The 72089-nt window shown below is 40.4% G+C and overlaps 1 protein-coding gene across 1 annotated transcript; it reads left to right on the top strand.

The window, feature by feature from the left end:
• The first annotated feature begins 12968 nt into the window (after positions 1 to 12968).
• LOC124775696 lies at positions 12969 to 65615 on the top strand. Its single transcript, XM_047250524.1, has 5 exons — positions 12969 to 13026; positions 23107 to 23268; positions 41361 to 41508; positions 47421 to 47565; positions 62862 to 65615. The coding sequence occupies exons 1-5, from the start codon at positions 12969 to 12971 to the stop codon at positions 63234 to 63236; spliced, it is 888 nt and encodes a 295-aa protein (XP_047106480.1). The 3' UTR covers positions 63237 to 65615.
• The last annotated feature ends 6474 nt before the right edge of the window (positions 65616 to 72089 follow it).

Here is a 72089-nt window from a genome sequence, read left to right as displayed (position 1 = left end):
TCATTGACATTGTACAATGCTTCTAAATAGTTACCATGTTTATCCAAGCATTTTTGTTAACGTGACACCAGTTTTTCCAAACAGTGTTGTACCAGGTCGGGTCATGTGCTCGTCTATAGGAAACTGCGAGCTACCATCAAAAGAAGGAGGCCCTAACCTCTGTCTCGCAAAGTTCTCTTCCTTCGTGATAATGCTGGTTCCATACAGCTCGAATGGCGTAAGTAGAACTCGGAAGATTCAACTGGGAAATGCTCCCGCATCCTCTATATTCATTAGATCTTGCCCAAAGTGATTTTCATATGTTTCCCCAACTCAAAGATCAAAGTTAAGGACTTCAACACCAATGATGAAGTCACACCAACAGCGAACAGCTTGTTGCGAACACAGGATCCGACCTTATACAATACTGGTTCGGAAAAACTTGTCACGTTACCAAAAAAGCTTGGGGAAACATTGCGACTATGTAGAAAAGTAACAGAGGCATTGTACAGTGTCAATAAAATTATTTCATTGTGATAAATTGTGTGTAATGTTTTTCATAAAATAGGGAAACTTACTGGACGCCCCTCGTGTATAAAACAGTAGATATCGAATGAATTCAGAGGCATGCTCCTAGGATAGTAACATACCAGCACAGCTCTAATGAAATTGTAGCGGAAACCAGAAATGATCGGGGAACGTAAATGACAATAGACTCCCTCCGTTACACAGCGTAAGGTATAAGGGAAAGATGGAAAAATAAGGAAACTGTTGATTTTTTCAAAAGTAATCGCCATACTGTTAATACATTTATCACAATGTGAGGCAAAACAGTCAATGCCTTCATGGAAAAAATGTTTGCAGTTGCCTGTGAAACCATAATTGTACCCAGGCGTGCACCACTTCGTCCCGCATGGGTAGACATACGGAATGTAATGAGGATGTGTAACGGCTTACCAGCGGAACTTCTGCAACGTCAGCGTAGTCGAAACAGAGGCACGCCAGCTCCGGGAAGACCTTTTTCTTTGACTGCAAGGGACCGCTTCTGATTGACTTTCTGGAACATGTCACCACAATTAACGCGCAGCGATAAGTAGACTCTTTGCAAAAATTGAAGCTTGCCTTGAAGTCCAGACGCCCAGGAATATTGATGGACGGCATGGTTCGGTTGCAGGTAACGCCCGCCCACGTGTTTCCAAGGTTGTATCATCTATGCTGCAGAAGTTTCGCTGGGAATCCCTTGAACATCCTCTGTACAATCCCGATCTCTCCCCATCCGATTTTCATATTTTTGGAGCCCTGAAGACAGACATTCGTGGCCGTCGATTTGCATCGGGCGAATAGGTGCACTCCTGGGTGCAACCATGGTTCCGTAGACAACCGCAAGCATTTTTCCGTGAAGGTTCAAAAATGGTTCAAATGGCTCTGAGGACTATAGGCCTTAACCGCTGAGGTCATCAGTCCCCTAGAACTTAGAACCACTTAAACCTAACTAACCTAAGGACATCACACACATCCATGACCGAGGCAGGATTCGAACCTGCGACCGTAGCAGTCGCGCGGTTCCGGACTGAAGCGCCTAGAACCGCTCGGCCACCGCGGCCGGCTTTTTCCGTGAAGGCATTGACCGTCTTCTCCTGTAGTGGGATAGTTATAACGATTACTTTTGAAAATATAAACACTCTACATACTTTTTCCCGTCTATCTTGTTTTCATTTGACTGCCCTTGTAGCTTGCAGAGTTTAGATGCAGAAACGAGAATCCTTGGAAGAAAGACGTCGTAGTTCTCGCGAAACCCTGTCGGATGGATTCAGAACTCCTGTGTGCGAGAATTTCTGAGCGATTATTCTGCTGACACAGTTTTATGTCTTTCATGTCGGGCCTGGTAGTCTACTGGTAAAGCACGTGCTTGGAAAGCTAAAGGTCGCGGGGTCGAATCTCAGTAGCGCCGCGGAATATTTCTGTATGCCGTTAGCTTAGCCTTCTCCTGTCACTTATGCGAAGATTCTTCAGGAACGACACATGGTTCGGATTCCGCCTTAAACTGTAGGTCGCTTTTTCCCAGTGGAATTATTGGTGTAGGTTAGGAACACTCAAGTCGAGGTGCCGTCCAATTGAAAGATTTTCGCCAAATCTTACTGGTAAGTTGTGCCGTCCGCCACGCACTGTACAGTGGCTGGTGAAGCAGTTTTGTAGATTTAGATCAGTGCACAGATCGCCCCCTCGCGTCTCACCCTTTACTCGTGATACCCATCCGCAAACGTTTCTTCAAATGGGGACAGGGGCTAGTGACTCGCTAAAAAATGAACACCAGCAAACGCCCTTACTTACTACTTCTAGTTGTAACTGTTCTCATTCAAACCGATCACTAATGAACAACCTCCTAAATCAGTCAGTCGTAGGCCCATCGATTCCCACAGACGTGCAACTTGTAACGAAATCTCTACGCCATCCTTCAGCGACTAAACTGAAGCGTTGATATGTGGTATATACAATCAGTTCAGCACACTCAAAAGCCGCCTTGCTTTGTGCATTACGAAACATTCTCAGATTCTTAAATTATTTGCGACGCCGTCAGTTCTTTCCATAGATGCGTAGCTATGTCAGTTAATCGGAATAATAATAAAGTTATAACGACTTATCGGTATAAGAAATCTGAAACATGGGGAGACTTAAAAACTGCTTTGGCGTAGAGAAAAATGATGATTAATCACCTGGGGTAAGAAAATCGCAAGAAAGTTCTCACATAAAGCAGAAGGTACTGATGTTGCCTGATTTCTGTAATGTAACATCAAAATTCAGACTCAATTAAGTCAAAACAATACTGTAGGCAGAAATTCCTGTATCGTCAGTAGCCAAGCCGTCAGGGGAAATTGCGACAGAATTTAGATGCATATGTGGCTTAAAAGAGGAACGATTACAGCTGGGCCAGAAGCCCTAAAAGTTGCTGTCAAGGCGATAGATTTCGACTTCGTGCTGTACACTTTGAGACCACGGACCACATAATATAAGGCTACGATGTCTTGGCGAAGAATGAAATCCTCAAGGGACTGAATAATCTGTGCCAATATTCATTGGCAAATATGCAGTTCTAGGAGCACCGATTGTGATTCGTGAACAATTGTAAAACGTCAAAATTTATGAACTACAGTTAATTTAACGAAACATCGCATATAAAAAAAACAAGTCCTCAACTTGAGTCCTTAAGATCAAGTGGACACTGTGAGTACCAATCTAACATCAGTTGATCCGAAGAACAAAGTAAAAGAATAACAAGTTTTACTTCCATGGTAGAAAATGGTAGGCACAACTAAAATGTTATTAAAAGACACCACAATGTTCACCAAAATCGATATATGTAGACTCGAAAATTGCCGAAGCACGCGCCTGCTAGTGGTGGCAATGTAGAATACTGTTTACATTTTTTTTATTTACATACATTTTGAACATCAACAATAATTCCCGTTAACACACCTTATCACTATATATGTAATATAAAGCATTGAATGTTATGAGTATTGAATGTGTACGACGTGTTTTAGCTTTACCAGATAATAGGTCCAAAACTGTATGGCAATAAACTGAATAGACGTGAAGTGAATATTACCATATCTCTCCAACAAATGCTACAACCACAAATGTAAAGCTGTCACAATGGCTGGACGTAACACTAATGTGTACGATAAACAAATATATACCGACCGAACGGTAGCAGCTAACCAATGTGACATAGTTGTACGGAAGTCAGGAAAATCATCATGCCTCGAAATCATTGTCTCAGTCCCATTTGTTGGAAGAGCATTTGGGAGACATTTCGGTATCAGGCAAAAACTGATGTCGTCCTCGTCATTGTGGGTGTCCTGTGATCAAAGCCACATAGCTTGAAGAGCGGTCTGTCTGTATGCCCTGAATACAGCAAAGAGAATGAAATTCAACATACGGGGCGTGTGAAAACATGTGTCAGTAACTTGAAGTATGTGTTTTGAATTTTGATGACTACTGGGTCCACAGCCCTCGTGGAATTTTAAATGAAGTCATTCCTCTGTTGGGCTGTTAAAATATTTACTGCGATAAATAATGTTATAACAGCCTGAAGCGGAATGACTTCATTTAAAAAATTATTTTTGAGATCAAAACAAAAAAAAATTCATATGAACCCGGGCCCGAAAATCCTTCGTTAGAGAGTTACGAAAGGATTTACTGTTCAAGACACAAAAATGACGCTGTTACCAAACATCTATAGAAACTGCTCGAAGTTAATACACGTCCTGCTTCAATGCATCCCCTGAGCCCCCATTCCATATTTTAGACGTATGTTGCGGAAAACTCCCGATGTGTGAAATCCAGTTTGTACACCCTCCCTCAGAACATCGACAATGCGTACGGGAATTTATTGAATATACCAAGGATATTAATTGTCCCAAAGGGAAAAAAATCATCGGATTCAAATCGGGCAGTCGGGCAGGTCATGCAGTTGGTCCACTCGACCAATCCACCTTTTCCAGAACTGGTTGCCGACATACTGGCCAACTATCCGCGCAAATGAACACCATCGTGCATAAACCACATTCGTCGGATGACGTCGAAAGGTACATCATCTAGGAAATAAAGCAACTTTCGTCTGAGAAACAGCCGGCCGAAGTGGCCGTGCGGTTAAAGGCGCTGCAGTCTGGAACCGCAAGACCGCTACGGTCGCAGGTTCGAATTCTGCCTCGGGCATGGATGTTTGTGATGTCCTTAGGTTAGTTAGGTTTAACTAGTTCTAAGTTCTAGGGGACTAATGACCTCAGCAGTTGAGTCCCATAGTGCTCAGAGCCATTTGAACCATTTTTGTCTGAGAAACTGTAGATACGTTCGTACAGTAAGACATTTTAATAGAAATTACTCTAAAGCAGAAAAAAAACAAGAAACGTCATGACCAATTGTAAACAAGAAAGTGAATAAAAACGCAGATTTGAGGTAAATTAGGAGTAGGAACAGAGAATTTCTTTCATAATTAACGAAGGATTTTTGAACTCATGTTCATATGAAGGATTAGTAATGCTTTGATCTCAAGATTAAACCCCAAAGGTTTCTGACACATATTTTTGTACTGTCTTATTCGTACTCTTCAGAATCGCACGAATCTTGTCTGTAGTATTGTAAAATCGCGTCAGTCACTTGTCGAACTCTTGAATAAGCTCGAATTAACCTGGAGTAGACGTGACTGTCCACCACAGTAAAGTTACACTGTTCAAAGGAAATAGCGGAACGCGTGAATCAACGTTCGGCATGTTAAATCTATTTTGATACAGGCGGTACCTATGGTCTTATTGCATGGCCTGAGATCTTCACTTTCAATTTATGCAACAATTAAAATCTTTCGCCCTCTATTGGCTTTATTATGCATTACAGTCTCAGGTGACCCCTTAGGAGGAAGTGAGTACCAGTTTCCCAGTGTTCGCTAGTGAGGTACACAGAAGGCAGTTGTCATTTGTGGACGTTGTATTCAACCAAGCACGTGCAATGTGACATCTCAATGCAATGCAGGTTTGATCCAAGGACGATGGACTTTCCGTCCTGTTGCCGCAGATGCCAGTCTCTCTCCAGGTGTCATCCATAGGTTGTAGACATGCTACAGGGAGGCAGCTCTGTATACAAGCGAGCTGGAGGATGTTGCCGACGCATTACAACTCCAGGTGAAGGTCGATATGTGGCCATATCCGCGTTGCAGCGTCGTACAGCTACCGGCAAAGCACTGCAAGACGATCTCAGAAAGACCACTGGAGACGCTGTGTCAGATGAGACTATAAGGAGCAGGTGTCGAGAGAGAACCTGACGACCCAAACGTCGTGTTAGAGTACTCTGCTTGACTCGACATCGTCTCGCAGCTCCCTTCAGTTCTGCCGTTCCCATACCAGCTGGCAGCTTCGTCGCTGGCGAAACGTTTTATTCACAAACGAGTCCAGATTTCTTCTGACCCAAAGTGGTGGCCTTCTTCGTGCACGGGGGCGCCGTCGAGAGCGATACCTACCAAATGTTTTCCAGGAAATCGATAAATTCGGTCAAGATTCTGTGTTGGTGGGGGGAGTCATCAGTGTTGACAGCCGTACGTGTCTTGTCGTTGTCCATGGTCGCCTTACCGCTGGGCAGTACATCGAACGGATCCTGTTGGAGTATGTGGTGACAGCTGCGTACGGTGATGGCCCCTAATTTCAAAAATGGTTCAAATGGCTCTGAGCACTATGGGACTTAACAGCTGTGGTCATCAGTCCCCTAGAACTTAGAAATACTTAAACCTAACTAACCTAAGGACATCACACACATCCATGCCCGAGGCAGGATTCGAACCTGCGACCGTAGCAGTCGCACGGTTCCGGACTGCGCGCCTAGAACCGCGAGACCACCGCGGCCGGCCCCCTAATTTCTTCTAATGCTAGGGTCCAAGTGGCGGGAGTCACCGAGATGTCTTGTGAAACCAGGACACTGAAGTAATGGAATAGTCAGCTGTGAGTCCCGACCTAAACCGCATCGAGCATGCGTGGGACATGACAGACTCTCCAAGTACTCCCAAGGGCTCTCATTGAAGAATGGGAACGGATATCACAGGGTGACCTCCATAGACTTATATGGAGCATGCAACGCAGGTGCCAATTGGTGATAAACGCTCATAAAGGGCACATTCGTTATTGATGCTCTCAAAAGTCCAATGAAAAGCACCCAGTATACTCGATGAATGATTGTTTTCAATTTGATTGCGACACCTGTCGGACACTTCAGATCTTGTTATGTAATTGAACGAGGATGTAACGTTGTTTTGTTGTGTACTTACTTTGTAAAAGACAAAAGTATAATTTGGTGACATTCCCAGTCCTCAGTTGTTGATCAATGGAGTATGGCGCACACCCAAAGTCACGTTCCCCTAATTTTTTTGAGCAGTATATTTCATAAATGAAATTTTTTGTTGTAGAAAAATAAAGAAAATAACGGCAATAATTTGAAACTAGTATTGCGAAACCAGGATAGGCGTAGCATCTCAGCAACTCTGCAGTCCATGTCGCCAGTTTACCGCCGTGAAGCGCGAAGCATGTAAATTGCTCGGCAGCCGTCACGTTGCCACTGGGCACAGCTAACTGTACGTCTCGCTTACTGGTCGGCCGCCGCACGCCGCGCAAAAACTGTAAAATCCACTGGACCCTGACGGCGGCAGCCTGTCTTGAAATTTCCCACGTCTTGGTGTGTGAGCGCAGGAAACCGTCAGTGGGTGACATGTCTACGGCCCGAGCCAAGGGAAACGGAAGAGTCTTTTCTCCAGTTTGCCACAGAACGTTACAATATATCGAAATGGTGGGGGGGGGGGGGGGGGGGGGAGGGAGGGAGGGAGTAACGCTGGAATTCCTTTCCTGTGGGCCTAAGAGCAAGAAAGGAAGATCACTTTTAACGCCCCGTCTACGATGATACCATTACAACGGAGCACAAGCTCGGACTGGGGAAGAGGGAAGAACGGATAAGGAAATCGGCCGTATCCATGTCAAGGGAAGTATACCTTCATTTTCCGTAGGCGGTTTAGAGAAGCCACCTAGAACCTAAATCTGTGTAGTCATATAGTGTCCACGCCATCTCTCACGATATGGGCGAAGCGACTGGTCAGGAGGGTGGGCAATGGGGAGCGGTAGTGTTGCCAGATTCTTCTTCTAACAGGTAAGTGCTTCTACTATAGCCTTTTGATTTAGTTAACCAAATGCTATCTCCGAGGAAATACAATTTAGATTGCAATGCTTGTTTTCATAAATATTTTTAAAGTACAGTTTAATTCTTACAAGAACGCAAAGTAAAACAGCGACCAGTCACTGTTAATAATGCTACTTATTGGAACAAATAACGCCGTTACCGGTTACAAACCGGCAGGTTCATCCTCACACGGCCGTTCGCAGCCAGTGCTGTGCGTTAGATGTTGGCTGTTTTTCGTTATGATGAAAGTTCCTGCTGGTGCTGATGTCATCAAGAATTCTGTAATACTGTTTACTGCTTTTCAAGAACTTCGTATTACTCGAAATAATATCTAACATTGAACACATTTTTTTTCAGCTTTGAAGATACAAATTCGGAAGATCATTACACACACACACACACACACACACACACACACACACACACACACTTTCGGGAAAATATTATCCACACAATCCGAAGACAACAAGGGCAGGTAATCGGGAGAACTATCTTGCAGTCAGCCTAACAGCTCATGGATCCAAGTTGCTGACAAGCATAACGCACAGAAGACACGAAAAGGAAACTGAGGGTGTGTTAGACGACGACCAATTTGGTTTTAGGAAAAGTAAAGGAACCAGATAGGGCGGTTATGACGTTGCACTCGGTAGTGGAAGTAAGACTTCTGCCATATCGAATCACGTTTATAGGAAAGAGGACTCGACAATGTAAAATAGTGCAAGATGTTAAAAATTCTCACGAAAATAAGAGAAAGTGATAGGAAAACAGGGATAATAATATGTTCAAAAACAAAAAAGAAAAGAAATGGCTGGAATGCTCCTACTACAAAGGGATGTAGTCTTCCGCCTCTACCGTTGACTCTATACGTCGAAGAAAGAGTGATGGAAATTAAAAGAAGGGTTCAGCAGTGGGATTAAAATTCAAGGTGAAAGAAAACCGATAAGAAGATTCGCTAATGACATTCCTGTGGTCACTGAAAGTGTGGAAGAATTTCCGGGCATGTTAAATCAATAAAGTCGAAAGAGCGCACGCTATGGATTGAGAGTAATCCGAAGGAAGGAGAAAGTAATGAGAAGTGATTGAATTGGGATTAGCGATAAACTTAATGTCAAAATTAGTGACCACGAAGCAGACGAAATGAAGGAATTCAACTATCTTGGAAGCAAAAAAGAAAAAAAAAACGTGACGGACAAAGCAAGGAAGACATAAAAAGCAGACTAGCCCAAGCGTTGAGGGCATTCCTGTGGTGCTATAGAAGGATACTGCAAATTAGGCGGACTAACAAGATACGAAATGAGGGTGTTCTCCGAAGAATCGGCGAGAGAGGAACATGTGGAACGCATTAACAAGGTGACAGGACGTGTGTCAAGATATCAAATAATAATAACATGGATGAAAACATGCTGTAATGTCACCTTATACTCGCGCCCAGGTACATTTTGTAAATTTTTAGAAGTGAAAGTAAGATGCTTACGAAATACGGGCGCATCACATTGAAGGCAGCAAGAGAATAATATAATAATGTGAAATATCATAGTCTTTTTCAAAGTAATTGTTCGTACTGAACTTCTCCTGTTTCGTCTAATAATCTGCAAATTAATTCACACCTATATTATTATATGCGGCCACCAACAGGCGCAGAAGTCGTGGTTGGCGAGTGGAAAAGCATGGTGAGACAGGACAGTGATAATGTTAAGTTTTAGTGCAACAAATGATTTATATGATAATAACAGCGGTAATCAGACTTCGTAAAGAACATTAGATTGCAAGCTCGGCTTTTTAAAATGAAGATGCATAAATGATATCGTTGCGTCACCAAGGCAACCACTTCCAACTTATTTAGCTGGCTGAAACATAGAAACACAATTTAAATATTAATAGTAGAGGGAGATAGCCATGTTATTATTAAACGGAAAGATAGTTAAACTTAATTATTTATTATTGAAACCAAATTAAAGATAATAGGACACAGGACCTTGCAGCTTTCGGGTCTGGATACAAAGGTACCAAGAAGACGAATTACCGTATTTAGTTTTTTACAAAAACATAAGATGAACGAAAATCGAAAAGAGATATTAGTTGATTTTAAACATATAAGTTCTGCTTTAAACGTAATGTTTAGATAGCTGACATTACGAAAGATAGGGATTTGTTACAATACATTAAGCAAGGTGACAATTATTGAACTATAAGGGAAAAAAACGTGTATTAGTAACACACTTTATTTAACATGTGAACGCCACTACAGATATTCAGATTTATGTTATAACTTGTTCAATACGCCTTCATTGGCGATGATGTGGCGCAGACGAATAGCGAAATTCTGCATAACCACTGAAGTGTCGGAACAATGATGCTGTCGATGACCTCCTGAATGGCTTTTTTCAGCTCAGCGATGGTTTTGGTATTATTGCTATACACCATCTCTTTAATATAGTCCCACAAAAAGGACTCGCGTGGTTTCTGGGATAATGGGGTGGCCAATCAAGGCCTATGTCAGTGGCCCCTGGGTATCCCAGAGCCAGAATGGGGTCCCCAAAGTGCTCCTCCACTACATCAAACACTCTCCTGCTTCGATGGGGTCGATGTACGTCTTGCATGAACCACATCTTGTCGAAATCAGAATCGCTTTCGATACTGTGGATGAAACCATCTTCGAAGACTTCACGTACAGTTCGGTAGTCACCGTGCCATTAGGAAGAATCGCACCGATTATTCCGTTACCGGATATTGCACACCACACAGTCACCCATTTAGGGTGAAGAGACTTCTCGATCGCGAAATGCGGTTTCTCAATCCCAGTGCGCCAATTTTGCTTATTGACGAACCCATCCAAATGAAAGTGGGCTTCGTCACTAAACCAAACCATGCCTGCGAGTACTAATTACCATGGTGCCCCGTGCCCGACATGCAGTTTGAACGTCTTAACGCAAACCGTTCAGATGTTATGACGATTTTGCTTCATATAGTTCAATAATTGTCAACGTGGCTTTTGTTAAGAATTTAACGTACACCGCGAAGATGACGTGCTACAGACGCGAAATTTAACCGACAGGAAGAAGATGCTGTGATATGCAAATGATTAGCTTTTCAGAGCATTCACACAAGGTTGGCGCCGGTGGCGACATCTACAACATGCTGACATGAGGAAAGTTTCCAACCGATTTCTCGTACACAAACAGTAGTTGACCGGCGTTGCCTGGTGAAACGTTGTTGTGATGCCTCGTGTAAGGAGGAGAGATGCTTACCATCACGTTTCCGACTTTGATAAAGGTCAGATTGTAGCCTATCGCGATTGCGGTTTATCGTATCGCGACATTGCTGCTCGCGTCGGTCGAGATCCAATGACTGTTAGCAGAACATGGAATCGGTGGGTTCAGGAGGGTAATACGGAACGCGGTGCTGGATTCCAACGGCCTGGTATCACTAGCAGTCGAGATGACAGGCATCTTATCCACATGGCTGTAACGGATCATGCAGCCATGTCTCGATCCGTGAGTCAACAGATGGGGACGTTTGCAAGACAACAACCATCTGCACGAACAGTTCGACGACATTTGCAGCAGTATGGACTATCAGCTCGGAGACCATGGCTGCGTTTACCCTTGACGCTGCATCACAGACAGGAGCGCTTGTGATGGTGTACTCAACGACGAACCTGTGTGCACGAATGGCAAAACGTCATTTTTTCGGATGAATCCAGGTTCTGTTTACAGCATCACGATGGTCGCATCCGTGTTTGACAACATCGCGGTGAACGCACATTGGAAGCGTGTATTCGTCATTGCCATACTGTCGTATCACCCGGCGTGATGTTATGGGGTGCCATTGGTTACATGTCTCGATCACCTCTTGTTCGCATTGACGGCACATTGAACAGTGGACGTTACATTTCAGATGTTTTACGACCCGTGGCTCTACCCTTCATTCGATCCCTGCGAAACCCTACATTTTAGCAGGATAATGCACGACTGCATGTTGCAGGTCCTGTACGGGCCTTTCTGGATACAGATGATGTTCGACTGCTGCCCTGGCCAGCACATTCTCCAGATCTCTCACCAACTGAAAACGTGTGGTCAATGGTGGCCGAGCAACTGGTTCGTCACAATACGCCAGTGACTACTCTTGATGAACTGTGGTATCGTGTTGAAGCTGCACGGGCAGCTGTACTTGTACACGCCATCCAAGCTCTGTTTGACTCAACGCCCAGGCGTATCAAGGCCGTTATTACGGCCAGAGGTGGTTGTTCTGGGAACTGATTTCTCAGAATCTGTGCCCCCAAATAGCGTGAAAATGTAATCACATGTCAGTTCTGGTATAATATATTTGTCCAATGAATACCCGTTTATCATCTGCATTTCTTCTTGGTGTAGCAATTTTAATGGCCAGTGGTGTAAAATTAAGCATGTACCTCGTAATGAATAGATTATGACAGCACTTTAACCTTTTTAAATTCGGTAAATAATATCGTGAAATACTGAAAATCGAATATTGGTTGCCCCAGGAAGCGTTTCGATAGGCAACCAAGAATGGTTTGACCTTAGCTGGTTAGTTGTATACAAGGTGATTATGTTTTAGTAACGGTTGGCGTGTAATTTCGTATGTACTGATGACTGTGGCTTTCGCAGGATGAGTAGCAGTGCGGTCGAGTTGAGTGAGAGTGTACGAGTAGTGAGGCGGTTGTGTGTTGTTGCCAGGGTGCGGGCAGCAGGGCGCGTGCCTGTGGTGCGACGCGGACCGCCGCTGTTCGCGCTGCCGCCGCCTCATGGTGGAGTCGACGCGCCGCTGCGTGGACACGTGCTCCTGGGGACAGCGCGAGGTGTGGGCCGCGGGCGCCGCCGTCTGGGGCCGCGTCTGCCGCGGTGAGTGCAGCACGCCCTGCTTGCTACTCCGTCCTGCGCAAGCCTCATCATCTAGTGACTGCTGCTACCTACACCCGTTTGAGCCTTCTTACTTTAGGTCTCATTCTAAAATTTCCACCCCTTATACTTCTATCCATTCCTAAATAGATTCAGTGATGCCTCCGAATGTTTTCCTATCAACATTCCCCCTTTCCCTGGCATTTATCCCGTGGCTTCAAGGGATCAGCATGTTATTGGTTGGTTGATTCGGGGGAGGGGACCAAACAGTGAGGTCATCGGTCGTATCGGATTAGGGAAGGAAATCGACCGTGCCCTTTCAGAGGAATCATCCCGGCTTTTGCCTGAAGCGATTTAGGGAAATCACGGAAAACCTAAATCAGGATGGCCGGACGCGGGTTTGAACCGTCGTCCTCCCGAATGCGAGTCCAGTGTGCTAACCACTCGCTCGGTGATCATCATGTTCACAGGGTTAGTGGTACAGGGTGAGGATGCTCTCCTGACGTCACTCCACCCCGCGCATCCACTCTCCCTCCGTTGCGGGACGGAATTCGTGTACCACATCTGTGCATATTCTCTTTATGTATAGACAATAGGTACATACCATATACCACTATTCGAATCCGTAATATGCTTTGCATCGAGCGCCTGAACATATCGACTGAGGGTTGCAACAAACAAAATCATTGAGAGACATTGCCAAAGAAGTGTGTCGCTCAGGATGTCGGGCACCTTCGACGCAGCATCGTCGGAGGCGCTGTGCGTGGTGTTGGGAGTCTGCCCCATTGACATCACTATCCGTCAAAGAACAGCAGCGTACTGGTTGAAGAAATAGTGACGTGGTGACAAGGTGGTTGAAATTATAGAAGAAGGCACCAGTTAAACCGCTGGCGAAAAATACAGCTGGCAAAGACAGTGGGATCCAACAGAAAAGGGGCATCGCAGCCTTTTTCCCAAACATCAAGGAACGAATGATGCTAGAACAAATAGATCACACACATGGCATGGTCCATTCCCTCACGGGCCGTGGTCCATACCGTGAACACCTCCATCGGTTTTGTCTCTTCCAGACACCCATGTGTACTTGCGAAGAACTAGGAACTCCTGAACACGTCACTACACTGTGACAGACACACATACAACCCCGAACTCAGTATGACAACAAAGGACAAATTCTACAACAACTGGACATTGGTGCATACTGAATGATATAACCTTACATGAATTATATAAACAAGGACAATCACATATACAAATAAGAGCGCGCGCGCGCGCGCGCGCGCACACACACGCACACACACACACACACACACACACACACACACACACGGGACAAGGTACTTGTAACGACACAACCAGGAGCAAACACAGGAACCGACTCAGATCATGAAACAAACATTGAGATTAATGCACAGATAAGACTAAATTAAGGAACACAGAAACGGATCAACTGCCATAAAATATTGTAACATATGTAGAAACATCTTGAGTAATAAGTGTAATTTAAATGACCTAATTGTTTATTATGCTTAGCTAAACTAAAAATATCATGCACTTAACAATTAGAAATAAGGAATTCAAATATACACAAATAATGTACCGATTGTACACTGTATAAATCAGATATCACCTGTGACAAATGTAATGTAAGACTAATACAAATACACGTGTGTACACACAAATTTATCAAATGATTATTAAAGATATATTTTATACGCTAATTCGAATGTGACAGACTGGGCGATTTGCGGAACCCTCACACTCGAAATAGCTAGTTGATGGGATCTCTAACACAAATCTATGTACTTTCTTATTACCTTTTAATTCTCCTTCTTAAATCCAAGAATCTTGTTATTTCAGAAAATTTTTTCCGATTTTATAACATGTAATAAACTGATAAATGCCATAACTCTTTTCTGTCTCCCTAAATTCCTGTCTTCTTTTCATAAATCGTTAATTTTAAGATTTCATTTCTTAATTACTTCTGAGTCCACAAGTGTTTAAAGGTGCAACAGTGTTAATCCATACTACAAATAAGAAATATGAAATAAGTTTCACAGTCTGTACATGTACAATTTCATTTTGCGAAAATACGACCTGTCTTAGTAACAAGGCGGCAGGTCATTTGTAAATGGCAGCAAATAAAAAATAAAAAAAAGAAAACCACATCTGCATGCGTCTAGTTTTGTTCCACGTGAAAGTTTGCGAATGTTTTGTAAACGTTTGCGAATCATGTAACTGAGGCGACACGTGAGTACTTGCCCGGTACTCGCCTAGTGGGGTGTGGAAAACCTCCTAAAAGGCACAACCAGGCTGTCCGGCGCACCACATCCTGTCATTAATCCGCTGGGCGGATTCGATCGGGGCCGGTGCATCTCCCCAAATCCCGGAAGGGGCGTGCTAACACGCGCGGTTATTCGGGTGAGTTGTTTACTAGCCACCGATCTCTTCTTTTAGTCAGTTGGTGCCATAAAATTATTTTCCTCCCATTTCGGTTCAGTACCTCCTTATCAGTTACTCGATCTACCCATCTCATCTTCGTCGTTTTTCTATGTCCGCAGCTCGTGGTTTAGTGGCTAGCGTTGCTGCCTCTGGATCACTGGATCCCTGGTTCGATTTCCGGCCGGCTCCTCATCCATTTCATCATCATGATCATCATTCGTGACAGTGACTGAATGGACAGTGTAAAAATTAGACTGTGAAAAAACTGGGACTTTGTACGGGCGCTGATGACCGCGCAGTTGAGCGCCCCAAAAGCCAGACATCATCGTTTTTCTATATCACAACATTCTAAAAGCTTCTATTCTCCCGTTTCTCAATTGTGTGCCGTCCACGTTACACTACCATACAACGCTACGCTCCAGACAAATGGTTTCAGAAAAGCCTTCCTAAGACGCAAATTTATATCAGATGTAAACAAACGCGTCTCCTTCATAAATTCTTTGAATTTTCAGTCTACATTTTACATCCTCTCTGCCTCTGCCATAATAAGCTATTTTACTGAGGAGTAGCAAAATTCACCAACTACTTTTAGTGTCTCGCTTCCTAATCCAATTGCCTCAGGACAGCCAGATTAATTAACTACGTTCCATTGCCTTTGTTTTGCTTTTCTTTATGTTCGTCTTACATCCTTTCAAGACACTGTCCATTCCGTTGAACATCTCTTCCAGGTCCTTTGCTGTCTCTGGCAGAATTACAATGTCATCGGCAGATTTCAAAATTTTTGTTTCTTGTCAATGAAATTTAATTCCCTTTTCAGATTTCTTCTTCGTATTCTCTACTATTTGGTCCATATACAAATTTAGTAACCTTAGCCGTAGCCGACAACCTGTCTCACTCCTTTCTCAACCACCACTTGTCTTGCATGCCCTTCCACTCTTATAACTGCGGTCTGCTTTCTGTACAAGTTGTAAATAACTTCTCGTTTCCTGCATGTTATACGTGACACCTTGAGGATTTAGAAGGCTGTATTTGAGTGAACACCGTCAAAACCTTTGTCTGCATCCCCTATAATTGTAGCATTGCCTTTCTCCAGTGTATCTGACGTAATGATTTCTAGTTTCTCTGATGTACTCTTGAAGAAGCACCAAACAGTCTCATCAGTGACGCACCATGCACTTCATTTGACTCCGTATTGTCCCGCCACAGATCAGTCCGCACATAGTGTCGCAATGACTCATGGTCTTTTTGTTCCCCTCGAAAACTATTTAACTGAATCTTTTCAAATGGAGTCGTCAGAGAGGAGAATAAAATTAATCTCCTATATCGTTGACATCAATCTGTTGTAGAGTTGTAGAATATGTTTTATGTTGTAACTCTTCAGGCTTTCCCGGCGATCTAATGACATCTTGGGTTGTCGGGTGTTCTGCCGGATATCAGCGCCTGCAGCCGTTGGTGGAGGGGGAAGGCCATAGGCATAAATACTGGACCAGGTCCACTCGAGGAGCAGTCTGAGGTCGCACCTGATGAAGGTTACGAGCTACGTGACCGAAATATCGTGCAAGTACGACGCTGATATCCGGCAGAACACCCGACAACCCAAGATGTCATGTTTTATGTTCATGGTTAAGGTTTTTTTTGGAGAAATGAGTCTTGTGCATGGGAATCAACATGGCTTTCATAAAAAGAGATCTCATGAAACTAAACTCATTCTTAGGGTCCAGGTCTAGAGCGTCTTGGACAATTGTCCCCAGGTTGATACTGTGTTTCTTTACTTTCGAAAAGATTTCGACACAAGATATGAGCTTAACGAGATTCTTACCTGATTTGTAACTGGATTCAGTACTTCTGCACAGACAGAAATCAGCACGGTGCTCTTGCCGGAATGAAATCGACAGATGTGAAAGTAACGTCAGAAGCAACCCAGAGGACTGATATAGCTACCGTTATTGGCAACAAATCACTGAAAACACTAAAAAGGTAAAATAACTATTTGTAATCGTCTGAAGCTACCTCAAGTGCAATGAGTATGAAAAATCATCATCATCATTTTCTTTGGGCCTTTGTCGTGCTTCACCGCGGAGTCGGCCTTGTTTCGCGGTGTTAGTTGCAGAGGGTTGCCGGATGCCCTTCCTGTCGCCACCCCATATCCCCCGGGATGGAGTTAGTGTACCCCAGCTGTCTGCGTCTAGTGTAAGCCATGAAATAGTGCGCAAACGTTTTCAGAGGTCAGCGAGTCGTGTAACTGAGGCGGAACTTGGGGACCAGCCCGGGATTCACCTAGTAGGATGTGGAAAACCGCCTAAAAACCACATCCAGGCTGGCCGGCACACCGGCCCTCGTTGTTAATCCGCCGGGCGGATTCGATCTGGGGCCGGCGCGCCTACCCGAGTCTCGGAAGCAGCGCATTAGCGCTCTCGGCTACCCTGGCGGGTCAATGAGTATAAAAAACTATTTCTATGTACATCTGATGCCTGATTCAGAGTCACAGGCGGAATCCTATTAACACAAAATTCATTCACGAAACAAGTGTCTTCGGTTCTTGAGTATTGAACATCAGTGTAGGACCCTTGTCTGATTGAATTAGCAGAAGAAATGTGAAAGATCGAAAGAGGAGCTGCAGGTGATGGCTCTGCTCTCCCCCTTTCAGCCACCGCTGTAGCCGCCAGCCGTGGCTTAGCTTTTCTGCACCAGCCATTGCGTGGCTCACTGCCAGGCTCTTCTGCCTGTCCTGCCCCAAACCCCTTCCTCTCTCTCTCACCAGGCGTCACTGCTCGAGAACTCGGCAGGATTCCAGGAAAGGTTCCCATGATCAAATGCTCTTATCCTCAACGAACTGGAACAGCCGACTGCCGCGTAAGTTGAGTAACCACGTGCTTGATACCATCAGTCGTGTATTATGGACGTGGATGCAGTGCGCACGCAAGTAGCCATCAAACAGTCACGTCGTACAACCGTTGAGCATCAGCAGTATCCCCCACTGCCAGCGTTCAAAGTAATCGCTACCGTCGTGGGACTTGGCATTCGCTCTACTTTTAGTGCCGAACCACGCTGCTGACCATAAGTTACACATAACTGGGAAATGATGAAACGTGGAAAACAGTAGTCATTCTAAACGACAGCCAAGACTTCACTGGAAGTCGAAAGGGGTGCTTGAACCAAAGCATTGCTCTGGACCAATAAATTCTCAGTATCAACGTCCGTAGCCGAGCTCGCTAACGGACGTCTGCCGGTGGCGTGCGACTCGGAAACAACAAGAAAGAAATAGGGTTTAACGTCCCGTCGACGATGAGATCATTTAGAAATGGCACAGTCTCGCATTAGGGAATGATGGGGAATGAAATGGTACCGATTTAAGGAAATCATGGGAAAACTAAATCTACATGGTCGCACGGGGATTTGAATCGCTTTCCTCCTGAATACGAGTCCAGAGTCTTACAGCTGCCCCAAATCGCTCGGTGCGACTCTGATACAGCCATTTCGAATCCTAACGGGGAAATACACTTTCAAGCCAGTATTTAACCGACGAGGGGAGGAGTGCTGATGGCGTTAAGTTCGTCGTCACCAGATCTTGCGCTAATGTCCTAGAGTAAATCTCGAACTTTACCTCGATTTTTGATGAAGTGATCTGGCACTGTTAAATCTGAATTGTCCAGTCGATGGGAGAGTAAATCCAGGTGGTGCACATGCTATTGTTCTACACGCTGTGTACCAATACTAGGTTATTAATCGTCAGTGTTGGGCTCTTACCCAGTTGAGTAATAGAAGAGATAGAGAAGATCCAACGAAGAGCAGAGTATTTCATCACGTGACCTTTTAATTGTTTCGAGAGCGTTATAGAGATGCTAAACAGACTCCAGAGGCAGACGCTGCAAGAGAGTCGTTTCGTATACCTGTGAGGACTGCAGTAAAAATTCAGAGGGCGCATGTTCAAGAAGAGTCGGGCGGCACGTCTTGTTGCAGCGTTGTACAGAAAACGAATTACCGTACGAGGCCCTGCTTTATCAGTGTGCTGTCTCATTTTGTAACGGCGTGCTGCGGTGCGGAGATTTCGATGTGAATCTGCACTGCAGAAATGGACATTCAAACAAACGAAAAACTAATTACGTAAGTAGATTTTAATTAAAACCTTACGACCCCTCTCGTAGTAAAACTATGCTCGTAAGTATAGCTGTACTTGCGCCAAGAATGTTTTTGGACACTTAAACTGACTGTAGAAGAGAGAAACAATGCTTTTCATCTGTAACATTCCGTCTGTATGTAGCACACACGCCCTGTGCCTTCCACGCGGAGTGTCTGTGTTCTCTAGGAATTTTGTTTTGTTGGAGGAACGGACCTTAGTGCACCTTGCCTCGTGAAGCCAGTCTGGAAGCTACATGAAATAGCAGTAGCGGCTCCAGTTTGAGAAAGCCGTTGTTACCACCTGACGTCCAATGATGCATTACTAGAAAATTCTGGAGGCCAGGGTGTCAAATATGCGTCGCGTGCGTCCACTCATACTTAAGCAAGTATCTCTGGTTTCCCTGAATTATCCCAGATGAATGCTGGGTTAGTTTCTTTGACAAGGACATGGTCAATTACTCCCTCATCTTTGTGCAGCCAGTCCTTGTTAGTGCTCCGTCTATAATGACATTGTGGCTGATGACATACAAAACTCTGTTTTACGGATTTAACTCTCATTTTTAATTACTAATAAACGCCTTACATAAAACTGACGATATTTGCGACGTTGTACATAAGCTCTTGATCTTTTCCGCTTTAATTTTTGCAAAACTGTAAAGCCATATTGTACTTGTGAGGCAACTGACAAATGCAGCGGAAGAGAGCATGGTCGCATTCAGAGAGAGCACATGTTGCCATTTTGATGTAAGGGCGTCAAGTTGTTAGCACCTGAAAACAGGAATTAACTTCCGAAACAGGTCATGCTTAGCAGAGTAAGCCTAAATGAAAACGCGACTGGTGGAGATAAACGTTACTTACGGTGAAGGGCGTGTATTATGAAAAAGTGATGTTCTCTCAAACAACGGATAAAAAGAAAATATATTTTATGACGAGAACTTAATGTTCAGTGACAAACGCCAATTAATCTCTGGCATGAGGGCCAGTCATTCGTGGCCGACGCTTTTTATGTGATGGAAATTATTCTTTTAGCAGATTTCAAATGTTCAGTTTACGAACATATCAAATACATTTGATGAACTCTGAACAGTTTTTGTTAACGGCGTCATGAGCGAAGCGGCGTCTTAAAGGTTCGTACCATGGACGGAAAACAAAACGCAGTCGTGCTGTCGATAACTATTGTGAATTTTCTGCGATGTGGAAGGGGCCATATGTGTGTGTTCGTTTATAGTTTATACTATAAATTTACTGAGGAAACGAAGTATTATGCATGAGAATCAGGGCCGTATTTTCGCGCAGGCTATCTAGGAGCCCTTACCACAAAAATTAAAAATGTCTGTTTTTTCATATTGTCGCGTAGGTCCTCATATAATAATAAAAGTCGTATACCTAATTATTTCGTGTATTTTTCAGTGGAAAACTGATATGAATGAAGTCTCTATTCATCTCTCACAGCCCGTACTACTTTGCACCACATTCCCAGAGGCGCCCTGTCAAATATGTGCCATATTGGTCGGCAAACTCGCAAAGATTTTTGAAATAATGGTTAACGGAATTTTAGCTGTTTGATGGGAGAAATGCAGAGGAAATTTATTCCGTATCACTTTTTATGCAAAGTAGAACCTATCAAAGTTTTTACTCCAGATGCCGATTCTTGAATTCTCGAAGCTGGGAAAACCATTTTAAGATGATTTTATTCAATGACGAAATATTGCGAAAAACGCACACGTTATCTTGAGATCCATAGCGTCTAACAGATAGCTTAGTGACTCAATGACGTCATAGAAATTTTCACGTCACGAAGGTCACGCGACCACCATGATCGTTTTTACCGGAAATTAAAAAGTTTAAACAAATGTTATCTTATAAAAATACGAATAAATTTTCGCAAAATTTTTTTTTACTCGTAATAATTAGAGTGTTAACAGATTGCTTATTGGTTACAGCATATCATTTTTTTTAAAACTGAAATATTGGTTTTAGCATGGCTATTATTCCAACTAGTTTGTTTCTTTAAAAAAAAATAGCAGTTCACAGCGATGTTACACAAATGTTAAATACCGTAATGATTTAAATTCCTTTGATTTTTAAGTTTCATGAATGGATTAAATCATATAATCGTATACAAAAATATTATAGAATATTTAATTTTAAATGTTGCTTAGCATTTTAATTTGAAACTTTACCGAAAATACTTATTTTTAGGTTAGATATCACAAAATATCCTGGTAGGACCAGAATCACAGATTAGCGTAGAGGTCTGCACATTCTAAATACGGCCGTGGTGAGAATACTGAATAGACGTCAAGTCACATCTGATGCGTGACGGATCGGGCTCTACCTATTTGGTCAAAGCCAATGGACTCTGTGTGGACAGAATAGGAGGGAAAGAAAACTAACTCGGAGTTTCAAATGGTGTACAAAGACTTGAATTTTCCGGCGTCGACACAAAGCGTAATGCACGACCTGCAATATGCAACAAGAGAGCAGGTCATGTGATTGGAAGTATCAATAAATGTAAAGACGGTCACAGTTCGACGCCATGTACAACTCTCCAAAGAGACGAGCGTGCTCTTTTAAGGGTGTGACTAATACTTTGACTGGTGAGCGTATGATTAGCGTGTATCTATTTGCTATTACGCACTGATGACTGATTTGGTTTGTTGAGTGTGCCTCCTTCCATTTCTGTATAACGAACAAGATAATGTGCGACTGAAACGATGAGTGTAGCATGTACGAGCAAGTGCAGACCCAGGGCTCAGTTCCTGGATGTGGTCACTATTCTCACCGTCATTTCCCCCCTCCTCCCCCCTCACCATTCCTTTCCTCCAAATATACGGTTCCAACGCGTCCATATTTAGCCTGTCACAGAGGCCTAGGATTGTTATTATTAATAGGAAAATATGTGAAATCGTATAATATAATGGTAATAATTTGTTTACGTGGGTACTGTGCTTTTTTTTTGATGGGTGGGGGTGTTGTGAACCGCCTTGAATCCACGCCTGTGTGAAGACTCCTGTAAGCGATCAAACAGTTTGTGGAACATTATTTGTTCTGTCAAGTATTTAACTTTTTTTTATCAAACATAGACCCTGGTTGAGAGAAATTTTGATTCACGTCAAGTTTGACAAGATGGCGGACATCGTTTGTATTGATGTTCTGTCGCAAATTTTTAACGACAAAGAATTTTCTCATTGCTTCGTGAATTTCCAAAGTTTTGGAAACTATGATCGAAACATTGTACTGATTAAAGTAAAAGCGTACTGACAATTACCAAAATGGTAAAGATGTTGCGTCTTTCCCAACCATATATTACGCAGGAAGACGTAAGAAGATAATTGATATTCTGCGCACAACATACAAGCGGGAGTCCAATGAAATAAAAACAAAAAAGTTTAAAAATCGAAGTTTTCCGGCTCTGACCCGGATCATGTATTTCTTCATACGGTGTGGTGTTGTAATGAACTTTCATTACACGTTGATACGTACATTTATCTCTCAGTTTCACTCATCTCTGGACTAGCGTCTTGTTTTCTTTTTCTTCTTTACACACAGGGCTAAAGTCAACGCAAAAAATGCTTTGTCTGCAGTGATAGCCATTCCCACTAGTGGTCAGATACTTAGCGACAGCGTTTAGGCTGCTTGAAAAGTGAGGTCACATTTGACAAATTTCGTTGGTATGTCAGCGAGCTTGTTTGACCAGCTCGCAGATAGAGCAAAGCGAATTTGACGAACGAGTTTAATCTTTATCAGAGGCTTTAAGAGTTTGGCCGGCCGGGGTGGCGCTACAGTCTGGAAGCGCGCGACCGCTACGATCGCAGGTTCGAATCCTGCCTCGGGCATGGATGTGTGTGATATCCTTAGGGACTGATGACCTCAGAAGTTAAATCCCATAGTTCTCAGAGCCATTTGAACCATTTTGAACCATTAAGATACTGTCCGCAGGCGTGCACGATGCGACATTGGTGTTTAAGCAGTGTGTGTTGTGCGTGTGTGACAGACGCTGGCCTGGGCGGGCGGTCTCTGGCCGTGATCGTGGGGTCGTGCGGCGGCGCCGCCGTCTGCGCCGGCATGCTGCTGGCCGGCCTGCTGTACCTGCACTGCCGCCGCCGCAGGCTCGTCAAGAGGCTGGGGGCGGCGGAGGACGCCGCTCGCCGAGCAGGTGGGTGCTGTGCCGGGTGTGTGGCGCACGGAACCTCCTGCCAAACATACCTGTGCCTAGTACACACGGTTAAGACTAGCGTTGCCAGCTAAAATTTTTAAATTGCAGGACAAACCTTTGGAACAGTATTTAGCATCATCATCACCACTACGACCACCACCACCACCATCATGATCATGATCATGATCATCATCATCATCCTCATCTATGGCATTTAGGATTTGTGATTGCACACAGCACTTCCTCACATATAGAACTTAACACGTCACTATAGCACAACAAAATTGAAAAGTCTAAAGCTAATTTCAGGAATACGATAAGACAATGTTGTACACTGAAGAGCCAAAGAAACTGGTTCACCTCCCTAATATCGTTTAGGGCCCCCGCGAACAGCAGAAGTGCGGCAACACGACGTACCATGGACTCGACTGTCTGAAGTAGTGCTGGAGGGAACTGACACCATGAATCCTGCAGGGCTGCCAGCGTATTCGTAAGAGCACGAGGAGATGAATACCTCTTCCGAACAGCATGTTGCAATGCATCCCAGATATGCTCAATAATGTTCACATCTGGGGAGTTTGGGGGCCAGCGGAAGTGTTTAATCTCAGAAGAGTATTCCTGGAGCCACTCTGTAGCAAATCTGGACGTGGGGGTGTCCGATTGTCCTGTTGGAATTGCCGGAGTCTGTCGGAAAGCTCTATGGACTCGAATGGACGCAGGTGATCAGACAGGGTGCTTACGTACGTGTCACCCGTCAGAATCGTATCTAGACGTGTCAGGGGTCCCATATCACTCCAACTGCACACGCCCAACTCCATTACAGAGCCTTCACCAGCTTGAACAGTCCCCTAGCGACATGCAGAGTACATGGATTCATGAGCTTGTCTCCATATCTGTACATATCGATCCGCTCGATAGAATTTGAAACGAGACTCGTCCGATAAGGCAACATGTTTCCAGTCAACAACAGCCCAATGTCGGTGTTGATGGGCCAAGGCGAGTCATAAAGCTTTGTGTTGTGCAGTCATCAAGGGTATACGAGTGGGCCTTCGGCTCCGAAAGCCCATATTGATGATGTTTGTTGAATGGTTCGCACGCTGACACTTGTTGATGGTGTAGCAGTTTGACGAAGGGTTGCACTTCCGTCACGTTGAACCATTCTCTTCAGTCGTCGTTGGTCCCGTTCTTGCAGAATCTTTTTCCTGCCTCAACAATGTCGGAGATTTGATGTTTTACAGGGTTCCCGATATTAACGGTATACTCGTGAAATGACCGTACGGGTAAATCCCCACTTCATCGCTACTTCGGAGATGCTGTGCCCTATCGCTCGTGCGCCGACTACAACACGACGTTCAAACTCACTTAAATCTTGATAACGTGCCATTGTGGCAGCAGTAATCGATCCAACCACTGCAGCAGACACTTGTTGTCTTATATAGGCGTTGCCGACCGCGGCGTCGCAGTCTACCTGTTTACATGTCTATGTATTTGGATTCACATCCCTATACCAGTTTCTTTGGCGCTTCAGCGTAGAACCGCTACCAGAGGGATTCGAGAAAAATATGGAAACACCGCGAGAAATGCATGCTCGAACATAAGTGTAGATCAAGACACAAAGGAATTACAGAAATTAGCTGCCAGTGGGCGTTGATATACATCAATGGGGAAGTCGAAAATTTGTGCTGGAGCGGGAACCAAAACCAAGTCTCCCGCTTAAGTGGTAGATGTGCTGACCACTACGCCATCCGAACGCAGTGGTCATCACACCTGCACAGACTATCTTGGCATGCCTCCCGTCAGACGCTAATTCTCAACTTGTCCACACACTACTGAAGTAGCACTCCTTGCACATTATCGTCGTTACTCGCGGTATTTCGCCGATTTCCGTAAGAGTTCCAGCTTGGTGTGCGTCCTAGGGTAGTCCGTACAGTCTCCATGACCACTGTGTCCAGATGGCGTAGTGGTCAGAGCATCTGCGTAGTAAGCGGGAGGCCCAGGTCTGAATCCTGGTCTGGCACAAATTTTCTGCTTTTCCCATCGATTTAAATCAATGCCCACTCGAAAGCAACTGTAATTCCTTTGCATCTTGGTTCAGAGTGGCTTCTGTGTCAAAATGGTTCCTGTTCTTTTGGACATTTCCAAAAGAACACACACACACACACACACACACACAAGACCGATATCTCACGGAATACTGCAGATAGCCTCGCTCGGGACCTTACCGCAGCCACTGGAACAATTGTCTCCAGACACACAGTCTACAGACGACTGTATATATATATATATACAAGTAGATGCTAAGGCTGCAGATTCTGCTGTTGTATTTGAGCACAAACGGCATCTGTGCGAGGTCATCAGTGTGTTGCGTCAGTCGTGGTCAGAACACTGTTTTATGTGGCTGTGAGTGCATTATGTCAGAGCCAAGTGTCTCCGAAAGTGAGCAAATTTTTAGTGCTGGTGTGCTTCCGTAACCGAGGTGACCGAACTACACTCCTGGAAATTGAAATAAGAACACCGTGAATTCATTGTCCCAGGAAGGGGAAACTTTATTGACACATTCCTGGGGTCAGATACATCACATGATCACACTGACAGAACCAGAGGCACATAGACACAGGCAACAGAGCATGCACAATGTCGGCACTAGTACAGTGTATATCCACCTTTCGCAGCAATGCAGGCTGCTATTCTCCCATGGAGACGATCGTAGAGATGCTGGATGTGGTCCTGTGGAACGGCTTGCCATGCCATTTCCACCTGGCGCCTCAGTTGGACCAGCGTTCGTGCTGGACGTGCAGACCGCGTGAGACGACGCTTCATCCAGTCCCAAACATGCTCAATGGGGGACAGATCCGGAGATCTTGCTGGCCAGGGTAGTTGACTTACACCTTCTAGAGCACGTTGGGTGGCACGGGATACATGCGGACGTGCATTGTCCTGTTGGAACAGCAAGTTCCCTTGCCGGTCTAGGAATGGTAGAACGATGGGTTCGATGACGGTTTGGATGTACCGTGCACTATTCAGTGTCCCCTCGACGACCACCAGTGGTGTACGGCCAGTGTAGGAGATCGCTCCCCACACCATGATGCCGGGTGTTGGCCCTGTGTGCCTCGGTCGTATGCAGTCCTGATTGTGGCGCTCACCTGCACGGCGCCAAACACGCATATGACCATCATTGGCACCAAGGCAGAAGCGACTCTCATCGCTGAAGACGACACGTCTCCATTCGCGCCTGTCGCGACACCACTGGAGGCGGGCTGCACGATGTTGGGGCGTGAGCGGAAGACGGCCTAACGGTGTGCGGGACCGTAGCCCAGCTTCATGGAGACGGTTGCGAATGGTCCTCGCCGATACCCCAGAAGCAACAGTGTCCCTAATTTGCTGGGAAGTGGCGGTGCGGTCCTCCTACGGCACTGCGTAGGATCCTACGGTCTTGGCGTGCATCCGTGCGTCGCTGCGGTCCGGTCCCAGGTCAACGGGCACGTGCACCTTCCGCCGACCACTGGCGACAACATCGATGTACTGTGGAGACCTCACGCCCCACGTGTTGAGCAATTCGGCGGTACGTCCACCCGGCCTCCCGCATGCCCACTATACGCCCTCGCTCAAAGTCCGTCAACTGAACATACGGTTCACGTCCACGCTGTCGCGGCATGCTACCAGTGTTAAAGATTGCGATGGAGCTCCGTATGCCACGGCAAACTGGCTGACACTGACGGCGGCGGTGCACAAATGCTGCGCAGCTAGCGCCATTCGACGGCCAACACCGCGGTTCCTGGTGTGTCCGCTGTGCCGTGCGTGTGATCATTGCTTGTACAGCCCTCTCGCAGTGTCCGGAGCAAGTATGGTGGGTCTGACACACCGGTGTCAATGTGTTCTTTTTTCCATTTCCAGGAGTGTATTTTGTTAAGTACTAAAATCCAAAGTACTGCTCTAGTAATTTGATGTTTTATTGTGATGGATCCATTTCGGCTAGATTGCCGTCTTCAGACCATCTGGGAAAGTTACATAATATTTTCGTTTTATTTTATTATAGTGTTGGTTATCGTATTTTCATTTGTCATATGTACAAATTTTGTGCTTACGCCAATATATCATCAGTGGTCGCTGTTACTCTGTATTACAACGTCGTGTAGATTTGGAACTCTTATTCTTTAAAGTGTTTTTCCTATTGTTAATCGTCAACTCTCGCAACTTTTCTAATTTGACATTTTATTGACAGTTGTGACAGTTGATCAAAGTTGCTACATAGTTACAATTGCTGTGGTGCGTTGTTATTTTGGGCTGTATGTGACCATATAATATTCTTGGAGAACACTGTCAATCTGACAAACCCGACGATAAAACGTCAAATTATAAAAGTTACCAGAAAAGATGATTAACAGCAGCAAAAACAGCTTAAAGCATGAGTCCTAAACCTACACCACGTTGTAATACAGAGTGACAGCGACCATTATGATATATGGACATACGTACAAAATTTGTCTATCTGAAAGTATTATAACCAACCATATAATAATGATAATATGAAATAAAAATATTTTGTAACTTTCACAGATGGTCTGAAGATGGCAACCTATCCGAAATGGGTCCATCACAACAAAAACACGTAACTACAACAGCGGCAATTTGGATTTTATTACATAATGTGTCTAAGAAATATCTTCAATGCTGCAGTCCGTTGGATCGTAAATGAAGTGTTTGATGTTTCAAAAGACATCATGGCGAAGATTTATTCCGCATATGGGGAAAGCAGAAAAAAGTCGTCCACTAAGTCACAACGAAAATATGTGCTGGGTGATTGTTGCAGACGGTCATTGAAGAGGATTGTGACAAAGAATAAGAGAACGACAACTGTAAAAATCATTGCAGAACTAATTGTCTCACACGTGAACCCAGAATAAGAGAACGACAACTGTAAAAATCACTGCAGAACTAATTGTCTCACACGTGAACCCTGTCAGCACCAAAACAACACGAAGGGAGCACCATAAAGAGGTCATTATGGAGTGAGCTGGAATTCCAGAGCCTCTCATCAGTAATGCAAACGTCTGTAATAGGATAAAGTGGTACTGAAGCCATAAAACCTGGACTATGGAGAAATGGAAGAACGTCATTTGACTGGATGACTCTTGCTTCACACTGTCTCCAGTTTCTCACTGAGATTACATCAAAAGAGTGGACATGGCAGGGGTTCGGTGGTGATTTTGGCAGCCATATCGTGGTATACCATGCGCTCCACGGTTACTCTACAAGGTCGCATTACTGCCAAGGATTACATGACCATTTTGCCTGATCAGGTCCACCGCATGGCACAATGTTTGTTTCCCAGTGGGGGATGCCGTGTCTGAAGATCACAGGGCTCCTGTTCACACTGCTTGCATCATCCAGGACTGTTTTTGTGAACATGAGGATGAAGTGGCGCATATCATCTGGCCACCACAGTTACAAAATCTCAGTATTATTTAGCATTTGTAGTCTGCTTTGGAGAGAAGGGTGTGTGATCGCTATTGTTGCCTGAATTTGTCACTAGTTTGCAGAAGGAATGAGATAAGAATCCCTTCAAAACCATACAGGTCTTGTATTTATCCATTCCAAGATGAATAGAAGCTGTTTCGGGTGCCAACTGTTTTAGTTCACAGTGTTATGCACAGTAATTTATTGCATTTTTCATGTTTCAAGTATTCCAGTTTATATTAATAATCTACTGTATAATGTTGAACGTTTCGTGAGGCTTTTTATGGACATTGCTGTTGTGTACAATAAGGCTGCAACATCAGAAGACTGGAGCGAAAGACCTGCAAAGATTTTGACAATTGGTGCTGCGACCGGCAGTTGACCCTGAACGTAGACAAATGTAACGCACTGCATAAGAGCAGGCAAAGAGAAGATTCACTACTGTTTGGTTACACAAATTCAAAAAAAAAAAAAAAAAAAAAAAAAAAAAAATAATAATAATAATAATAATAAATAAATAAAATAAAAAAAATTAAAAAAATTAAAAAATCTCTAGAAACAGTGCAACAAATCACTAGAAACACTAACTACCATAAACAAACGTGGAGGTAAGCATCTGGAGCTGTCGGAAGCAGAATGACCATATAAAACAGAATAGTTGATAAAAGCAGATGTCGTAGTGAGATTCACCGGGAGAATCGATTTGTAAGGAAATGTAATTCATCTATCACCTATGAAAGAAGTGGCTTACAAATACTTGTTTCACTCATTCTTGAGCACTGCTAATAAGTCTTGGACCCTTATCAGATTGGATTAAAGAGTGAGAGACGGTGAATAGCAGCAGATATCATCAAGGGATTGTTTACTTGGTGTGGGGGCATTACAGAAATCCTCAACTTCCGTGGTGGATGTTAAAAGGGAGGTATTGTGCATCACAGAGAGGTTCACTGTTGGAATTTTGAGAGAATATACTCAAAGAACTGTTGGGTAAAACAATTTCTTTCTCCCACACCCATCTCGTGAAACGATCATGATGAGAAATCATAGAAATTATATGTCACATGGAGATTCAATGACAATCGTTCTTCTCACGTACTATTTGTAAATGGAATGGGAAGGGGGAAGAGATGGTGTCACATAAAGTACCATAGACCACACACCATAAGATGGTTTGCAAAGTATAGATGTAGACACAGAAAATATATATACATGCAGTTAACTGAACAGTGCAGCAGAAGAAAGTGCTAGCCCTCAATTTAGTAAGGATTTGTCTGATCACAGTATTTGTTTTCTTTTCAATTGCACTAGATGCTGGAAACAAGTAATTCCATGTGTCCTACTAGGAAACAGTGCTGACTACATAAAATGTTTTGTTGTACTGTATTTATGTTCTTATTTTTGAATTAAACAAAATATATAATATGCAGTAACTCAAAAAAAGCCCTTGTGGGTTATCACTTTCTTTAGTTTGCCCCTCCGTTTACAGGTTAATGTTCAAATTTGTTAAGATCCCAGCAGTCAGTGTCACTTCCTGAAAGTTTTTCAGACATCCTTTAAAAGCATGGACAGGACAGTTCTCTACAATATATCCTGTTGCTTGTTTTTCCGCATTGCAGCCTTACATGTCACTTTCACAATAACCCCGCTTCTTCAAGTTGTGGCATATTCTCCCTTGTCCTGTTCAGACATGGTTGAGTCTCAATCATTCACGATGGGCAAGATCAAACACTGCAGTCTTCTTTGGGGGGGTGGTTGTTAGTCCCATTTTATTTCAGGTGACATCAAAAATGACTGTGACCTGAAGGTCAATGCAAGGTCACTTGCCTGACTTTGGGGGTATGTCTGTGGATTCTGAAAATTACTACTTGTAAAAAAGTTCTTACGAGACTCTGTCTTGTTAAGAATATGCACTTTGGCAGAATGCCATTAGAAGACAGTGCCTGACATTTGGCTTTCTTTTATTTGGAAAAAAAGTTGCCCCACTATGTTACACACCCATTCCATCCTGGCTTACAGGCAAGACCACCAAAGTTTACATTTGCATTATCTCCATTAACAGCAATACAATTGAAAGTGTGCAGGTGTTTTAAAAGCTCTTGGATTTCCAGCCAGGTAGCAGTGCTGATACACCATGACATTTTGATGAGTGCCTTACTCACCACGGTTTAGTCAAAATGTCATGATATATCAGCACTGCCACAGGCTGGAAATGCAAGAGCTTTTCCTTAATAGTGCATGCTGTGAAAGCCCACATTCATGCTGTCATGTGGTTGTCTCTGAAATGTACAATGCAACAGTTTCAGAAGTTTCATTTGAACTAGTCAGTAATTCTAGCACATATACGTGAGTGCCATTTTCCAAATAAACAATATACACAGTTACAGTGGAGAACATTTTAATCATTCCAGCATTGCATACATCATGTCCTAAAATAAAACTTGATATTCTTTGATAAAGAAATGAGGTTTAATTTCTAATGAATGTAAGGAAATAACATTGTTAATAATAGCCTGATTTTTTTGATTTGCTGCACGATAACATTTTAACCTCATCAAATCCTTTAAATAATATTTTATTTCCATTCATTGTACAGTCCATCGACTGGTATTAGTGATGATGGATGACCGTAAGAAATGCTAATGTAGCTTGAACCTTCTTATCGTAAACTGAGAATGTTGTTGTGAGAAAAGGTGGAATATCTTACAGCCTACACTTTTACAATTTTTAATACCTCATATATCTTTCTAAATTATTAACACCTTTATACAGTAATGTAAATATCACAAAATCATGCATTTAGGTTCACTTTGGTGCTGTGTATTTTGTTGTAAGTTATCATAAAATTTACAATGCATTTTTCCTTTCTCACTACTTTTCATCAAAAGAATGTACATTTACTTGGCTGTCAACTAATTAATAATTAAATTAAAGAAACTAGATGTTTATGTCACTGCATACATAAATTTAGGTGCTTCCATGTTTAATTAAAACCATTCAAGCAGAGGCCCGGCCTGTTGTGAAACCATGACATCACTAACAATTCTTGATTATCAACAAAAGCTACTGCTTTGATGAAGATAATAATAATTACTATTAATTGTCTTTTCTGTGGGCAGAAGAGTATTAGTTCAGTTTCCACAATTTAACAGGGGACACTTACATCGTCTGCATGACAGTTATTTATATTTATGTATGTTATCTCCAAATGAAAAAAGAATTTCCTGGCTAATGTATATCCTCTGGCTCAAATAAAATCATCACTTTTCCCTGTAAAAGAGTCACACTGTCTAATTTTTTCCCTTGCTCCTTAATTTACACCCTATTGCCTGAAGATTTTTAGCAATACATAATAATCTCTTCAGCAATGAGCCGTGAAGATCTGAGTATAAAATCACATTTTTTCAAAGCATATTTTTCATAGATTATTCTCAAAATAGTGACAGTGAAGAAATGCCTGACAAAAATAAAAATGCTTGCTGTACACAAAGAGATATTTTGAAAAGCCATATACTTAATCACTTTCTCAGTTTGCATGACCTTTGGTATATTGCATCACAGATCAAGTACATACTAACTCATCATAATTGTAGCACGAGGTCTCACTAATCTAGTAATTTAGGTGTGTCGATTCGTAGAAGAAAAATATCCACCAACACTTTCTCAATTGCTGCTGTTCACTTCTGAAACAAGCCACTTGCAGTCTGTCCACAGTTCAATACTCTGTTTCATTTAAAGAGAAGACAAACCATTTCCTTTGTCATCATCACAATTCTTGGCTCAAAAATTAACATGCATGACTTGAAACAGTGAAGCAAAGGCTCACATCTTCATTCTATTTTCACTTTTCAGTCACTCACACAATATTATTTATTTCATCTCCCTTTATTACTTGTGTTCTACCACAGTCTAAGTCTACCTATCTGTAACCTCTGTCTCTGGGGTGAGCAAGACTACACTGCTCAAGTTCAAGAAGTTAGCAATGCCCTGTGACACAAGTGGGTACTCACAGGCCATAACACTTCATATTTTCATCTTGTCCCAGAAATAAAGTAAGATAGCTCCAATTCCCTGGTTCTGAGCAAGATTTACGGAAAATTCCCCCTGTTTGTAAGTACAATGGGAATTGCCCCTCTTCACTTGGAATAATTTTTGATATTGAAGTATAAACATCACGCCATATATTAGGCTGAGAAAATAATGAAACATATTATTCCTTTTTTATGGGCTGCCTTTTTCCTAAATCATCATGTAATACACTGACATGATTGAACTAAAATGATGTTCACCATACAAGCACAAACCTTTAGTATTCATCATCCAAGTCCTCAAGAATTAGTTGATACTGATTAGCAGTGTCGCAAAGATGTTTTTTTTTAAAGAAAAGGGAGAGAACACAATATGGGATTAAACAAGGCAAAAATGTTAGTGCCATTACTTTTAGGAATAAATTGTTCTGCACTGCAACTAGTCATATTATTTGTTAATGTAATTTAATACATTACTTTTAATCAGGCATTCTTTAATGTATGCATATGAAAATAAGATCCTGAATTAAACTTCACTGCCTGACAAAAAATGTGAAACACACTGCATGGGAAGAGAAAACGAAATGAAACTTCAAGTGTTGAGAGGGTTTAGGATATTATTTTGCTGATTACAAAATCAAATTTACAAAGAACTTAGCAGTATGAGCCCCCCTATGAGTATGACACTGCACCCCTTCCGACGTGCATGCATGCTCTAATTTGGTTGCTAAGGGTGTTCTAAAGCTGTTGTGTCCTCTCATGAGGCAAGCTGGCCCACATCTGTTATAACTGGCCCTTGACAACATGGGTACTGGCACTGGTATGAAGTGAATGTCCAACGTAGTCCTACACATATTCCATTGGGAAGGTCTCTGTGGATCTTGCTGGCCACAGCAGTAACTCAACATCACCCAGACATTTCATAGAAACACTTGCCATGTGTGCATGATCATTGTTCTGGGAACATGAAACTGTAGCATGAGAGGTAACAGATGAGGATCAGGGTGTCTATGATGTACTGTTGTGCCCTCAAGAGTTCCCTCAATCGCTAATAACAGTGACCTGATGTGATAGCCAATGGCTCCCCACACCATAAGACTGGGAGTAACACCACTGTGCCTCTGCAAAACATTGGAAGACTGGGACCTCTGCCCGGATCACTCCATACTCACCAGGCATGGATATCTGGGGTAGGGGAGAACCCATCTCATTGCTGACTGCAGTGTGATGCCATTCATCAGCAATCCATACTTCTAGGTCATGGCACCATTTGAAATGCAGCTGTTAGTGTTGTTCTGTCACCAGCACCCTACATGTGAAATGGTAATTCTGTAATTTGGCTGCTGGTAGTCTCCGACCAATAGTGCAGAATAACACAGAATGTTCCAGGGAATCCATTACTTGTTCTCAGATGGCTGACACATATATGAACGGGTTATGATGGGCTTGGTGCATAGCATGGCAATCCTCCCTTGTGGTGGGCAGATGTGGTTGACCAGAACCTTGATGACGATTATGCTTGCCCTCACTTCCTCATAGAGTCAAATACCGGCCCACAGTCACTTCTGAATGCCCTACAAATCTGGATATTGTGCAGTTCACATATCTGACCTAATGGGAACCATAATAAACCTGTTTCTAACTCTGAAAGGTGCTGATAATGCTGCCTCATATCAGTATGCATTGTCTCTGTGTCCTTCAGAGTGAACACTCAACATGTGCTGCTGTTCAAACCCCTATATATCCTATGAGGTGTGGTAACAACACTAAACATGAACAGTACCGATGCACTCTGGTGGCTGTTCTGCCAGTCATAGAAAATTGGAACTGTAACCATTTATAGACCCACCAACAAGGTGTGCTAGTATGAAGTTACATAGACATCCGACCTCGTTTTCTGAGTGCTTTACTTTTTTTGTCAAGCAGTGTAAAATTAACTATTTGATTATGTAAAAACTATGTCTAATGTGATATTGATGCAGTAGCCTCTTTGGAGATAATGGGAGGGTAGGGTGTGAGGAAATTACATCCACTGTTGTCATCCTTGTTGTTGGACTGCAATCTATTGACTGTGGAGTTGCCTTTGTTGGATGCATGACTATATTTTGCCATCAGTTAAATGATCAACATACTCTCTGCATATCAGATGTTTTACTTAAGATTTCTGCATTCCAAGTTTCAGTTTTCATGTATTTCCTGATGAAACTATTATGTGTCATTGCAGGACAGCATCACAACATTACAAGTACTCAGCACGAAGACAGGAACTCGATTTGAAACTGCCCATAAACTTTCACAATATTATTCCTATATGACATATATCTAGTTTGCATCTGATACAGGCAATTCCACAGTCAACAACATACAGCACAACATCATAGTAAAGCAACAGTGGAAATAACTTTTTTGGACATGTATGCAACAAAAAACAGCTGGTGATGAGCAACACATGGCCAAAATGTGTTCTGGTAACAATTAAAAACAAATTGTCTACTCATGATTACTGTTGTTGTTGTTGTCTTCTTTCCTGAGACTGGTTTGATGCAGCTCTCCATGCTACTCTATCCTGTGCAAGCTTCTTCATCTCCCAGTACTTGCTGCACCCTACATCCTTCTGAATCTGCTTAGTGTATTCATCTCTTGGTCTCCCTCTACGATTTTTACCCTCCACGCTGCCCTCCAATGCTAAATTTGTGATCCCTTGATGCCTCAGAACATGTCCCACCAACCGGTCCCTTCTTCTTGTCAAGCCGTGCCACAAACTCCTCCTCTCCCCAATTCTATTCAATACCTCCTCATTAGTTATGTGATCTACCCATCTAATCTTCAGCATTCTTCTGTAGCACCACATTTCAAAAGCTTCTATTCTCTTCTTGTCCAAACTATTTATTGTCCATGTTTCACTTCCATACATGGCTACACTCCATACAAATACTTTCAGAAACGGCTTCCTGACACTTAAATCTATACTCGATGTTAACAAATTTCTCTTCTTCAGAAACGCTTTCCTTGCCATTGCCAGCCTACATTTTATATCCTCTCTACTTTGACCATCATCAGTTATTTTGCTCCCCAAATAGCAAAACTCCTTTACTACTTTAAGTGTCTCATTTCCTAATCTAATTCCCTCAGCATCACCCGACTTAATTTGACTACATTCCATTATCCTCGTTTTGCTTTTGTTGATGTTCATCTTATATCCTCCTTTCAAGACACTGTCCATTCCATTCAACTGCTCTTCCAAGTCCTTTGCTGTCTCTGACAGAATTACAATGTCATCAGCGAACCTCAACGTTTTTATTTCTTCTCCATGGACTTTAATACCTACTCCGAATTTTTCTTTTGTTTCCTTTACTGCTTGCTCAATATACAGATTGAATAACATCGGGGACAGGCTACAACCCTTCCCAACCCTTCCCAACCGCTGCTTCCCTCTCATGCCCCTCGACTTTTATAACAGCCATCTGGTTTCTGTACAAATTCCCTGTATTTTACCCCTGCCACCTTTAGAATTTGAAAGAGAGTATTCCAGTCAACATTGTCAAAAGCTTTCTCTAAGTCTACAAATGCTAGAAATGTAGCCTGCCTTTCCTTAATCTATTTTCTAACGTAAGGCGTAGGGTCAGTATTGCCTCATGTGTTCCAACATTTCTGTGGAATCCAAATTGATTATCCGCAAGGTCGTCCTCTACCAGTTTCTCCATTCATATATAAAGAATTCGTGTTAGTATTTTGCAGTGTGACTTATTATACTGATAGTTCTGTAATTTTCACACCTGTCAACACCTGCTTTCTTTGGGATTGGAATTATTATATTCTTCTTGAAGTCTGAGGGTATTTCGCCTGTCTCGTACATCTTGCTCACAAGATGGAAGAGTTTTGTCAGGGTTGGCTCTCCAAAGGCTATCAGTAGTTCTAATGGAATGTTCTCTACTCCTGGGGCCTTGTTTCGACTGAGGTCTTTTAGTGCTCTGTCAAACTCTTCACGCAGTATCTTATCACCCATTTCATCTTCATCTACATCCTCTTCCATTTCCATAATATTGTCCTCAAGTACATCACCCTTGTATAAATCCTCTATATACTCCTTCCACCTTTCTGCCTTCCCTTCTTTGCTTAGAACTGGGTTTCCATCTGAGCTCTTGATATTCATACAGGTGGTTTTCTTTTCTGCAAAGGTCTCTTTAATTTTCCTGTAGGTAGTATCTATCTTACCCCCAATGATATATGTTTCTACGTCCTTACATTTGTCCTCTAGCCATCCCTGCTTAGCCATTTTGCACTTCCTGTCAATCTCATTTTTGAGACGTTTGTATTCCCATTTGCCTGCTTCATTTACTGTGTTTTTATATTTTCTCCTTTCATCAATTAAATACAATATTTCTTCTGTTACCCAAGGATTTCTACTAGCCCTCGTCTTTTTACCTACTTGATCCTCTGCTGCCTTCACTACTTCATTTCTCAAAGCTACCCATTCTTCTTCTGCTGTTTATCTTTCCCCCATTCCTGTCAATTGTTCCCTTATGCTCTCCTTGAAACTCTGTACAACCTCTGGTTTAGTCAGTTTATCTAGGTCCCATCTCCATAAATTCCCACCTTTTTGCAGTTTCTTCAGTTTTAATCTACAGTTCATAACCAATAGATTGTGGTCAGAGTCCACATCTGATTACTAACACATTAAAAGATAGCATTTGGGAATAAGAGTGCTACACAATCAACCTACCAATGTTTGTGGGGTACATTCAGTTACGTCAGAGTTCTTGTCTGTGTAAATTCTTTTTCATGTTCAACAATTTTTGTTTCATCTCTTCTGCATTCTGGAATACTTCCATTTTAGCTCTTGTTTCGTTCTAGGAAATTTAAAAAAGTCACAGGAGGTGAGACTGAGTGAGCAGGGCCGATGCAAAACTGTTGTCATTTTCGTTTTTATGCAGTATACAAGACAAACATCTATTTATGTTTTTGTCTCAGCTGAAGATTTCTTATCATATTTTCAGTATGTTTCGAACATCCTGTGTCACCCAGAGCTCTTCATTCACTTCATCTGTTGGATCATGGGCTCAAATCAGTGTCATATTGAAGAATTCCATTTTTATTTTCAGTGTGTATATCCTACTGTCCATGGCTTCAAAATTTGATAACACTAAATTGTATTCCCTGTATACTAAGAAACCAGTTCCAAGATTGGCTGTACCACTGCTACTGCAAAATATTGTGTATTCACCAGAATCCAAAAAGTGTAGGTTTCCTTCCACCTAATCCTCTTCAGTATTGCTGTTCATATCTGGTACTTTCTCAGTCAGTATTTCACATTTCTGAGTACTCCAGAATCATTAAGACTCTGTACATGTGGAAGATGTAGGGACGTTCCAGGGGGATTCTGATTTTTGCGAGGATGGTCATACTATTTCCAAGTATTACACTCGGAAGAGGTCCCTAACTGGATGAGAAAAAAGGAAAAAAGCAAAGATCATGTCACAGGATCAAGCACACATTGAGGGAGGAGGTTCACCATAAGTCGTCATGCCTCCCACCCACCCCTTTCTGAAAAATAAAACTTTGCTGTAAATGCATTTATATTTTTACACATATCAATTACCAAATTTATCAGCTAACTTCCAGATACTAAAAGCATGAAAACTGAATGTCTCAAAGATTGCAAGGAACTCCAGAAATTTCAAGCTGTGTTTAACACAGGATAGTTCTCAGGTGCACATCTCAGGATCTGCCCATCTGAATGAACTTGCACCCTGGCTGGCTGGAAACAACACTCCAGCCAGGAAAGGGCATACAAGCCCTACCTGCTGTCAACAAGAAATCAGACATGGATTGTAGATAAAAAAATGGAGTAGGTTGAGTAAGGTGAGACAGAAAGAGAAGTACCCTCCACTGAAAAAAAAAAAAACAAAAAAACTAACAGAAACACTGACTTCTCTGATTCTGGCAGAAATGACTGAAAGAAACAGTATTCCACCTCATATACACACGTGTGGCTATAGTCTCCAGACCTGTATAGTGCTAAGTGAAATACTGAGAATAATCAATGCACACACAAATTTTATATTATGTAATTTTTGTTGTTGCCAAAGTTGTGAGAGGTTTGTTGTTTTTATAGTTCTTACAGAGCGCTTTTATTGTTCTTAAATTGCGTATCACATGGTCTTCTCAAATTTCTGGGCGAATGCTTTTCAGAGGCTGAATTTCCCTGAAAGGTGATTACTTGGAAGTTATATTATGTGCAAAGTACTGATGTAAACAAATTATTATTATTTTTATCATTATCATGATTATTATTATTATTATTATTACTATATTACATTTTTAAATGAATTTTGTTATAAATCTTAGATATCTGTTTTACATTAAAGGTAGAGGGGAGGGGGAGGGGGTAGTGTGTGGAAAGTTACATTTCAGAGATGGGAGGGGCAGAGAGGGTAACAAACTGGCATTCAATGCTGAATTCGCATGTGGTCAGGACGTATCACTTTGCTGAAACTTTCCTAATGCTAGTTTTACTTTTGGTGATGTGTACCCCTAAAACTGACGTATTGTTTGCATGTAGTCTTCATACCTGGTCAAACAATTGGACTAATTTGACAGTACTTATTTTATTCAATAAGTGCCATAGAAGGAGTGCTTTCGAGGCTTTCCAGAAATCAAGGAATATGACACATATCAAGTCAGCACCATCGTCAGCCTCTCGGATTTTGTGAAACAAAAGAGCAAAAGGGTTTCACACCAGCAGTTACTGCAAACATGTTTATTCTTGAAGAGGAATTGTTTAATCTCTGAAAATGTAATATGCAATCACAGCAGCACAGTCACCTGCAGTTTCCCATCCTACATTGTTTAGGGCAAATACCATGACAGTTCCTTCGAAAAGGCCTCAGCAAATTTCCTTCACCATCCTTGTACCGATATTTTAATCTGTCTCTCATTCATCATCTATGGGACATAAACCCCAATCTTCCTTCCATCAGGATTAGGTGTTGATTTTATATTTGAAGTTACTTTGTGTGTGTTGTGTAAATAACGGAATACAAATGAGAAAGAAGAAAATTAATCATAATAAGTAAAATTTAGTCTGTGATAAATATGTGTTAAAGCTGATTGAGATTGCAACATTGATGTGCTAGCTGTAATTAAATGACTTAAAGCTAAATAAGTAAATAAGTGAAAAAATGATCCATACTGACATTCTCTACCAGCTTTCCCTCCTGCAGCTCCAAGTGTACTGCGTGTAAAGGGCATTTCACAATAGTAATTTAGTCCATTGGTGAATCGTTTAGTAACTAAATATGTCCAGACAAAATTATTTAACTGAGTGGTGGATAAATTGATTTAGTAAATACGATCACATTAAGTGGTCAGTAGATGGTCTAGTAGCTTTTCCCACACTGGAATGAGATTTTCACTCTGCAGCAGAGTGTGCACTGATATGAAACTTCCTGGCAGATTAAAACTGTGTGCCGGACCGAGACTTGAACTCGGGACCTTTGCCTTTCGTGAGCAAGTGCTCTACCAACTGAGCTACCCAAGCACGACTCACGCCCCGTCCCCACAGCTTTACTTCTGCCAGTACCTCGTCTCGTACCTTCCAAACTTTACAGAAGCTTTCCTGCGAACCTTGCAGAACTAGCACTCCTGGAAACATCCACCAGGTTGTGGCTAAGCCATGTCACCGCAATATCCTTTCTTTCAGGAGTGCTAGTTCTGCAAGGTTAGCAGGAGAGCTTCTGTAAAGTTTGGAAGAGGCACTGGCAGAAGTAAAGCTGTGGGGATGGGTCGTGAGTCGTGCTTGGGTAGCTCAGTTGGTAGAGCACTTGCACTTGCTCGCGAAAGGCAAAGGTCCCCAGTTTGAGTCTCGGTCCGGCACACAGTTTTAATCTGCCAGGAAGTTTCTTTACCCACACTGTCTCACCAGTAGAGAACCACTGGACATATCTGAATGCCGTTAGTTTAGTAGAGCTCATTAGAAAAGTATTTTAATTCTACTATCTCTTATCAGTGCTCTCTTTTGGTTGTGGGTCAACAAATTGAGATAAGACATATGTATTACTGTCTAAGTTCATCTGGAATGAAAAATGTCTCCAGAACAGTTGGCTTCCATAGTCATTATAGAGAATCATGGTAAAATATTGTGTGCAGTAGCAAAGAGGTACAACATTCCCTTAAATTTATTTAGTTATTTTGCAGACACAACTTCATTTGGATGAGTGTGAGTACACTGGATTAAAGTTCATACTTTTTCTAATAGAAGTAAGTAAAAGTATTATTTTATTTCTTCAATCGCAAGTTCTTTCAGAACTCGAGGCAAATCAACTTTGGCTTATACCTTTTCATGCCCTTTTTCTCTTCTTTTCATTTTAATTTCTCCTGAAAGATTTGCATTGCTTCAACATTTATTACTTCATTCCGTCCCTCTGAGAGAATCATCATGCAGTGCAAACTCCACAGAAGTCTGCATTTGACTAACAACTAATCAATGTCAGAATACACACTTGCCATTTATCATTTCAAGGAGCCACTGAACCACTTGACACTGGGCTAAATTACTGGCTTGGTATGAAACAGACACAAATGGACTGTATGGTATGTGTCATTTTGCAGCGGAGGGTCCAGAACGTGCGGCACTGCTGCGACAGCTATCTTCGCTGCGGGTTGATGCACCAGTCTTCCTGGCCATGCTGAACGACACACGTCGCCAGGTGCGCCTGCTGCAAGGTTCTACCACCGAGTCCGTCCTTCAGGCATACAGGTGCTTACAGCTGAATGTCCCATCCCACCATGTGCTCACTGCCAGTGCAGGCTAGAGGACATTCATTCATTCATTTCATACATACATACATACAAACATACTTACATAGAGTTCTGTAAATCCCATCATGAAGGGCAGTCTTCAGGAATGTGGAATGAGTCAAATTATACACTAACAGGAAGGTGTAACCACTGCCGGCTACTTCTGTAAAGTATACTAACAACAAATTATTACTAGTATTACTCAAACTTCTAACTATGGTCATGACTTGCAGATTACTTTATGTATGTATGTACATGAGGAGAAAAAGGGAAATTAAAAATAAAAAGCACAACAAAAATGCTTCCTCTATATTTCTCAGCTGCTAGTATTATGTAACATCAAACAAAGACAATACTCTACTGTTAAAGGGATAGATTCAACAATGGAAAATCCAAGATGGAATGTAACAATATTATGAAAAGGATAGTTGCGACTCACCAAATAACAAAGATGCTGAATCGGAGGGTTATGGGAAATATTGCAGGGAGAGTTCCCAGCTGCACAATTCAGAAAATCTGGTGTTGGTGGGAAGGATCCAGGTGGCATAGTCTGTGAAGCAATCATTGAAATGAAGAACATTGTGTCGGTCAGCCTGCTCAGCAATGGGTTGGTCCAGCTGTTTCTTGGCCACAATTTGTCAGTGGCCATTTATGTGAATAGACAGCTTGCTAGTTGCCATGCCCACATAGAATGATGCACAGTTGTTGCAGCTTAGCTTGTAGATAACATGACTGGTTTCACAGGTAGTCCTGCCTTTGATGGTGTAGGTGATGCTTGTGACCAGACCGGAGTAGGTGGTGGTGGGAGGATACAGGACAGGTCTTGTATCTAGGTCTGTTACAGGGATATGAGCCATTAGCTAAGACATTGGGAGCAGGAGTTGTGTAGGGATGGATGAGGATATTGTGTAGGTTTGGTGGGTTGCAGAATACCTCTGTGGGAGTTGTGGGAAGGATAGTGAGTAGGACATTCCTCATTTAAGGGCACAATGAGAGGTAGTCAAAACGCTGGCAGAGAATGTGATTTAGTTTGCTGCAATCATGGGTGGTTCTGAGTCATGAGGAGAATGCTCCTCTGTGGCCAGACAGCGGGACTTTGGGAGGTGGTGTGTGACTGGAGAGGTAGGGCAAGGATCTGTTTTTGTACAAGGTCAGGAGGGTAATTACAGTCTATCAAGGCCTCAGTGAGACCATTGGTTTATTATGAGAGGAGCTACAGACGTGACAGCCATGGGTTGCTAGGCTGTATGGAAGGGACTTCATGTGTGGAATGGATGGGAGCTGTCAAAGTGGAGGTATTTCTTGTGTTTGGTAGGTTTGATATGGTTGGAAGTAGTGGCATAACCATCTTTGAGGTGGAGGTCAACATCGAGGAAGGTGGCTTGTTGTGTTGAGTAGGACCAATCATGCAGATGTCATCAGTGAATCTGAACCAGGCGAGGGGTTTGGGATTCTGGGTGTTTAGGAAGGATTCCTCTAGATCGCCCATGAATAGGTTGGCATAGGATGATGCCATGCAAGTGCCCATAGCTGTACCCTGGATTTGTTTATAGGTAATGCATCCAAAGGAGAAGTAATTGTGGGTAAGGATATAGTTGGCCATGGCAATTGGAAAGGAGGTTGTAGATCTGGAATCTGTCGGGCATTGGCAATGGTAGTATTCAATAGTGGTGTCACTGTGGCAGGGTATGTAGGTGAATGACTCTTTGACTTTGTTTTTAAATATTTGGGGATGCTCAATTTCATCTGATACCCACTGTAAACCTATTAAAGACTTTTGCAGCAGTATATGAAACTCTAGAGAGGGATGTATGTTTTATGTGCAAATTATTTCTAGTTCTAATATTGTGGTTACAAACTGCTGAGTTCATCTTCAGTTCACTCATCTCCTATACCAAAAATAGCATTAAGGAGTATATGTATTGGCACGTAAGTGTAGGAATCCCTAAGGTACCTCAGAGGTCTTCTGCAAGATGATTAGTTATCAATAGAATAAATATTTCTCTCATAATAGCTGAAATTCTCCAGAAAATCCTCAAGCTGATCCCATCTCCATTTTATTATCTGTCTAGACATCAAGAAACTTCACACATTGAACATCATGCATTGTATGCCCATTGATATCTATTTCTGTGATGTGTAATGGAAAATCCAGAATGTAATGACAGTATTATGAAAAGGAAAGATTGCTTCTCACTGTATAGAGGAGATGTTGAGTCACAGACAGACACAATAAAAAGATGGGCATACATTGTGAGATTTTGGTCAAAAGGCTTGTTTCTAAAGTAGACTCCCTCACACACATTACCACTGTCTGTGGCCAGAGACAGTGGTGGCGTGTGTGTGTGGCAGTCTTTTTGTTGTGTCTGTCTGCAACTCAACATCTCCTCTATATGGTGAGTAGCAATCTTTATTTTTCATAACATTGTCTGTTATCTGCAAATCACTTTTATTTATGTGGAATTGCATAATACACACATTAGTTCTGTGAACACACATGACTGGTCACACATTGTTGTTTGCTCTAAAGATGTCAGTCATGTAACAAGCAGTATGTAGAATCTTCTTTGTCTACAGTTACAGCATTTTGATCTTCATGGGAGGCTGTGCAATAGGTTTTCATATATTGCAGGAAGAATTTGTTTTCAGTCTAACTGAAGAATGATTAATAGTTACTGTAATAAAAATATAAGCAAAAAATAAAAAGTAAAAATGGCAATCAGGTTCATTAGAAAGATTTTTTAACAGCACCATGTCAGCACATTTACTAGTCAGTCATGCACATCAAAAATAGTTTTGATAATTACTGCACAAACACCTCTCACCCCAACTATGAAATAATGTGTAGATTGAACTAACATTTGCCAAGAAAGAATAAACACAAAACTCAAAACAGTATTTTCCACCAAGGAATAAAACTGTACAGTAAATTAAAGATAATACTAAAAATAAACTTATTTTAAAAGTCTGATAGAAGTATGTGTTGAACAATATATAGTGTTGAACAATATGTAGGGTGGCACGTGGGATAGTGTACATTTTCATTTGGCCACCATGCTAAGATGTAGATGTGCTTGTGCCATCTACCACATCTAATCAGTCTTACAGAGTATGTCATTCAGTACAGTATGGAAGACTGGGCGGTGCTGGTGCATATTGAGACAGTGGAGTAGTTCTGTCATGTGCAGAGCTTTGCAGCTATCCAACATGCAGTGGGCCATGGAAGAGACTGCTGTTTCCATGTTCCAGACAGCACAATATTCAGGTGGATAAAACAGTGGCATGAGACAAATTCTGTAACCAATGTGAAGCTTAAAGGACCTAAAATGTCAGTTAGAAAGACCCTAATAAGTTCAAGCAGCTCTGCAACAAAGCTCATGGTGATCTATCCATCACCATTCCAAAAGATTACCAGTTACTTGCATTTCTTTGGAGAGGGTTGTGAAATAGGCTTTAAAGTTTCATCATTATAAGCTGGAAGTGACTAGGCAGTTAAAGCCAGGAGATAAAATGACTAAATGCAGTTTCTGCTCAACATTACTGGACAGAATCAACCAGGATGATATATTTTGTATACATTTTGTATCATGTGACATCTAGTTGTCAATAAACAAAACTTCCAACATGACTTGGACACAACTCTGCACAGTTTGTGCATGAAAAGGTCTAGAGTACCCCAAAGGTGTACTACTCGAAAGCCCATTGGAATCATTAGGCCATATTTTTGTGAAGACAACAACAGCCAGCCAGTTTTTGTCAATTTCGAGTGATATGCAACCATGATTAACAATTTATTTATTGCACAGCTACAATGATAATGTCATCCAAATGGATATGATTTCAACAAGAAGGGACTACACCCCATATGGTCAGTAATTTAATGCCTACACTGAGGCACCACTTTCCGCACAGAATACTCTCCGATGGCTGATGAGATAATCTTAACTTTCAGCCCCTGCATCATTTCAATGGGGACATTTTGAAGACAAAATTTTTCACAATGACTCCTCAATACTGATGAACAGAGAGCTGCTATCCGGGAAGAGATACAGACCATTCCTCAATAAATGATCGAGAATGTAATGAGGAGCTTCCACGAATATCTTTAGCAATGCATCATCAATCGTGAAAGCTATTTACAGTATGTTATGTACTTTTTAAGAAAAAATTTGTTAGGCTTTTTAGTAAAGGCAAAGTGTGTAGAACAGTTATCTATAAGATATGTTGGTATAAATATATGCTAAAGCTCACAATAACCAATTGAAAATGTTCTACTTTTTGTGGACCACCCTCTATTTCATACAACACACTTTTACATTATAAATAACTAAGGGGTAAAGGTAACAACTCACCAAATCGTAGATCAGTGTAGATGTTTCATGTCATCGACAGGCAAGTGAACAAGACACAAAGACAAATGAACAGCTACATTGTTACAGTTGAATGCATACTATCATGACTGCAGTTCTGCAGATAGACATGTTTGTGTTATTGAGGGTGATGGTGACAGAAGAGATCGTGTCAAACTTTGTACTGGCACTTAGCTTAATCCTCTCCAATAGCACCAAAAGGGATCCCAAGTTTAAAATGTGGCAGATATGTCACTAGAGTAGTACAAGCACTTAGTTTCTGTGAGACTATTGTGATGTGCAGAATTTACCCCATGTATCACATGATGAGAAATTTTTCGCCACCATCTGTCCATCCATTTCCAGCCATGTGCAGCTGGTGAAAGCTTCTTTAACTACCAATGTTTGAATGGACTACTTCAAGTCCAGAGCCATTGCATAAACATATGTCAGCAGCCTTGACAATGAGGCATGTGTTTTGTGATTACTGGTTCCTGGGCAACAATGCCCCTACTGTTTGATGGTTGACATCTAATGTTTCACCAAGTTACCTTGCAATAAGAGCACAGACTTTAGTCAAAGAATTACATCTTCTTATGGGTTGGAATAGTTCAGGTATTGTGCCATAAGTTTGTGATCATTATAGTGGTGTCCTGACAATGGCATCACTTCTAAATCAACAGAATTTCAACTAATTTGTCCAAAGGATGTCTCTTTTTTATGCTAGATAATATTTTAAATTCACAGAATCTCTGTATTAGGAGTTTTGGCGATGAATTTTATAATGTTTCATGAATGTGTACATTTGATGAAATATTGTGTTATAGAATCAAAAACAGTTCTTTAACAATACATCACAAACACATTATGGTAAGTGAGTAGTCTGTGTCCACACAACTTGCGCCATGTCAGAGTGATAAAGCGGTGTTAATTTTTTGTGGTCAGAGTGAATGAAACTGTCTGACATGCACAGCAGAACTTAGGTTCTGCATGGAGATAATTGTTTAAGTAAAGAGACAGTTTATGAAATCAGACATTGACCATAGTCATAGTAAAGCTTCTTAAACAACATACATTTGGTTTTCATTAGTTTTGCAGTTGCTGAAAATGATTAAAATGAGTTTACTTAATTGGTTCTTTAAGTTTTCAATATAATGAAAATTATGCTTGTTACATGTTTATTCACTAACTACCAACCATGGGCATTAAAAGAGCATAATATCATTATTAATATAAGCTTATGCTTAACATAAAAATTCATTGAGCAGATACTGTATACTTAACATTTAGACCAATAAGAGTATATTTTCCATGCCCCTTAAGCATATTCATTCATCTTGTGTCACTGGCCTGTTGTTTTAATAATATGAGAATGACAAAATATTCTGCTTTATGAAACCATAAGGAATTTTGTGATGTCTGTGAAAAATATAATGTTTGTATTAGTAACATGTGAGAAACATGTAATCTCTCATCACTTAATGTTTGCTCTTTTGTTTAATTTTGATTTTTCCCCCTCCAGGCCAGTGCTGAGGGACTTGGCACGCATTTTAATACTTCTGAATCGCCAAGAGAGTCAGATTCGGTACCCACCCAAAGACTGGGAGACACTGCTGTCATGGGGGGAGAGAGTTCTACGGAGATACAAGAAACAAAACCCTCACCAGGTAACAGAATTTCTGTTGTTGTTGGAATTCTATGTGAAAGGCGTAAACAAAGTACTCTCATTGTGTCCCTGTTTTGTAATTATCATTAGTTATTAATGATGGTCAACTTATATGTTTAATAATGAAAATTATGTATAATATACATGATGTAGTTAAGAAACATTTCAATTAGGGGGAAGGTCATTTCTTTTATGGAAGAAATGCTCTTATTCCAGGTGAATGATTTGCCAGGCTTTGTAAACCAATAATTAAATAAAAAAAAAATCAGAATGAGTGTGAACTAAGTCATTACCAGTTAGGTCCATAATTTCATTACTTAATCTTTATACAAGATGAGGCTTCAGCAGTAGACATTTCTTGTCCGCGTGTGGATTAACTCTCATTATTCAGGATGTTGTTTGGATCATTGTGGCTCTCCTGAGTGATCACCTGATCTGACACAGTGCATATCCTTTCACAGAGAGGTTGTCAAAAGAGGTGGCATGTCCACCATACCAAAAACTGTTAATGAAATGGAAGGGCAGACTCTACCTCTGCATACATATTCTGCGAACCACTGTATGGTACTTGGTAAAGGGTATGTCACACCTCTACTAGTCATTTCCTTTCGAGTTCCACTCACAAATAGTGATGGGAAAACGATTGTCTACAAGCTTCTGAACAAGCCCTAATTCCCTTTGTGGTCCTTATGCAAAATATACATTGACAGCAGAACAACAATCTACAATCAGTTTCAAATGCCGATTCTCTAAATTTTCTCAATAGTGTTCCTCAGAAAGAAACTCTTCTTCCCTTCAGGGATTCTCATTTGAGTTCCCAAAGCATCTCCATAATCCTTTCTTATTGATCAGACCTACTGGTAGCAAATCTAGCAGACTGCCTCTGAATTGCTTTGATGTCTTTCTTGAATATGACCTGGTGGGGATTCCAGACACTCGAGTAATACTTCAGAAGGGGTTGTACTAGTGCTCTATACATGGTCTCCTTTTCATGTTGTTGTTATTGTGGTCTTCAATCCTGAGACTGGTTTGATGCAGCTCTCCATGCTAATTTATCCTGTGCAAGCTTCTTTATCTCCCAGTACCTACTGCAACCTACATCCTTCTGAATCTGCTTAGTGTATTCATCTCTTGGTCTCCCTCTACGATTTTTACCCTCCACGCTGCCCTCCAATGCTAAATTTGTGATCCCTTGATGCCTCAGGTCATGTCCTACCAACCGATCCCTTCTTCTAGTCAAGTTGTGCCACAAACTTCTCTTCTCCCCAATCCTATTCAATACCTCCTCATTAGTTACGTGATCTACCCATCTAATCTTCAACATTCTTCTGTAGCACCACATTTCAAAAGCTTCTATTCTCTTCTTGTCCAAACTATTTATTGTCCATGTTTCACTTCCATACATGGCTACACTCCATACAAATACTTTCAGAAACGACTTCCTGACACTTAAATCTATACTCGATGTTAACAAATTTCTCTTCTTCAGAAACGCTTTCCTTGCCATTGCCAGTCTACATTTTATATCCTCTCTACTTTGACCATCATCAGTTATTTTGCTCCCCAAATAGCAAAACTCCTTTACTACTTTAAGTGCCTCATTTCCTAATCTAATTCCCTCAGCATCACGCGACTTAATTCGACTACATTCCATTATCCTTGTTTTGCTTTTGTTGATGTTCATATTATATCCTCCTTTCAAGACACTGTCCATTCCATTCAACTGCTCTTCCAAGTCCTTTGCTGTCTCGGCGAACCTCAAAGTTTTTATTTCTTCTCCTTGATTTTAATACTTACTCCAAATTTTCTTTTGTTTCCTTTACTGCTTGCTCAATATACAGATTGAATAACATCAGGGAGAGGCTACAACTATGTCTCACTCCCTTCCCAACCACTGCTTCCCTTTCATGTCCCTTGACTCTTTTAACTGCCATCTGGTTTCTGTACAAATTGCAAATAGCCTTTCGCTCCCTGTATTTTACCCCTGCCACCTTCAGAATTTGAAAGAGAGTATTCCAGTCAACATTGTCAAAAGCTTTCTCTAAGTCTACAAATGCTAGAAACGTAGGTTTGCCTTTCCTTAATCTTTCTTCTAAGATAAGTCGTAAGGTCAGTATTGCCCCACGTGTTCCAACATTTCTATGGAATCCAAACTGATCTTCCCCGAGGTCGACTTCTACCAGTTTTTCCATTCGTTTGTAAATAATTCGTGTTAGTATTTTGCAGCTGTGACTTATTAAACTGATAGTTCGGTAATTTTCACATCTGTCAACACCTGCCTTCTTTGGGATTGGAATTATTATATTCTTCTTTAAGTCTGAGGGTATTTCGCCTGTCTCGTACATCTTGCTCACCAGATGGTAGAGTTTTGTCAGGACTGGCTCTCCAAAGGCTATCAGTAGTTCTAATGGAATGTTCTCTACTCCTGGGGCCTTGTTTCGACTGAGGTCTTTTAGTGCTCTGTCAAACTCTTCACGCAGTATCTTATCACCCATTTCATCTTCATCTACATCCTCTTCCATTTCCATAATATTGTCCTCAAGTACATCACCCTTGTATAAACCCTCTATATACTCCTTCCACCTTTCTGCCTTCCCTTCTTTGCTTAGAACTGGGTTTCCATCTGAGCTCTTGATATTCATACAGGTGGTTTTCTTTTCTGCAAAGGTCTCTTTAATTTTCCTGTAGGTAGTATCTATCTTACCCCCAATGATATATGTTTCTACGTCCTTACATTTGTCCTCTAGCCATCCCTGCTTAGCCATTTTGCACTTTCTGTCAATCTCATTTTTGAGACGTTTGTATTCCCATTTGCCTGCTTCATTTACTGTGTTTTTATATTTTCTCCTTTCATCAATTAAATACAATATTTCTTCTGTTACCCAAGGATTTCTACTAGCCCTCGTCTTTTTACCTACTTGATCCTCTGCTGCCTTCACTACTTCATCCCTCAGAGCTACCCATTCGTCTTGTACTATATTTCTTTCCCCCATTCCTGTCAATTGTTCCCTTATGCTCTCCCTGAAACTCTGTATAACCTCTGGTTCCTTTTCATAAGAACAACATTTTTGTAAAATACTCGCAATAAAGCAAAGTTGATCATTCGCCTTCACAACTACAATCCTTACATGCTCATTCCATTGCATATTGCTCTGCAGTGTTGCGCCAAGATATTTAAGCAATGAGACTCTGTTAAGCAGCACATTACTAGTGCTGTATTTGAAAATATGGGATAGTTTGTCACAGTCATTTACATTATTTTACATAATTTACTTTTACAGCTAGCTGCCATTCATCACACCAACTAGAGATTCTAAGTCATCTTGTATCCTTGTACAGTCAGTCAACAATGATACCCTTTTGTACACCAAAGCATCAACAGCAAGCTTCCGTAGATTGTTGCTCACTGTGTCCATCAGAGCATTTATGTATGTAGAAAATAACAGCAGTCCTATCACTCTCTGCCAGAGCACTCCTGATGATACCCTTGTCCCTAATGAACACTCACCATCAAGGACAATGTACAGATTCATCAAGTCTTTGCAAATTCACATTCGGAGCACTTGCTGAGCTCCATAATAAATGTTCCCAAGCACTTAGAAAATACTGATGAATTTAACATTGCATACACTTACTATTACTATGAAAAATACAATGCCTTCTGCTTTTTAAAAAGTTATTAGAATTCAGGGTTTTGCAAAGTTTTGTTATGGAATTATGTCTCTTTTGCTATGTAGTTACGTATATTCTATAAGAATGGGAGCTTCCAAAGTACATCATATCTTAGGGTACCACAGACGGTTATAATTTGTAGTTTAAGAATCCAGATAAATTGCTAAATTATGCATGTAATGAGATGACCCATTGACATTTATGATATTGTTACATTTGTTCTCTGCAGCATTCATTAGGAGAGCGTTTACAGTGACTGTGAATAAACATACACTGGAGCAGAGCAATGTTCACAGGAATGGGAATTTATGAATGAAGGCACTAAGATTTTTCTCAAGTGTAGATGTTGTAACATTGTCTAGAAGAGATGAATAATTGCACTGAGTCTACTCTTTCAGTTGTGTAGTATGAGGATACATACATCTGTTTTTTTTTTTAACTTCTAATATTTCTAATTGAATGAGCTTTGCATCTTTCCCTCTAAGCGTAGGGCTTCTACATTTATTACGTATTTGTGGTTATTGTTTAAGCAATGGTCAAGAAGGAAGAAGCTGGCTTCTTTAATCTCCAGCTTCTACGGTGTTCTCTGAGCCTAGTACTGATTGAACACTCAGTCTGCCCAATATGGCAGACCTGAGACTTTTTAGTAGATTATATTATGAACCCCACTTTTCATGATGGCCTTTTGTTATTTTTTGAATTGAAGAAACATCTACCTAATGTCTGCAGGACACAGAAAAACTCAGGGAAACCCTGTGCCATTAAAATGTTGTTTCACCATATTAGAAATTTTACATATAAAAGGTTAGCTACACCAATTTGTTTTTGGTCTATCTACATTGTTAGCTGGATACAGTAATACCCAGTCTCTTCTTCAGATTTTTAATGAGAATTTTATGAATAATGTTGGATACCGATTCATTATTTGTAGCTATTGTATTAAGTTCCTTGTCATGCTCTTTTTGGGACGTGGAAAGAGAAATGAGGTGGTGGCTCATGTGGTGGAATGCTAAATGTTTATTGGCTGTTAAATTTTGTGAGGAAGTTGGGATAAATGTGACAGTAAAAGAGACTTTCTGGTAAATTTTAAATTTTTGGTTGCTATTTTTTTGTCTGTTTTGCCAGTGGTTTACTTCTCAGAAAATTAATCTTCCACTTGTCCATGAAGATTTTTTGCCAGACAGGGTGATGAAACAGAACCAATTTTGATTTAAACACCATTCAGCTTTACTAACTATGCTCAGCTGTTCTTTTGGATTAATGTTGTGTAAATACAATGATTGTAACACAATATATTTACAATATTTCATAGGACAGCTTGAGAACAAGAGGTGTACATCAAAAGAGACTAATTTTGCATTTGTTGGAATCTTAACATCTGTTAACTTGTTCACCAATTTACCGGATAGACTCCTTTACTGTCACATTCATCCCGGCATTCTCTAAACATCCAGCAGCCTACAAACATGGAGCATGCCACCACATGATCCACTCTCCCCCTTCTATCCCTATTTCTCAAGAAGGCAGAAAGTTAATACAATAAAAACAATAGTTATAATTAAATTAATTTGCATCTAACATTATTGATAAAATTCTCAATAAAAAAATTGAAGCAGTAAGGTCTGCTCTGTACCCAATGAACAATGCAGACAAACTGAAACGGAATTGCTATAGTTTAATCTTTTATAGGTAAAATTTTAAAAGCAAAGAGTTTCTCTGTGTTTTTTCCATGTTACATAGATATTACACAGATGATTGTTTTATTCAAAAGATAAACAACTGGTCATCATGAAAAGTTGCTTCACAAGATTACCTGCCAAGAGTGGCATGCCTGCCATTCTGGACAGACCGGGAGGTCAATCTGCATTAGGTGCAGAGAATACCATAGAAGCTGCAGATTAAATAAGCCAGATTCATCCTTTGTCACACATTGCTTGGACCAAAACCACAAATACATAATAAATATAGAAGTCCTCCACATAGAGGGAAAGAGTGCAAAGATAACTCTTAGAAATATTAGAAATTAGAAAACAGATGTATGTTTTCCCACATACACTACTGAATGAGCAACTCAGTAAACTCTATCTGAACACAGAGACCTTGGAAGACCCAATGGTACTGACCAACCACCATGTCATCCTCAGCTGGATGCAGATATGCAGGTATGGAAGGGTTCATGGGATATGGAGGGATATGTGGTCTGCACACCGCTCTCCTAGAGGTTGTCAGTTTCCATGATCAGAGCTGCTACTTCCCATTCAAGTCTCAGTCAGCCTCACAAGGACTAAGTGCATCCCACTTGCCAACAGCACTTGGCAGACTTGGATGCTCACCCATCCAAGAGCTAGCCAAGCCCGACAGTGCTCGACTTCGGTGATCTGACAGAAACCGGTGTTACCACTGTGACAAGGCTGTTGACATTGAATGAGCAAACTCACTTACATTATTCACCCCTAGAGACAAAGTTGCAACATATATGCTGGGGAAGAACCTTGGTGCCTTCATTCATAAATAGATAATGACACACATTCTTGCTCCTGTGCACATTGCTCTATTCCAGTGTATGTTTATTCATAGTTGTTGTAAATGCTGCCCTAATGAATGCTGCAGAATACAAATGTAACTGTGTCAAAATTGTCGACTGAGATAAATTTCATACTTAAAGTCAAGAATCAATACAATAAGAAATAGTAGCAGAAGTAGAAATAGAAGTAGTTTTATTCATATGTAGATCTCTTTTACAAGGATATTGGATATGCCTAGGTATTACAACTTAAGAAATAAAAGAAGAAAGTAATTCTCATATTCAGACATTAACATACTTACAGGTCTAGTATGACAACGATGAGACAGTGACCTTACAGTAGGAAACGTCCCAGCATTGGCCTGAAGTAATTTAGGGAAACCACAAAAAACAGGAATCAGGATGGTTGGATGAAGGTTTGAGCTTCCATTCTGCCAAATCTGAGCCCAATCTGTTTTAAACAACGCTGCCTCACTTTGTTCTTCCCTAATGTACAAGCTGTTTTGAAATAAGTTATTTAACAATGTAAAAGGCTAATGCTACACTGTTCATTCATTTGTCACCCTGTCATGCACGTACTACACAAATTACAGACACATTGTTTTTTAACAATACACACACTATCAACTGACATCAAAACAATTTTTTTGTACTGTAGCTTCCTCTTTTGCTTGACTTAAAAACTGAGTCATCATCCATCTATAACTGATGAGATGTTAAACTCAGAAAGGAGATAATGTTAGTATTATATGTTGCATAGCTTTGGGAGTAATTCTACTAGAAAAAGGAGAAAGGAGGAAAAATACTGTGAAAGTGTTATGTGGAATGGTGGATGTTTTATTATCATTATTATTATTTATTTGTGCTACATTTAATGGGTACCTATTTACTGCCTTTTTAAATAAGTTTGTGTTAACAATTTCTTTAATCTCCTTTAGCAGTTTATTGTACAGTCTTGGTAGAAAATGCTGGGTGTTGTGCACAAAAGACAGGACTCTAAGGGCATAAAATGCTACATTCTGTTTGCAAGTATGAGACAGGATCAGAAAGTAACACACAGTATTTTTTTCTCCCACGGGATTGCAGATGGACTGCTGAAATTTCTCAACAATATTGTTTGACGGGTTTTGCACTACAGAGAGTATTTTGTTTTCATGTGCAGCACTAGCGAGAGAAGCTTGAAGTACAAAACAAGAATGGCACGCATGTTACTGTCATCGACTTGTGGAGATCAGCGAGGTGTATTTACATATTTGTGGGTCAAAGTGCATAAACTGAGTGAAATTCACCTTAACATGTGTGACATGTTTGGGGATGATTGTAGGGACCATAGCAATGTCTCCAGGTGGTGTCCATTCTTCCAGGAGGAGAGTGAGAACCTTAGTGATTTGCAATGCTCTGGGTGGCCAGTAACAGCTGCAACCCTGCAGAATGTTGGAGCCATTAAAGCAGCAATTTTGAATCACTGGCATCTGCAGCTGCAAACCTTATCGCAGCAGTTCAACATTTCCTGTGGTGCGGTGTCCAATATTATTCATGACATGTTGAAATTTCATAACTTTGTGCTCGCAGGGTGCCTAACAACCTGACAGACAACCACCAGAGCCAGCAAATGACGACAAACTTGGATCATGTTATGCATTACACTGCAGAAGGGCATGTATTTCTGAAAGGAATCATCATTAGTGATGGGCCGCTGGCATACCACTACATGCCCGAAACCAAGTAGGCCTCTGTGGAGTGGAAACATGTTGGTTCCCCAGTACAAAAAGAATTCAGAGTGACTCAAAGTGCTTGTGACAGTGTTCTGAGATATGCATGGTGTATGTTATTGGTGGACTTTGTTGAATACAGGGCCATTGCAAACACTGCAGCCTATATGCAAACTTTGGTTAAGTTGTGTCATGCCCTTCATGACAAATGTCGCAGTGCTCACCCCCATGTTGCTGCTCCTGTTAATAAGAAATTGCCAAATTTGTGAGGGAGGTGCCTGACTTTCATCTATTTGGCTCCCTGAAGAAATTGGCCAACGTTTGGCAACAGATGCGGAAGTGAAGTCAACAGTCTGCTAAAGGCTATACTCCAACCAAAAGGGCATATTGAAACTGGTACCACAATCGGAGAAATGTGTTGAGAATGTCAGTCACTACGTAGAAAAGTGGGTAAAAGATGTAAGCTCATTTGTGATTTTTTTTACTGTGCATTACATTCTGATCTTTGTATGTTCAGGCCACTTCAACTGAATATCAGTATTCATTTCTAGAAATTTGACATTTGTCACACTGTCTGTTGAGGTATTGTCTACATTTAATTTGCGTCATTTCCTCTCATCAAACTGAAATTCATGACAATAGTTTTCTTCACATTTGCTGCCACTTTATTGCTTGTTGACCTATTGTAAACATCTTTGAGTGCTGTATTTGCTTTTTCTGCAAGAGGTTCTCATGTTTTCTCAGTGATTATAATGTGCTGTTGTCAGAAAAGAGAATTTTTTCCCCATGATTAACTCTACTGGGAAAATCATTTATGTACAGGAATGGTATTGGTCCTAATACACTTCCCTGAGGAACTCCTTTATTGATGTATTTTGGTTCTGATAAATTTTATTCTAAAAGTTTGGTCTTATTTGAGGTACAAGATGGAACCCAAAAAAGTAATTATTTTTAAAAGCTATGTATTTTCAAATTGTTTATAAAAGAACCTTATCCCCTTCAAAATACTCTCCATTGAAACTAATATATTTGTTTGTCCCTCCTGTGCTTCCACTGTTTGAAACATTTTTTGTAGTCATCTTTAGAAATGGCTGACAGCTCCTTTCTCATTTTTTTCTGGATTTCTTCAATGTTGTCAAATCGGTGTCCTTTCATTCCCCTTTTTATGGAACCAGGTCAGGACAGTAAGATGCATGAAGCAGCGGAACCCTGGCATTTTTAACCAAAAACTGTCTAATAGAGAGAGCTGTGTGTGCAGGTGCATTGTCCAGTTTCATGTCTGCCACAAATTGGGTCTTTTTTGATGAGCATTGTTGCACAATCTTAAAACTTCCAAATAAAAGGTTTGATTGATTGACTGATCTGGGGAAAATACTCTGAATGAACTACATCCGTGGCATCAAAAAAGCAAATCAGCATTGTTTTGATGTTTGATTTGACTTCACGACATTTTTTGGATGGGTTGTTGATGATGTTTTCTATTGGCTTTACCATTGCTTTGTTTCTAAGTCATAACCATAGCACCATAACTCATCACCAGTAATGACCTTTGATAGAAAATCTGGATTAGTTTCAAGCAGTTGTTTCAAACCACAATGTGTTTCAACTCAGTGTTCCTTTTGATTGTCAGCCAGATCCTGAGGAACAAACTTTCATTCCCAAAATTTCAGTTAAAATTCGCTGAACCGAGCTCCAAGATAACACACTAACTTCTGGCAGTTGATCAATTGTCTGTCCATGGTCTGTGAGCACAAGCTCTCAAATTTTTTCAATATTTTCATCGATTCGGGCAGTTGATGGACACCCAGAATGAGGTTTGTCATCAATTGACATGATGCCATTTTTAAATTGAGCAAACAATTCGTACACTTGAGTTTTTCCCATAGTGTCATCTTGGTAATCTGTTTTTAACATTGAAACAGTTTCAGCAGCATTTTCACCAAGTAGAAAACAAAATTTCACAGCTGCACATTGTTCACTTAAACTTGCCATCATAAAAACGAAGCGAGAACAAAGCAACACAATCACTGTGATGAACAGAACAAGTCAGGTTGACAACACAGGGGGCACTGAACTGGTAATGAGTTGTGCTGTACACACCTATTGGCAGAAATGTGTGCTACACAAGCTTCATCCTTGGCAATGTTATTAGGGTTTTTTTGGGTACCCCCTTGTATATGTTATCTTTGATCTTTGTGCCCTATCTGGTAGGTATGATCAGGACCAGTCATTAGCTTCCCCTCCTGTTCATAATGCTTCTAACTTTTGTAGTAGAACATTATGGTCAGCAGTATCAAAAGCTGTAGAAAGATTAAAAATATGTCTGTGACACACTTGTCTTTGTCAAGAGCATCAAGTACCACTTGTGTGAATTCTACTGTGGCTGACTCCATACTTCTCATACTTTGGAAACCAAACTTGATTCACTTAAAAGGTGGTATTATTCAAGTAATTCATTCACGCAACTTTCATAATTGATTCCATCATTTTTGAGAATAATTACAGCAGGGAAGTGGGTGGCAATTTTGTTTGTCTCCTGCATTACCTTTCTTTAGTAGAGGTACAACTCTTGCCTGTTTTAAATACACTGAAAACTTCATTGATGCAAAGAATTCATTTATTGTGTTTGAAAGGGAACTTATATGTTCTTTAAGCATTATTTTGGTGTACACATTGGTACTTCATCAAAGCCCACAGACATTTTGTTTTGTTGCTTATGTACAGTTTCACTGTCTTCATTCTCTGTGGTTTGAAGTAACATCATAATGCAAATGCGCAATTATTTATAGGTGTTGTATTTGTTTCTGGGAATTTTTGTTGAAAATTCTCTGCAATACTTCAGAAACAGGCATTCACATAGTATGGTAGATGGTGTGGATAATTTATTACTTTATCTCCCACCATTATCAGTATATTATTATGCCTCTCCCTGTTTTCTCTTTTATAACATCCCACTGTGCTTTGCTTTTAATGTCTGAATTGTATAACGATATGTGTGTTTAAATTAATGATATGAATATAATAGAAGAAAACATTCCACGTGGGAAAAAATACATCTAAAAACAAAGATGATGTGACTTACCAAACGAAAGCGCTGGCACGTCGATAGACACACAAACAAACACAAACATACACACAAAATTCTAGCTTTCGCAACCAACGGTTGCCTCGTCAGGAAAGAGGGAAGGAGAGGGAAAGACGAAAGGATTTGGGTTTTAAGGGAGAGGGTAAGGAGTCATTCCAATCCCGGGAGCGGAAAGACATGGTATGTGTCTGCTTGTGTCTGTATATGTGTGGATGGATATGTGTGTGTGTGCGAGTGTATACCCGACCTTTTTCCCCCTAAGGTAAGTCTTTCCGCTCCCGGGATTGGAATGACTCCTTACCCTCTCCCTTAAAACCCAAATCCTTTAGTCTTTCCCTCTCCTTCCCTCTTTCCTGACGAGGCAACCGTTGGTTGCGAAAGCTAGAATTTTGTGTGTATGTTTGTGTTTGTTTGTGTGTCTATCGACGTGCCAGTGCTTTTGTGTGGTAAGTCACATCATCTTTGTTTTTAGATATATGTGTTTATATTTATATATTAATTTATGTTGTCTAGAACTTCCATTAACTCATGGAGAAATTTTCCACACTACCGCTGGGAGATACATGCACAAAATGATTGATTTCTTGGTGACATCAAGCCCTGTTAATTCAGTAGCTGGTATTTCAAAGTGTTTGTCTTCACTTACTTCACTAAGGTCTTCACTTACTTTACTAAGGCCATGTCCTGATTTGAACTGTTTTCCTTTTCTGATAGACACTAATCAACCAGAACATTATGACCACTGACGTACTATCAATATAAACCCATTCCAGGCAATAGCAGTATCATCCAGCAAGGAATGACTGCTAGTCAGACAAATGCACAGTGCATGTAGTATCAGTGAGCTTGCCGTCCATGTGTAGAATGGGAAAGGTGCATGATCTATCTGATTTTGACAAAGGGCAGATTCTGATGGCCTGGAGGCTCAGCATGAGCATTTAGAAAAATGCACAACTTATTGTGTGTTCCAAACACCCAGTGCACCAAACATTCCTAATGTGGATGTTGGCAACGTGCATGGTCTGATGAATGCCGATACCTTCTTTATCATGCTGATGAGAGGGTGCAAACCTGTCATCTTCCAGGGGAACAGCTGCTTGACATCTGTACTGCGGAACATAGACAAGCTGGTGGCGGCTCCATTATGCTCTGGGGAACACTCATATGGCCATTTGTGGGTCCAGCAGAGCTCATACAAGGCACCAGTATGGCCAGGAAATATCATACACTGGTTGCAGGCCGTGTACACCCCTTCATGACAATCATTTGTCCTGACAACAGTGTCATTTTTCAACAAGATAATGCACCATATCACAAGGCCAGGAGTGTGATGGAGTGATTTGAGGAACATAGTGGCAAGTTCCAATGGTGCGCCCCCACCCCCGCCCCCCAATCTCCCAGGTTGCCAGATCTGAATCCAATCGAACACATCTGGTATGTGACTGAATGTGGTGTCACAGCTCATTGCCCCCCACCCCCCACCCCTCTCCCCGGAATTTACTGTAATTAGGCGACTTGTACGTGCAGATGTCATGCCAGCTCCCTCCAGTGACCCACCAAGGCTTCATTGCTTCCATGCCATGATGCATCGCTGCTGTTATCTGTGCGAAAGGTGGACATACTGGCTATTAGTTAGGAGGTCATAATGTTGTGGCTGATCAGTGTAATCCTTTGAAGTAGTCCTACAGTGTGAGTCTGTCCTTTCATACAATGATAATTTCAGAATTTTCTGAACTGCCTTAGATACTCTTTAGGCAGGGGAACCTATTGTCTGGATTTAATCCTAAAAAAAGCCTTCTTCTCCATCCATGACCCATTACAACAGGTATTTCACCGTGTGTGGCATGAGATCCACCCCCCCTCCCCGCTGTACCAACCTTCCCTTCCCAGTCCTGTTTGAGTGTAGGCTATGCCTAGTGAAACTCATTCCATTGATAATCCCAACAGGTGCCAGAACAACATCTGCAAAGTCAACTGCCATCAGTACAATTTCTAATCCCACATTAATCTGCCTTTGATTGTTTGCTAGCTTTAGAAACAGTTGTGTGCTATAAAATAGGCTTACAACCTGAGACCTAAGCCATACAATAATAATAAAGTTTCGGAAACAAGGCACAAAAGTATTTTATTGAGATACCATACTACAGTGCTTTTATCTTCTGCTTGATTTTCTGGGGATTTACAGTTCCCGTTGGTTGTCCCTGTAGCGCAGTCACACTTTAAAAGTAAATCAGTTGGCGTTTTCTGTGATTTCAACTGTATAGAGTATAAAATTTTGCTGAGGAAATAATAAAACAGAACACTCCAGTTATATGGGTGTATTCATATTAATGCTGTTGCATAAATTTGATAATAGAAATAAGACATCTTCAGGGAGCATGCAGCTGTTACACTCAAATGACTGTGTGTTCACTTTTAATAGCATTTGTGGGTGATAATAAAAATGACTTTCAACTGGACTTTGGTGGGTACATAAGAGTCAAAAGAGGCTGAACAAAGTTCTGTGTATAGTTGACACAGAATTCAAAGGAGTGAAAATCTCTGTCATTCGCTAATCTGCATGTTTCTAAATTGATATCAAAACAGTAGATTTCAGTCCTATAAGAAGAACATCTTCCTTCAGTGGCTGACTGTAAAAATAATCTTGGAGCAGTTGTGCAAAGTTTGCATCAGATATCGATCCTATGCTAGCTGCACCATACAACTCTAATAATTTGTGACTATTGTAATATACTTAACCTGTTGCGACACTGAAGCTGTTGCAACTAGGTGCTGCTTGGTACTAGGCTAAGTAACAATGAAAAATATGCAGAATTTTATGGTTTCTGTTATGAATTCAAGATGTTGGGGGACAGGGAGGAGGAGGAGGAGGGGGGGAATACATGATAGTGTTACATATGTCTCCTATTTTATCATCCATCTTGTTTAGGAGTTACACGGAAAAATTTTGTCCACCTTATGCATGAAATCTGTTTCTATATTCAGTTTGCATTTTGTGTTTCTATATTCAGTTTGTGTTTTGTGCAAAACAACAAATTTTTAAGAGAAAAGACAATTTTTTAAAAGTCCTTGTAGATGTATTCACTAGTCCTGGTGTAATTAAAGGTAACATTTATATAAAACTACCAAACATGCATAAAATATGATTTAAACAAAAATGCCACCTAGCACATATGTCAATGCTATGAAATTGCTAACTGTTTACATAAACAAGGAGGAATCATCAAATTTAAGAATCTGTGATCAGAAAAATACAGACTTTATGTTTATAGAAGCAGTTCTTATTAACTTCGTCCATTAATTCCTCTTGCGTTTTTGAGTTCTGAATCCTTAGTGAAGAACTCAGTCATTCAATTATTTGTATCGTAAAGATAAACTGATTAAAAAACATAAAATAATTTCATGTGTTCTTTGAAAGTCAAAGCAGGTTATCTACTCATCTGTGAGTGTCTTTGCTGACTTTCCATGCCAACCCCTGTATCAGTCACATGTGGCCCATACTATATGACAATGTGTTTGAAACACATCATCTCTAATGCTGTTCATTTATACCCTTGTCTCCTCCACCCCTTATGCAAATTTCTTGCTTCAAAACAACTGCTGCTCTTAAGTACATAATACAGTGGTTGAAACACTCTTTGTCCCTAATACTGAGCAGTTTTACCATTACACAAAGATACAGTTAGTAATATACTTGCTTCTTTCTCCTGACAAGATTATGGCTATCGGACCCTCTCTTTCTTGTTGCAAGACATTCTGCATATTTTACATTACATTACGACACAAAGATTATGACAAGTCTTGTGCATAATATGTAACCCAGCAAGCAGAAATAATTATAACAGAAATAGTGGAGGCAATAGTGGTTACAGCAGGAATGAAACACATTTGATATTCAATTATACAAGTGGAGCTTCAAAGACAAATTATTGGCAGATTGATTTACACGATGGATAGTGGCAGCAATGAACATAAGAGAATGGTTGGGCATTCCCAAAAGGCATGCAGGAGAACGTCTGTGAAGTTTGGAAGGTGGGAGATGATGGACTGGTGGAAGTGAAACTGCGAGATGGGTCATGAGCCATGCCTGGATAGCTCAGTTGGTAGATCCATTGCCCATGGAAGGCAAAAGTGCCGAGTTCAAGTCTTGGTTCAGTACACAATTTTACTCTACCAGGAAGTTTCAAATACATTGATTTATGTTTGTTTGTTGATAATGAAATATGCATTATTTATTTTATAGAGTAATTTTACATAGAAACAATATTTGAATTATGTTTTACCCTCTTTGTGATTGTCAACAGGTTGCCCAGGCACAGCTTGTAAACTTCCTGCAGGTGCCAATACAGACGCATGCTGTATCGCCGCCACCTCCTATAGTACCTCCTTCGGCTGACGACAGCTTGAGGAGGCCCCTCACCACATTCCAGCCCCTGAGGAAAGTCAGCTCCAGCAGCAGCCGCAGCCCAGTAGAAAGCTCTGTGGATGTGCGACACAGCTTTGGGAATGGCAATTGCTGGGATGAGGATGAGGGTTGGGACTGGGAGGGCGAGGAGGGAGCGGGTCCTCCCAGCTACACTGCTCTCACTGACTGGTCTGCTAGTCATGATTATCTAGTAGATGACAGCTTCCTTACATTTGGCTTTCGGCCACAGGATGAAATTACCACTGAGCTGTGATTATCTACCAAAGTGGTGGTATGTGACATGAACCTTCTTTTCCATTGAATAACACCAGTCATGGTGTACAGATACATGTAGATTGTGTGCTGATTGCAGATCTATGTGTGTAGCTGAAACCTACACACTGCAAAATTTGGCAGCTGTATCAGGCTCACTATATTATTATCAATTTTCCATTTCCTTATAATCTTAGCTTAAATGTGTTGTTAAATGTCTTGTGTGTCCATTGAAGTAACACTTCAAAAGAGTGGTCAATGCAGTTCACTTGACAGTGGGACAGTAAGCAGAAGACCAAGGCTTCCAAGTAACCTTCGGAAAGTCTCCAATGCATTAGACTGTTGCAGATATTCAGGAACCGGCATTGAAATGATTACCACGATTTTCATCTCCATCTCAGGAAAGCATTTTACACTTCAACTGATGTTCTTGAGAAGTAATTGTTAATGTATGGTACAGAGATATTAGGGAAACATGGAAGTAACTTGTCTCTTTAGCATAATTTTATATGGCAGAAAGCCGATTGCTTAAGATCATTTGCTTATATGTTCTTTGTTGTTGTAAAAATTTTGCTTTTTCTTTTCTAAACTATCACCAGTAAGCAAAATTGTTTATCAAGGGTCATCATTCATTGCGCCATGCTTTACTGTTATATGATGTTCGTCAGCCTTTAGGATTTGCTAATATCTTCAGTGAAACTCCACATAAAGAGTCTAATATGTTGCACTGTGTCCATTGCAGCAATATGCTTGAAGTTTACCACTGTATGCTTTTGTTATTATCAACATGAAAAAATCCCTTAAAAAAGCAGGCCATGTAGGATTTATTGTATTGTGTGTAACATGGTACTCATAAATCTTAAATTTAATTGAAACCTCCATACTAGAGTAGTTCTGAAGAGCACAAATATTTACAACTTTCATTAAAATATTATGCAAAATATCTTTCATCTACAAAACTTTATTTCCTTTAGAAGCAGTATTATACTGGAAAATGTTGTTGCTAACTTAGATAGATTGGAACATCCAAGTTAAAATTACATTCTCACTTCTTTAGAAATGGGTGAAATTGACTCATCACACTGGCTTGGAAAACATGGAACACAAGTATGTGTGATGGTAGGTATGGCAGATATTTTCTGGTAAAAGGTGACTAGTTGTAACTGGAAGTACTGTAATTTGAATTTATTTTGTGGCATATTTTTGACATCTTTAGAATTATTGTGTTGTAGTAAAGTAGAAGTCTCTGTATGAAATCATATGAGCACTGTGAACCAAAAGTTGCACCAAGTTCAATTTATATGAATACAAGGTACTGATCATTTTTTCCATATTGTGAGTAAATGCTGTTTTAGTAAATACCCTTTGCTGTTTGTTCCACAGTGATGCAAGAGATATTGGTTTGGCTTTATGATGAACACTGAATTATGTATATCAATTATGATTTACTTATCACAAATCTTTTTGCTGTGTGTTATGACTACATCTTCATTCACTCTGCTGCCATTTCCTATCAGTTCCTTTTATTACTCCCATCTCACTGATACTGAATGTATGAAGTTCACATTACTAGTATTATTTTCAAAAATTTGTACTCTGAAAACATCACAATAGCAGTTGCTGTGAGAAACATCTTAAGACATCATGTGTGAAACACAAATAAATGCACAGAGCATATAGAACAAATAATGAAAAAAGTGACAAAGAATTTTATAGCCGTTTTCTTGTGTTGTTCAGAACTCTCCTTAATGAGGCCACTCAGGTAATGGACTTGTACATAAAAATAATATAGATGTTGTTTAACTTACAGATTTACATTCTTCTTCAGAGTTGACAGGAACAGCCGCACATTTGCAAGACTGATATGATATTGCTTTAAATGCTAATGTAGGCTGGAGAGAATATTTTCTTGAGAATAGGAGTAGGGAGAAACAGAAGGCATTTGTGTGAAATGAGATGATGTTTAGGCAAGGGGAGAGGAGGATTGAAGTTTTAAAAAGGAGTGAAGATGAGCTAGAGACAACTTTACTCACAGGGAGAGAAGAGCAGGAAGTAAGTAATGATCATTAAATAAATAAGAACAAAACAAAAATTAAGGGAGAGGAAGAAACCTAGAGCAAAGAAGAACAAAACCAAATAATATTAAACCAATGAGAAGGGAGACAAGAAGAAATGAATAAATATATAAAAAATCAAGGAATGGGATAGTAACAAATGAAGGATTTAGAAGGAAGAAAAAGAGAAAGGGAATAGATGTGTGAAAGTGGAAAGATTGCAGGGGCAGGCAAGGACCTAAGTTGAGAGCATAGGGTATTCTGGGTGACCTAGTTGTTCTTACCAAATACAGACAATAGAGAATAGAGTCCAGATGGCATAGGTTGTAAAGTAATTGATAAGGTCTCCTGATATGGGCAGAAACAGTAGCACATTTTTAATCTTATGGTTGTACACAGCTTGTGGCTTCTGATATGAAATGGACAGCTGGTTGGTAGTCATGCCCTCAGAGAATATTGTTGATTGTAACTATCAACCTGTAACATGGTTGCTTTCATATTAATGTTTATTCAGACACTCTTACTAATGAGATGTTTGTAAGATGTCCATGACAGGCCTGAAGAGGAGCTGATGGATGTGTGTATGGGACTAGTATTACATCTCATTTGCTCACAAGTCTGTTACTGCATGGGGAATGAAGTTGATAATATAAGTGGTATATGAATGAATCAGAATATTAAGGTGTTTTGTTGACCGCTGCATGTTACTTTGTGGGATGTAAAACGATTTTGAGAATGATTTTAATAGGACATGATGAGATGTAATCAAAATATTGAGTGAAAGACGTAAGTATCTTCTAAACCAGGTTACACTAGGTGATACGGTGATTGTGTCTGTGGCTGTGGAATGGGAGTGCAGGAGGTGTTTGGAGAGTGAAAAAATATTAAATGGATGAGTTGGCATTATCATTTAATGTTCCAAACTCTTGTTTGTCAGAATTGTAATTTATATGACTACCATTGAGACTATTTGCATAAATTTCAATAAAAATCCAATAAAAATGAAGAAGTAATCAGTGGACACACAGAGAAACAATTGTTGTTTAAAAGCCTTCAGCAGAGGCTTATTTTGAGGGATTGTTTTCTTAAAATCAGTACAGTGTCTTATTCAGCTTGGGTCAGTGGAACAGATGACAGTTGACAAAACCAAATTGACAGAGACATGTTTATATGTGCCACAAATAAAGGCCTGGAAGAGCTTGGTCACATTACTGGTAAACTACAGAATTATCACAGGTTTAGTTCCAGAAACTGGAAAATAAACTTTGTAAAATTCTAACTGCCACATGATGCTCGAGTAACTCATTGGTAATGCCAATAAAAGAAACTGAAAATAGTCACTGTGTTCTATTTGAGTCATGTACCATTGTATCATTGTTTCATGCAGTACGGTACTCCTTATTGTAACTGAAGAAAAAGTAAAGAAATAGAAATGTGTTTTTTGTGTGTGTGTGTGTGTGTGTGTGTGTGTGTGTGTGTGTGCGCGCGCTTGTGAAACAACCGTAAAGTATTTTGTCAGATATTTTATAGATAATTATAGGCTTGTGAGAGCCTCAACTTGTGAGCATGTACAACATAATCTTGCTCAACTTGTAAAGTTACCTCTTTGATCACTCTCACGAACAAGTTGCATACATTGTGACAAGAATTTTTAACAGTGTATACAACCTTCAACACTGTGAAACTTTGCAGATTGAAATGCTGGACTCACATGATTTTTTTAAAATGGTTTTGAGAAGTAATGTTGGTATGTTAAAGTACCATTGCAGAGATTATGTGACACATGTATTTAGTGATCATTGTAATAATCATGCTTATTGATATTACATATAAAATGTGTATTTTTCTAAGTGACAATTACTGTGTGATACAAATTAGTATAAAACAATGTTAAGTTATTTATCTCTCGTTATTAAATGTGAGAATTTTATTTTGTAAATGTAACAAAAAAATACAAAATGGAGATTATTATAAGCCTTTTTATGTCCTTTGTCCAGTTGTGGCTAGTTTATCCCTCTCTCTTCCGCATTTTCACCTTACATTTTTGACTGGGCACCAAATATTTGTTATTCATATTTGCATCTGTAAAGATTTCTTCATTGATATTTCTAGGAGATGAATATTTTACTGCACTGGTAATAGTTCTTTGAGAAATAGGTGTGGACCTCATCACAATTTTCTTTCTTCTTTAACTGGTATGGTACGGATAAGAATCTTGTGTGTGTAACAAACTTTTGTGCCTTGAATGTGGGCTGTGTGTTCTCCTTTCTCGATACATATGTTTGGTATATACATATGTGTGTGTGTGTGTGTGTGTGTGTGTGTGTGTGTGTGTGTTTAAAATTCTTGAGATAATGAACTACCAAAGAAAAATGAGGATTTTGTTTAGAGAAGTAGGATGTTGTTATATGAGTAGTAACTTATTCCTTTACTCACTTATTTCAGGGAATAAAATTGCCATGTTCCTGGCTGGTTATCCAAAAATGTTATTTGTTGGTGAATGTTGCTTAAAGACCAGCAAGTAATAAGCAATACTGTATATTATTGATATCTCAATAAAACATCCTACCTGATCACTGTACAAAATAATGTGTCTGCATTCATTATTTAGCAATTACACAATCACTGGTCAGTTAGCAAATAACTTGTAACTGATCTTTTTTATTTCCAGAACACCTTTTATTATTATTATTATTGTTGTTGTTGTTTCTCATGGATACAACACAGTATTGTATTACTGTACAGAGACACTGCAAAGAATAAGTGTTATGCCTTATTTCTGTTTGGTATATGAACATACAACAACTTTAGAAGAAAAATACACAAGAATATTGCAAGTTTGAATCATCCAAAATGCCTTAAAAAGTAACAGACAGTAATTTGCATTTTATATAGTACAGCCTGCTGGATATAAATTGAAGTAATAATTTGTGTAGAAGAAGTAACATGTTTCATGATCCTGCTTCACACAGAATATCCATCATTTTTTGTGCCTGGTAACTGTCTAATAGTAGAAAGTAAGTAACAGATCCCAAATATTTTCATAATCCTTCCCCACAGAAGGTCCTCTACTGGCAAAATCTTTAATTAATACCAGACAAAACAGTTTCAGTTAACTTAGGTTCCACTCATTGCCTTGGGCAACATAAATTTTGTCCTGTCTTTTATAACTTTTAGTGTAATACTTATTATGTCATAGATACCACAGTATTGTCAGTTTCACCAAAACAGTGATGAAGAGTATCACACATCAGTACCATAGACAGGCCATTCTCCACTGCCAATGTTGTTTTTATTGCTGAATTTCATTTGAACAGTGATTTACATAACCACAATTGGAGACAAAATAATTTACAATTAAACTTTGTTCACTCCCTGTCAAAGGTCAGAGTACTGTTTTGTACTATAGTGCTGAGGTCTTTCCCAGTCTACTTCCAGACAAAAACAATTTGAGAAGCTCTTTAGGAAACTGTTTAAAAAAACTTTGTAAACATTTTGTAATTTAAAACCTATTTTATTAGTTACTTAATAGACAAATTCAGCATGGAGGTATTGATTATTCCTTGAGTATTATCACAGCAGTCATGTAAATATTGAGAAATTGGTGCTTGATAAAGAGCATCTGTTTAGTACAATCAAGCAATAGATAAGTTTAACATAGTCACAATTTTTATTATGTTTAAGCAAAAACACGAATACAGCAGTTTAATGGTAGCTAATCATTTCCACATAATTATTATTTACCAATAACATTTCTGCGGTAGTGTGGCCATGGTGGGCTCCATTTCCCCAGAATTTCACGTCTACAGAACACAGTGTATGAATCAGTAAATCAAACAGAGAGATGTTCATATACTTAAGAACAGGAAACCACTTAGGATTGTGTAACTGTCTGTAGAGTTGATAGAAGAATAAGATAAGGAGTGAAAGATGTGTTGTATAAAGTGGTTTTGAATTAATTAATTTTTTGGGTTATTCCACTTAGTACTAGCTAAGGTAAGAAGTATGTCACATATTAAGAATCCAGTTGAGGAGTGTTGGAACAGGTGACACCTCTTAACAAAATTTTATACCATAATTTCTAAAACAATCTACCTTTAATGACATGTATAAAACGTAGCTATTTTAATATATGAAGCTGAGGATTACACTTGTCTGTACGACAATATTTTTCCACCGTATTAAGTTAAAAACAGGCGTGGAACAACTGTTGTGATTTCATTAAAAGTAGACTGTTCTAAAAATTACATAATTTTTCAGTACAGTGCAATATATACATTTATATAAATATAAGTATATGGCAGAGGGAATTTGGGATTGTGCCACAAATTAGGATTTCTTCCTGTTCCAGTTGTATAGGGAGCATGGGAAGAATGACTGCTTAAATACTTCTATGCATGCTATAATTAGTCTAATCTTGTCTTCATAGTCCCTCCAAGAGTGATTCATAGGAGGATGAAAAATATCTTTAGATTCTTCATTCAAAACTGGTTCTTGAAACTTGGTAAGTAAACCTTCTTAGGAAAACCGAGTCTAGCTTCAAGTATGCCAATTTGGATTTATCAACATTTTCTAATACTCTCTTAATAAGCCAAACAAACCTGTGGCCATTCTCACTACCCCCCCCCCCCCCCCCCCCCTTTGTATCGATCACTATGCCCTATTAGTCCTATGTCATATAGGTTCTATACATTTGAGGAGTATTCTAAAGGCTAGGGTGATTTGTAAGCAGTCTCCTTTGTACAATGACTGCATTTTTCCAGTCTTCTACAAATGAACAGAAGTCTGGCACCTGTCTTTCCTATGAGTGAACTTATATATATCATTGTACTTCATAGCTCTACGAATTGTTGCATCCAGGTGTTTGACAAAGTTAATAGATTCCAGAGTGACTTATTGATGATGTAGTCACAGGGCACTAGTTTTCTACATTTTTGAACATTCAAAACAACAAGCTAGTATTTGCACTATTTTGAAATCTTGTCAAAACCCTGAGTACATTTGTGCAGTTTTGTCCAGATAAATATGAGAAAGGATCCCAACACACTTCCCTGGGTGTGACTTCTTTATCTTATTCAATGTTATCTTGAATGACTGTTGCACAGACTGGTGTAATTTTCACAGTTTTGTATTATGTCAACAAAATATTGAAGCTTGTATTCGGATTCCGTAAAATTTGGATTGTTTTTGGGCAGCACATATTATGAAGTGGTTTCATTGTACCAAAGCATATAGCAGATTAGGCTCTGATGGGTTATTTTATGCTACAGGATTCCACATGTTGAGTCTACACTTTACCACGTACATTTTACCATTTGTTAGTTGACTGACTTTTTATTGGTACAGTTTTACCATACAACACAAATTGTACAAATGATGTTGGACAAGTCAAATTAGCATATTTAGCATCAGCAAAAAAGAAGTGGAAATTAAGAGGGTTCATACTCCTTTTAACTAAGTTTATCAGTAATTGTTTAAGTAATATTTATTTTTACATTTACAGAAATTCATTTACAGAACAGAAACATTGCTTTATTAGAAATGCCTTAGTTTCATTTTAAACGTTGGATATGTTTACATTCTTTGGTATAGCATTGTGTAGTATGACACCAATGATGTTAATTGCATTCCACTGACAAGGTGTTGTTCTGAAATATATTTGGTATGTATACTGATTGCTCTCTGGTGCAGTAGTTGCATGAATAGAGCAAAGAATGAAGAAGAAATGAGAAAAGTGGGAGAGCAAAGACAATTACTGGATTTTAATAAAAAGAAGAAAGCAAAACTGAATTGGACATACCGAATCTTATGGGCCATAACACACACTTTTTCCTCTGAAAAAATTACCTCCAAAATTTAGGTGTATCTTATATTCAAAATTAATATGAAAATATCCAGTGTTTGAATTAAAATTCTCACCAGTCTTAAAAATGGCTACATATTTGATGCCACAGGAAACCTGTCTCTGTCTGGCAACAATGGATCCAACTGGCAGCAGCAGTGCATTGATGCAATGGACATGAGTTGTGGGGATTCAAGAGCTTGCTAACACTATCCCACTCCCACTTCATCACAAACCCAGAACACTGTCTAGCCTATAACGCATCACTGCAGTCTACAGCGCCAGTGAACTTGAAAGTGATTTGTGTTATCAGTAACAGCACAATATTTTTGTAAGCAGCTAATTTTGTAATGGAAAAAAAAGGTATTCATAAGATATGGGCTATAAATTGAAAATAATAGGATAACAGCATTTGAGTCTTCCACCAGCAGAAAAAATCACTTGTGATTAGCAGGCTAGTAAAGAAAAACTGAGAAAAACGAGGAAGATCAAATGTGCAAATAGAGGACTGAATGCAAAATGGCCAAAACTAGAAGATGACATATTGAAATGGATTCAAGGACACCATCAAAACGGCATTGGAATTAATACAAACATGATTCAAATACATGGTCGTAAGCTAGTGCTACAGAGGAACTTGACAGACTGTAAGGGGGGAGCTGGTTGATGCTACAGGTTTATGAAGCATCATGGACTTAACATGTGAAACAAAACCAAAATATCTCAGAAAATGCCATAAGAGTATGCAGAGAAAATATTATCTTTCCATCATTTTATTATTCAACATTGAAAGAAAAGCAGTGTGGAACTAACCCAAATAGTGAATATGGACAAGTCTCCTCTGACATTTGAAGTGCTGAGTAACACAACTGTTGCCATGAAAGGTGCTAAAACTGTAACTATAAAAACAAATGGACTTCCAAAGAAATGCACTATACTTTTGTACTTTCATGTTGTG

Source organism: Schistocerca piceifrons, chromosome 2 (assembly GCF_021461385.2).
Source record: "Schistocerca piceifrons isolate TAMUIC-IGC-003096 chromosome 2, iqSchPice1.1, whole genome shotgun sequence".
NCBI lineage: Eukaryota > Metazoa > Arthropoda > Insecta > Orthoptera > Acrididae > Schistocerca > Schistocerca piceifrons.
The sequence above is the reverse complement of the archived record's forward strand: the minus strand, read 5'-3'. Positions and strand labels throughout refer to the sequence as shown.

What these genes read in the sequence shown, in the direction of transcription:
- LOC124775696 (XM_047250524.1), top strand. Translation starts at nt 12,969, where the DNA reads ATGCGAGTCCAGTGTGCTAACCACTCGCTCGGTGATCATCATGTTCAC. An exon ending in GGACGCCGCTCGCCGAGCAG is followed by an intron (nt 23,269 to 41,360) that starts GTGGGTGCTGTG and finishes GTCATTTTGCAG; the next exon opens with CGGAGGGTCCAGAACGTGCG. An exon ending in AGAAACAAAACCCTCACCAG is followed by an intron (nt 47,566 to 62,861) that starts GTAACAGAATTT and finishes GATTGTCAACAG; the next exon opens with GTTGCCCAGGCACAGCTTGT.